At 44.6% G+C, this 70,434-nt stretch overlaps 5 protein-coding genes and 1 pseudogene across 9 annotated transcripts; 3 read left to right on the top strand and 3 right to left on the bottom strand.

Annotated features, from left to right (window-relative positions):
• Positions 1–22,134: 22,134 nt before the first annotated feature.
• LOC136497278 (proteinaceous RNase P 1, chloroplastic/mitochondrial-like) lies at positions 22,135–25,089 on the bottom strand. Its single transcript, XM_066493077.1, has 6 exons — positions 23,852–25,089; positions 23,643–23,732; positions 23,359–23,540; positions 23,000–23,120; positions 22,687–22,755; positions 22,135–22,579 (listed from the first exon to the last, which is right to left on the bottom strand). The coding sequence occupies exons 1-6, from the start codon at positions 24,956–24,958 to the stop codon at positions 22,481–22,483; spliced, it is 1,668 nt and encodes a 555-aa protein (XP_066349174.1). The 5' UTR covers positions 24,959–25,089; the 3' UTR covers positions 22,135–22,480.
• A 2,752-nt stretch (positions 25,090–27,841) lies between these two features.
• LOC136497233 (uncharacterized) lies at positions 27,842–31,047 on the top strand. Its single transcript, XM_066493023.1, has 5 exons — positions 27,842–28,216; positions 28,321–28,388; positions 28,534–29,563; positions 30,302–30,376; positions 30,512–31,047. Exons 3-5 carry the CDS (start codon positions 28,649–28,651, stop codon positions 30,623–30,625), a joined length of 1,104 nt encoding a protein of 367 aa, XP_066349120.1. The 5' UTR covers positions 27,842–28,216; positions 28,321–28,388; positions 28,534–28,648; the 3' UTR covers positions 30,626–31,047.
• Positions 31,048–31,640: 593 nt separating this feature from the next.
• On the bottom strand, positions 31,641–34,825 carry LOC136498139 (uncharacterized). The gene is made up of 10 exons (XM_066494089.1): positions 34,281–34,825; positions 34,018–34,115; positions 33,891–33,936; positions 33,669–33,751; positions 33,514–33,575; positions 33,166–33,227; positions 32,503–32,562; positions 32,364–32,396; positions 32,197–32,262; positions 31,641–32,098 (listed from the first exon to the last, which is right to left on the bottom strand). The coding sequence occupies exons 1-10, from the start codon at positions 34,680–34,682 to the stop codon at positions 32,054–32,056; spliced, it is 957 nt and encodes a 318-aa protein (XP_066350186.1). The 5' UTR covers positions 34,683–34,825; the 3' UTR covers positions 31,641–32,053.
• A 108-nt stretch (positions 34,826–34,933) lies between these two features.
• Positions 34,934–37,583, top strand: LOC136498140 (tubulin-folding cofactor B-like; annotated as a pseudogene).
• Positions 37,584–38,340: 757 nt separating this feature from the next.
• LOC136498137 (UDP-galactose transporter 1-like) lies at positions 38,341–42,220 on the top strand. The gene is made up of 5 exons (XM_066494086.1): positions 38,341–38,694; positions 40,627–40,876; positions 40,973–41,180; positions 41,365–41,596; positions 41,682–42,220. Exons 1-5 carry the CDS (start codon positions 38,578–38,580, stop codon positions 41,913–41,915), a joined length of 1,041 nt encoding a protein of 346 aa, XP_066350183.1. The 5' UTR covers positions 38,341–38,577; the 3' UTR covers positions 41,916–42,220.
• A 209-nt stretch (positions 42,221–42,429) lies between these two features.
• Positions 42,430–48,852, bottom strand: LOC136498136 (putative 1-phosphatidylinositol-3-phosphate 5-kinase FAB1D). Of its 5 annotated transcripts, XM_066494085.1 has the most exons (11): positions 48,691–48,852; positions 48,444–48,588; positions 47,721–48,356; positions 47,107–47,605; positions 45,771–46,595; positions 45,261–45,595; positions 45,012–45,138; positions 44,759–44,920; positions 43,397–44,653; positions 43,048–43,308; positions 42,430–42,958 (listed from the first exon to the last, which is right to left on the bottom strand). In XM_066494085.1, exons 2-11 carry the CDS (start codon positions 48,461–48,463, stop codon positions 42,596–42,598), a joined length of 4,485 nt encoding a protein of 1,494 aa, XP_066350182.1. In that variant the 5' UTR covers positions 48,464–48,588; positions 48,691–48,852; the 3' UTR covers positions 42,430–42,595. The 5 variants fall into 5 exon arrangements, with proteins under 5 accessions (XP_066350182.1, XP_066350177.1, XP_066350180.1 ...); XM_066494080.1 differs by having other exon boundaries at positions 47,721–48,588; XM_066494083.1 differs by having other exon boundaries at positions 45,021–45,138; positions 47,721–48,588.
• Positions 48,853–70,434: the final 21,582 nt, after the last annotated feature.

Raw genomic sequence — 70,434 nt, 5'->3', positions numbered from 1 at the left:
CTCTTAAAATATTACCAATGATAGTGTCCAATGGATGATCTCTTGCAACATTGGTTGGTTGAAGCACTTGCACTTGATTGCTACCATTTGATTGATCACTTGGTTGAGATGATGAACTAGCCATTTGTTGATCTTGCACATTGCCATCACTAGTGCTTGCTTGGATTTGATCATGAGAACCACTAGCTTGCATATTTGAGTTAGAGAGCACTTGATTCTTGTCATCTTCAACATCAATCACCTTTCTAGGCCTTAACTCACCAATGTCCATGTTCTTCATTGCATTGACCAATTGAGTGCCTCTTATGTCATTTAGATTCTCATCTTCCTCTTGGGAACCATTTGTTTCATCAAACTCTATATCATGAACCTCCTCAAGAGTACCACTAGCCAAATTCCAAACTCTATAAGCTTTGCTAGTAGTGGAGTAACCAAGCAAGAAACCTTCATCACATTTCTTTTCAAACTTGCTCAATCTAGTGCCTTTCGTAAATATATAGCATTTGCAACCAAAAACCCGAAAGTATGCTATGTTGGGCTTTCTTCCATTCAATAGCTCATAAGGTGTTTTCTCCATCATGGGGTGACAATAGAGTCAGTTGCTATAATAGCAAGCCATGTTGATTGCTTCGGCCTAAAATGAATGACTCACATTATACTCACTCAACATTGATCTTGCCATGTCAATCAAAGTTCTATTCTTCCTTTCAACTAAGCTATTTGATTAAGGAGTGTACTTGGCCGAGAATTGATGTCTAATTCCAAATTCATCATACAACTCATCAATTCTAGTGTTTTCAAATTCACTACCATTGTCACTTCTAACTTTCTTGATTGTTGTTTCAAACTCTTGTCAACAAAAAAGAATACCCATGTGTATCTAGTGAAATCACCCACAATCACAAATCCATATTTGTTTCCACCAATGCTAGTGTATGTGGTTGGTCCAAACAAGTCCATGTGCATTAACTCAAATGCCTTAGATGTGCTCATCATACTCTTCTTAGAATGTGTGTTACCAACTTGCTTTCTGGCTTGACATGCACTACATAGCTTATCTTTCTCAAAAGTGACATCTTTCAAGCCTCTAACAAAGTCATGCTTAATCAATTTGTTCAATTGTTTCATTCCAACATGATCAAGCCTTCTATGCCATAACCAACCCATGCTAGACTTAGTGATCAAACATGTTGACAATTGAGCTTCTCTAGCATTGAAATCAACTAAGTATAGATTCTCATATCTAAATCCTTTGAATATCAAGTTAGAGCCATCTACACTTATAATCTCTATATCATCCACACCAAATATGCACTTGAAACTAAGATCATACAATTGAGCTACCGATAATAGGTTGAAGTTCAAGCTCTCTACTAGTAGCACATTAGAAATGCTCAAATTATTGGATATTGCAATCTTGCCAAGCCCTTTGACCTTGCCTTTTCCATTGTCACCAAATGTGATACTATCAATCCCATTGCTCTTGCTTTCATTGATTGAATTGAACATTCTTGGATCACTGGTCATGTGTTGTGTGCACCCACTATCAAGCACCCAATGCCTTCCTCTGACTTTATAATTTACCTACAAAAAAGATCAATTCCTTTTAGGTACCCAAACTTGCTTGGGTCCTTGTAGGTTAGTCACCAAGGTCTTTGGTACCCAAATGGCCTTCTTCTTTGGGACCACAATTGGTGTACCAATAAACTTAGCCCTCACACCATTGGCACCCTTATAGAGCATGTAACAAGAATCAAATTTGATTGAGGATACATTATGTAGCTTGTTCTTGTTAGTCTTGCAATTTTGCTCTATATGCCCAACTTGCTTGCATCTATTGCAAAACCGACCATTGCCCTTCAAAAAGCTAGCTTTGGGAGTGACAAAGGCTGCCTTGCCTTTCTTGGGGGTATAGCCTATCCCTCTTTGTTGAGAGAAAATCTTTGGCTACCCAAGCACTTTAACAAGTGGGCTTCTCCACCATAGGCATTGCCTAAGGCACGAGTGAGCTCATTCACCTCCTTCTTGAGGGTTTCATTTTTCACCATAAGTGAGGCATCACAAGTAAGACCATCACTCAAGGGTGAAGTGGAAGTAGTAGTGCTACAAGAAGTGTTAGTGGGAGCAACAAAAATAGATTCATCAATAAGATCACATGTTAGTCCCACATCACATGATATGATCACTTGCTCCTTCTTGGCTTCCTCCACTTTGACTTGCTCAATGAGAGAGGAGTGAGCCTTTTCAAGCTTAGAGTGAGCTTTGCCAAGCTTCTCATGGGCTTCCATTAGCCTCTCATGAGTTGCATTGAGCTCATCAAGGAATTGCTTAAGAAATTTGACTTTCTTGTTCAATTCCTTACACTCCTTTCTCTTCATCTCAAAGCAAGTATGCACTTGCTCACATATGTCCATGAGCTCCTCCTTGGAGTACTCCTCATCATCATCATCACTCCTACAAGCATCACTTTCACATTCATCATCACTCTCATCATATTTTACCTTGGTAGGCTTTGCCATGAGGCATGTTGATGGAGTGTCGAAGATGGATAGCTTCTTGTTGATGGTGATGCTTGCTAATGCTCTCTTGAGATGTTTCTTGTCATCATCACTAGAGCTATCATCATCCGAAGAGCCATCACTATCCCATATGACCACATAGTCTCCACCTTTCTTCTTCTTTTGGAAGGCCATCTTCTTTTTCTTCTTCTCCTTCTGTTCTTTCTTATCCTTATTGTGCTTCTTCTTCTCATCCTCCTCATTATCACTATTGTAAGGACAATTTGCTACAACATGATCGGAGCTCTTGCAATTATAGCATCTTCTCACATATTCTTTGCTCTTAGTGTGATCTTTTCTCTTTCTTGCACCATAGCCCTTCTTCTTCATGAACTTGCCCATCTTGCGAACAAAGAGAGCCATAGTTTCATCATCAATATCACTAAGATCCTCATCATCACTTGATTCTTTCTTGGACTTGCCCTTGTTCTTGTATGATGAGGAGCTAGCTTTGAATGCTATGCTTTTCTTCTTCTTGTCATCTTCTTCCTTCTTGTCTTCCTTGTCATCCCCCTCTCTTTCCACACGGTATGTCTCTTGTGTCATGACATCACCTAGTACTTGGTTAGGGATGATCTCCTTCAATCCTCCTCTAATAATGAGCAATCTCAACATTTCAAACCTTGGAGGTAGGCATATCAAGAATCGGTGAGAGACATCATCATTCTTGATCTTTTCTCCCAAAGCCTTCAAGTCATTGACAATTACTTGTAACCGATGGAACATCTCCGGAATGCTCTCATCATCTTTCATCTTGAAGCTTGTCAACTTGTCCTTGAGAATATACAACTTAGCACTCTTCACCTCCGGTGTGCCCTCATAAGTTTCCTCCAATCTTGTCCACACCTTATTAGCTCTTTCACAATCCTTGATTTTCTCAAACACCTTGAAATCAATGGCATTGTATATGGTGTTGAGAGCCATTGTGTTGCATTGCTTGTTGGTCTTATCTTGGTTGGTGGGATTGTCGGGATCAATGATAGCATAATCATTCTCGGTCACTTCCCATACTTGATCATTGATTGAACCAAGATACATCCTCATCTTTCTCTTCCAATAATCATAGCATGTGCCATCAAAGAACGGCGGTTTGCTCCCCACATGGTTGAACACAACTTGAGCCATAATTTGACACCGAGGTTGTTAAGCCTTCAATCAAATGGTGACCACGGCTCCGATACCACTTGAAAGGTCCTAATATAGCTAGAGGAAGGGTGAATAGCCTATTAAAAAATCTATAAATCAACTAGAGCAATTTGATTAGTATGACAAATAGTGTAATGCAAACTTGCTCTAGCTCTATAAGGGTTGCAAGCCACCTATCCAACAATTCTAGTTGCAATGATTACTTAGGCACACAAACTTGCTATGTAATTACTCACTAAGAGCTCTCAACCTTACTACTCTAAAGAGCTCAACTAGATGAATGTAAATAATAAAGCAAGCTCTCAATTCTAATTACACTAAAGAGCTTGTATCAACTAGTTTGCAAGAATGTAAACAAGTGAGTAGGGTGATTATACCGACATGTAGGGAATGAACCAATCACAAGATGAATATATAGCCAATCATCGGGAGAATGCCAAAGATAAGAGACAATTGATTTTCTCCTGAGGTTCACGTGCTTGCCAACACGCTACGTCCCTGTTGTATCGACCAATACTTGGTGGTTAAGCGGCTAAGAGGTGTTTCACAAACCTCATCCACATGATAGGACACTACAAGAACCGACCCACAAGTGAGGTAACTCAATGACATGAGCAATTTACTAGAGTTACCTTTCAGCGCTCCGCCGGTGAAGGTACAACTCCCCTCACAATCACCGAAGATAGCCATGAACAATCACCAACTCATGCCGATCCTCCACCGCTGCACCGAGCTGTCTAGGTGGTGGCAACCACCAAGAGTAACAAGCGAAATCCATAGCGCAACATGAATACCAAGTGCCTCTAGATGCAATCACTCAAGCAATGCACTTGGATTCTCTCCCAATCTCATAATGATGATGGATCAATGATAGAGATGAGTGGGAGGACTTTGGCTAAGCTCACAAGGTTTCTATGTCACTGAAAATGTGCAAGAGATGGAGCTTGAGCCGGCCATGGGGCTTTAAATAGAAGCCCCAACAATTAGAGCCGTTGTACCCCTTCACTAGGCACAACACGGGCTGACCAGATGCTCTGGTCAGACTGACCAAACGCTGGCCCTCAGTGTCCGGTCGCCCGATGGATGCCACACATCACTAGCTTCAAACACTATTCGTCAGATTTCAATGGCTACGAAGCTAACCGGACGCTTTGGCAAAACTGACCGGACACTGAAGCCCCAGCGTCCGGTCGTTTCCAGTAAGCTCCTCGAGGCGTATTTCTTCGACCGGACGTGTCCGGTCCACCTTGACCGGACATAGTCCAGCGTCCGATGGTTAACCCTAGGCACTGTGCCGCCAGGTTAGCATGACCGGACGTAGGCAATCAGCGTCCGGTGCAATTAGATCCAGCGTCTGGTCACACAATCGACGCTGGCATCACCTCTGTCTTCTTCACCCTTGCCCAAATGTGCTAACCACCAAGTGTATCACCTTGTGCACATGTGTTAGCAAATTTTCACAAACATTTTCAAAGGTGTTAGTGATTCACTAGATCCTAAATGCATATGCAATGAATTAGGGCATCTAGTGGCACTTTGATAACCGCATTTCGATACGAGTTTCACTCCTCTTAATAGTACGGCTATCTATCCTAAATGTGATCACACTCACTAAGTGTCTTGATCACTAAAACAAAATGGCTCCTCCATTTTATACCTTTGCCTTGAGCCTTTTGTTTTTCTCTTTCTTCTTTTCCAAGTTCAAGCATTTGACCATCACCATGCCATTACCATTGTCATGATCTTCACCATTGCTTCATCACTTGGAGTAGTGCTACCTATCTCATAATCATCTTGATAAACTAGGTTAGCACTTAGGGTTTCATCAATTAACCAAAACCAAACTTAGAGCTTTCACCCTTGCATCCACCAAATACTTATATGTTGGAATTAAGTCCTGTGAGTATGAAATGTACTCATGGTGCTGCCGTTAAGTTATTTTGCATGTGTTGTTGCCTTGGTGGACGTGAGGTAATGCTCTATTCACCATTGCATAGTAGACCTTGGATTGGGCGAATCTAAGATGAGCTACGAGTTAACTCCGATAAGAATTTGCCGAAGAGTTGAACCTAGTGGGAGAAACTAAAATTGTGTATACTCTGTGAATCATGTATTTTCCTATAATTAAAATAATCTTGCTAGTTGGGCATGATGTTGGACGTTATATGCATTGGTTTGTCACATGGGGTGTTTTGTGTCACTCGACCGTTACAAAGATCCTGAACTGTCGTGGCGGACGGCGGGTGGCCACGACAAATGGAATAGATTGTGGAGCATGAAGCTACCATCTAAAATCAAGGTGTTTTGTTGGTGTCTTGCACTCAACTCAATGCCCACGGCTAGTGTGCTGAAAAGCAGGAATCTAGAAAAAACATCAAATTGCAAAATTTGTGGTGCAGAAGAAGATACATAGGACCATTTCTTACTGTATTGCACAATGTCTAGATGTGTTTGGGCATTAGTAGATGAGGACCTAACAGATTTGTTGGCTACTCTACATATTACTGATCCAAAGCATTGGGTTTTATTTATGTGCTGCAATATTCCGCAAGTAGAAGAAAAACAGATTCTTGCTACTTCGTGGGCTATTGGAATGCAAGGAGGAAGGCTATTCATGAAGGAATATTCTAGAGCCCTTTCTCCATAATGGCAATGGTTAACCGCTTAATTCAAGAATTTGATTTTGTTAAGGGATCGGATTTGAGTTCAAGGGATGTATTAAACCCCAGCCAAAATCAAGAACTCAACAATGGATAGCTCTTAATAAGAGGGATATGTGTAAGATAAAAATGTTGATGCTGCTATTGATAGAGCTAGTTCTAAAGGGACTGTGGCTACTGTATGTTGGAGCAGTCAAGGGCATTTTATTGCAGTGGTTCCTAATATAACTGATCCTAAAACACTAGAAGCGATGGTTTGTCTGGAGGCACTAGCGCCTGCGGAGGACTGTGGAGTCTATAGACTGATTGTTTAAATGTAATCAATAATATAAAGGAGATGCCTCGTTGTGCTTATATGATGATCCTTCAAGATATTTATCAGACATCTAATTCCTTTGATTGTGTGCGCTTCACACATGAATGTAGGGAGTTTAATAGGGAGGCTCATTATCTTGCAAAGTACGCATGTTCACTTAGAACTAGCCGGCATGTTTGGCTTGGTTCCCTCCTATGTTCCTTGATTTAAACATTTTGAAATGAGAAATATATGCCTACCTTCCTCTCAGAAAAAACATTCGATGCAAAGGACGTGTTTAGATTCCATCGCTAGACTAGAATTTTTGCATGGTGACTAAGCTAAATTATAAAAACCTTTTTTCTTCACTGACGGGTCTAGAAAAGAAAGTTAAAGGAGGGTGAACATACTTACAGTCTATGGACCTAAAAAGTACCAAAGATTACACACGTCAATTTTTTCATGAAGTTGTGCCCAAAGATTTTCAATACAATAAGAGCATCATAAAAAAATGATGTTATGAGCCATACATAATTCTCAGTATGGCCTATGACCGATTGCCACCGTACTTATCATAATCAGTTATGTAAATTGACAAATTGAGCAATCCAATAAATTGAGCCATACATAAGGTAGGTTGGAGTCACTATAGGAGACGTGTCCTTTGCCGAGTGCAATTGCACTCGGTAAAGAAGGCTTTGCACTCGGCAAAGCCTTTGCCGAGTGCTGCACTCGGCAAAGAGCTGTCGGCATATCCCTTCCCAGCAAAGGCTTCTTTGCCGAGTGCCACATCTCGGGCACTCGGCAAAGGATTTAACGAGTGCCACAATGGCTCTCAGCAAAGAAAAGCCACCGTGACTGCCAGGTCATGGTGACGGCCCCTTTGCCGAGTGCCACGAGTCGGCACTCGGCAAAGAAATGTGTTTTTTATTTTTTTAAAAAAAACTTCTTTGTCGAGTGCCTAAATCTGGCGCTCGACAAATCTTGTTTTCTTTTTTTTGCATTTTCTTTGCCGAGTGCCTTGACCATGGCACTCGGCAAAGCTGGGAAACTAGGTGTCCCAGATTCCTAGCTTTGCCGAGTGTCATGGTCATGACACTCGGCAAAGAAGTGAAAAAATTCAATTTTTTTTTGTTTTTAGTCTTCCATCGTTGCAAATAAGATATACATCATATATATATATAGCACAACTATATATCACACAAATATATATAATACAAATGTATATCACAATCCACCACAAACACAAACATAGCGTACAAGTACCACAATCTCGACTTCCAAGTCCAAAGTCCAAACACACAAGCATAGTTCACAAGTGCATTATATCACAACGGCTGCCATTTGAAGCTCACGGCGATGGTCCGAGTTAGGATGGCCCAAAGTGCGATCCCGGTGACCCTCCAAGGTGGTTCGACGCCGCCCCTGATTGATGCTGCACAAAATAGAAGAGATTGCACATGAGCGACAAGAGAAGAGATAAATATGCAAGATAAATATCCGCCACTACCACCACCACCACCACCACATCACTGCCATCACCAACACTTCACCACCACCACATCACCACCATGACCACCACCACCACCATGAGCACCACAACACCGTGACCACCACCACCAACACCACACCACCACCACCACCATGACCACCACACCACCACCACCAGGTTTCTCTAAGTTTCAGCATAGAAAGTAAAACTTCATACTTATACTCACCGGGGTAGAATCAGGACATTGTGGAGGTGGATCTGGAGCAAGCAGCGTCTGTGGGATCGCCCAACCTTGTTGTTGGCCAATTTACTGCATGAACTTGATCATCTCAGCCATCTACCGCTGATCTTGCTCCCGCTGGGCCTCCAAAGTCTATAGCCTCTACCGCTTGGCCTCTTGCTCGGCCTGCAGTTCCTGCACCTAGGCCTACAGTATTTGACCCTAATGTTTCAATAATGCATAGGTAAGGTATGTAAAAGTCAAAGAACAACGAATGAAACAGGAATGCTTACTTGGAGTGCCGACACCGCGGTCGGCTGTTGGCGTATGGGCACGCTTGAGCTCGTGCTCGCTGCTCGGAGCTGGTGGAGAGGAGGAGTAGAGGCTGTGTTAAGGACGTCATTGCCAATCTAGAACCATCCATGCTTCTTGCCTTGCCCCACCCTCATCATGAGCTCAGGATCAAGGCGCTCCTCGGTTCTCAGATCGTAGCCCAGCCCATGGACTGACCTTGCCGCCTCCATGTACGAAGAGAGGCGGGTGTGGATGCTGGAGTTGGTGTACGCCTCAAGAGGGGCATCTGGGTCGTACTCGATGTCAGCCGTCGCCTTACCCATGTGAGCCAGAGCATATGCCTTGAGTTGACCAACTGGCTAGCCACCGTGTGCATCCGACTACGAGAAAGACAACAACATGTGGTTAGAAATGATGTGGAATTGAGCGCGGCTAGATTAGAGCAATGGCAGAGACTTACATATGCCTTTGCATATTTGCTAAGGCTACGGCTGCCCTGATGGTGAGGTACACCTAGCATCTGCAAATGCCTATCGTGGGCCTCCTCGTGCTTCTTCTGCCAGTCCCCATCCAACCAGGTGTCCACAATATATTCCCAGCAATAGGGGTGGGTGGCGCACCAGCTTGGAATCACCTATAGGACATCAAGTAGACGACATATTAGAAGATCAAATTAGGCATACTTAATCTCAAAAGAAATGAATATTCATGTTTTGTATTTACCTATATGTACTGCTCCCTTGTCAGCGTCATCCGTCTTGCCTCCTCTTTGTTGACACGCCTGAGTAGGAACTTGGCGTTGTAGTCTATGTGGGCCTCGATGTGGGACTCGTAGTGCAAGTCCATGACACACTTTTTATAGGAAGCGTAAGCCACCTGATACGCACTTTCCTCCTGTCCCTCCTAGATTCTGAAGAAGTCCTGCATAAAGACACAAGGTATCCATTATTTTATTTCAAGAATGTCCAATGAATGTGAGGAATTGAGGAATGTAGTGCAAGAAAGACTTACCCACAACTCCCTAATCACCCAATCTGCCTTGTTTCTGTAGCGGATGCCATTATGATCTAGAGCATCCTGCATGAGGGCATAGTGGTCGAACGTCTAGGCCGACTCCCAATCCTGATCTCCTTTCCTAACCAGGCCAAGAAAGTGTTCCTTGCACAGAAGTCCTAGGATGCCATTCACATTATGTGCCGGGGCCGCCTGGTCCATAAGCACATAGTTCCTACACAAGTGGTCCACAATAGTTATTAGTTGTTATTATGATTTTCAACATATCAAATGAAGAACATATGAAGTTACTTACTTATCACCCTCGGGTGCAATCAGTGGGCACCTCTCAACAGGTATCGGTCGCTTCGGGAGCTTTGCGAGACCTCGCTGGTAGGGCTTCGACATACCAAAGGAAGTGGAACCCCCTACCATCGCCGCCTCCTCGTCCTCCATTGCTGGAACCACCTCCTTGTCCTCCGTCCGTGGACCCCCATCCCCGTCCACTGTGTGCTGAAGGTCATCGTCGTGCACAGAGTCGCGTGAGGAGCTACGCCCGTGGTCAGTCAACGGCTCCCACCTGGGCCTGCCTCTTAGCCTCCTCGGCCTCTCTGACGCCTCCACCATGTCCCTCTGGTTGGCATAAACTGAGGGGCAGCTCCTCCTAGTGGGCCCCATCACCTGCAATTCAAAAGAGTAAACTAGTAAGTACAGATAAACAAGACGTACTTAGTAAGAGATGCAAAATAAAGAAAATGTAATTACAAAATAACATAGTATTACATGTATTTCTAATATTCTTCATGATCGGGATTATCTGGATGATAGGTATCATCATCACTATCAAGATTGTCCAAATCCTCAACAGCCTCATCCTCATCGTTGTCATTGCCTAGTCATAGTACGTCAAGCATTTCCAAGTCCTTTGGATCATGCACCTCATTTGTAGCATCCTCGTCAACAACCCATTCCTCGTCTGCTTCCATTTCGATCTCTCTAGTTAAGTCTATCTCAAGCATCCCTGGTAGCCCCTCTTCTTGTTGATAGAACTCTCCATCATGTGTGTTTGAGTTCAAGTTGTAATCATCAAGGTTTGGGCAAGGCAATCTACCGTGTGGTGATACCTTGTGCACAATATACCAACCCTGAAGATGTGGGTCGGTTTTGTAAGCATATGGACAATAATAAACTTGTGTGGCTTATTGAGCCACAATATAGACATCTTCTCCTGGATAGAAAGAATCATGTCGAGTTTTGACTATCCCAAGCTGATGGGACTTTCTCGATACTACAGGATTAAACCACTGGCATTTGAATATGACAGGATTAAGTGCTTTGGAACCACGGTAGTCGAGCTCGTATATTTCGTCAACTATCCCATAATACTCCTCCTGATCAGTACTGGGTGTAAATACTCTGGTATTCGTGGTCCTTGGATTGGGACGACTCTGCTCGTACCTTGTTGTGTGGAAGCGATATCCATTCACATCATAAGTGTTAAATGACAAGACCTTATAGTCAAAGCCATTGGCCACCTGTCATAATTCAGCACTTATAGACACATCCCTTTGGCACTGCAAGTTCAAGCAGGAGAGAAATAAAATTAGGCAACTTAGAACGTCAAACTTAGTAAGAGCTAAGTTGGCCAGTACCTTTTTTTGGAACCATGTAATAAAATCAGGCAAACCATGTTGAAGAAGGGTCTCTCATTCATGGTCAGAAGGTGGCCTTGAATGATGCCAGGATTCATCAAAAAAATTCCCTACACCAACAAGGAACAATGTTGTTGGATGTACAAAAGTTATGGAGTATGTAATAAGTTCGTTGAGAACTTACCCCAGATACGTTTCCACTTCGTCAAGGTTGGTCAACACGTAGAGCATGATCTTGCGCCACTCTTCATAGCTCAAGGTCTTTGTGGTCACTCCACTTGCTCTCCCGCGTGGCCCTTTGAAAAGGCTAAGGGTTGATTCATTGTCGTCCTCGTTGTACCGAGCGGGTGGATTATGCACGCTAGGAAGGTTCTCATTATAGTATGTTGTTGTGAAGTTTGACACCTCCTCATGAATGAATGCCTCAGCAATGGAAGCCTCAATCCTGCCTTTGTTTTCACATTTCTTGCGAATAGTCTTTAGACATCTCTCGATTGGATAGCACCAACGGTTCTGCACGCCCCCCCCCATTCGTGCCTCGGACAGGAGGTGCAAGATCAAATGCTACATCGATAAGAAAAAGGCAGGTGGAAAGATCTTCTCCAACTTACAGAGCAACAGAGGTGCCGCTTTTTCCAACTCCTCAACCACTTTCACAGATACCTCCTTGGCAAAAAGCTGGCGGAAGAAAAAGCTCAACTCTGCTAGCACCTTCCAGACATTCTCAGGGACGTAGCCTTGAACCATCGATGGAAGAAGCCGCTCAATCCATATGTGGTAGTCATGATTCTTCATCCCTAAGACTCAGCCAGTCTCTGGGTTCACTCCCCTCCTCAGATTCGCTGCATACCCATCCGGGAACTTTAACGTTTGAACACACGACATGAGCTCGAACGATCTATGTCGGAAACACCAAGCCAAGGCAAACTCCAAAAATGCAATGCAATACCATCCTTCCTTCATGTCATTGTCCCGATCGAGCTCCTCAATGTCCTCTCTCAACGGCGCCATCCTTGTCTCTGCCCAAATGGCATTGGCATTGGTGACCCGATTGAGTTCCGTCGTCCTCCATGAGTAGCTCTAGCTCCAGCCTCCTCCATGTCCATGTCCTCCTCGACCTCAAGCGTGCGTGGTACAGGTCGGTGGGTCTGTCTTGGATCATCACTTGGTGCCGTACCTGGGTACCGCAGGCCGAGGCGGCATGGCCGCCTGGACCTACGGCTGCACCTAGATTGAGATTGGACTTTAATTTCAGGCATACACAAGCGAACAAGTGGAGTGAGTACTACTCCTACTTAGTATTAAGGCACTTTGGTCATCCATCCATACATCCTTAAATGACTAATTATTATGCAGCGCAGTGTAGTTACTTACTGTCACTACTAGAATCTCGATTTTTTCTGACGGTGCGAAAACCCACGGAAAAATTCGAATACCATCAGAAAAATATTTTTCTGACGGTGTACCCTCAGAAAAATACCCACAGAAATATAATGACAGAAAAATCTAATTTTTCTGTGGGTTCACCGTCAGAAACAATTTTTCTGTGGGTCTCACATGCATAGAAAATTTGTGTTCACCCAGATTAAAACTAATTTTTCTATGTGTTAATCCACACAGAAAAAGAAATAAACGCACAGAAAAACACATGTTTTTTTCTGTCGGTCTAGGTGAACTCATAGAAAAATTCATTTCGCCCAGATTAAAAAAAATATAATAGATAGCATACATATAAAGATCCAAATGTTCAACACATTCATTAATGACATCCGGGCTACATATAGATGATGTTCAAATGATCCGACATCAATACATTCAAAAGCATTACCATCTCATCTCAAAGTTCAAGTCTCAGTCAAGATGAGTAAAGTACAAGCATGCATCATTGAGTCATATTATACCTAAAACTAAAGCTAACAGATTAGAGCCTATCAAGGGCCTTGAGGTACTTCTGCTTGCGGATGTCAAAGAAGATCTTCATGGAGTAGCGGTTGTCCTCCAGCTTGGTGAAGCTGCTGAGGTACCTCTCCACCTCGTCCCACTCGCCTCCCTGCACAAGGTCCTCGAAGTGCTTCATGTTGAAGTAGAAGCCCGACTCCTGCTCCAGCCTGCACGGGCAACCGCAAAAAGCATCAAAAATCCCAGCTCACCCAGCAAAGAAAGGCTCCAAAAACCCCATTCATGATCATGGTGAGTACTCACTTGTGCACCGTCTCCTTGAACTTCTCCTCATCGAGGAACTGCAGGATGAGGAAAACCAGCTCCCTGCTAAGAGACGACATGGCTCCCCTGATCACAGTCGGAGCCTCCAACTCTCAAAAACCCGCCTAAACCTCGGGCCGCCACCCATGCAGACATTGAAGGTTGCTACTGCTACCTCACTTATAGTGCCACAATACTTTTCCAAAAGTACCACAAACTAATAAACTAGTGAATTCTACATTTTCACAACCACAATTGAACATAGTTTTGCAATTCAGTTAGCCAAATCAACTTGGATCATGATTCCTGGCTGACCAAACCATGCTTTAAAATGTCCCATGGGGAGAAGAAGTCCAGCACTCCTGAGGCATCAAATAAAAATGACCCATGGGGCAAATCAGAAAATACATGGGACAAAAGAAAAGGAAATGGAGGTGATGGTGCCTGGGAGAAGAAGTTTGATGATGGCCATGGCAATTGGGAGCATCCTAGCAACTGGAAATGCCAGGGGCAAAAAGAAGGCAGATGGTAACTGGAAATGCTGGAGATGGAATTGGAAGACCAAATGCCAAGTCTAATGCAGGATCTAGTTGGGGTGAGAAAGATAAGATGGAGTCTGATGAGCATCTGAAAGTCCCAAAAGAATCAGACACATGGAATACAGGGAAATCAAATGAAAGTCCATGGGATAACACTGATGCACTACAGGATTCCTGGATTAACAGTATTTCACCTGGAGCAAAAGAACAAGAGCAAAAGAACTCGAGAAATGGCTCAGATTTACCCATTATCAGCATGACAACTACAACTTAATTTCACCTGAAGCTTAATTTAATTCTCTCTCTCTAATGGGAATTGAACTGGCCACAGAACTGGTTGCTTGTACTGGTACAAGCCATCCTAGTTAAGCAGCAAACAGAACAAAATATCCCAAGTACCAGCTCAAAAGGTGCTAAAGTGCAGAAGTTCTCTAATGGAAACTTTATTCATCATAGCCACTCAAGAGTAGTACAAAACAAAAAAAGTCACAAGGTACGTGAATGGTGGAGGCAGGCAAGCGCTGCTCCAACATACATGTAATCACTTGATCGATAAGAAAAGATGAACTTAAAACTCAAGGCTAACCTCACTATTGATTAAATATAGACATCATCAACCATATTTCTATGTTTCCAAGTGACATTGACACATCATAAGCATTAATAGTGGGAATGGGTTTAAGGTAGGCAAAAGGGGTTGATATTTGAACTGCAGAATCTTACGTTAATCGATTACACACTCAATGAAAGAGAGGCCTTATCAAATTAACATGTGTAATTGCCCCCGTTCATATCAAGTTGACAGATGAAATTCCATCCATACATAACAGATTGAACGGTGTACAAAAAGAAAAGACAAGTATACATGCAAGTCCAAACGCTTACAAACAAACAAAATGTTCTGTTTCATATTTACTGAGATTTTGGGAAACAAGATGTCCATAACAAAACCAGTGTGGAACATTCAAATGAATTAGACTGATAAACAAATCGAAGTTAGTATTCATATGGATCCACTATCTGAACTGGGTTACAAATGAGGTCAATATGAGCTTTTTATGAATCTTTGTCCAAACGAATACATCTCAACATTCTTGCCAGTTTCCGAGTCTCCTAGACCCCATGTGCATGTTAGCAAGACAATTTAATATGCAACGTGTAAATTGGTGCAGAAAATGCAAAAAATAAGGTACTTCAGCTCCCTGACTTAACAATCACTATACTGCTTTACATCATGACAGAGTATTGCAGGTCTAACCAACAAATGCTGAGTCATTGCTCTCTTTATTTTCGATTCCTACCAAAGATGCATTAAACAAATGCAAGAAAGAGGCTGAACACACACTGCTTTTATTGAAAAGCAATTGTTTGTGTATGCTGCACAAAAACACACATCAAAGCCAATAATTCTAGTCGAGCAAAGCAACATGGGATCAAAATTCACACACACACATATGGTCCGTCCAGGTTTTTTGAAAGCAGTAGGAACTAGGAACATTGGTTCAGAATTTCAGATACAAAATATATATCAGTCTATCTCAGCAGATTATACCTCTTCTTTTTCTTCCTACTCTAACCAATCCCAAGCAGGATAAACTGCAGTGCTTTGCTGCTTCAGATAATTAAGACCAAAAGAGCAGGGGAATGGAATGAAGACAACACTGATAATTTGACTAATGGTAAAGTGTCTGTACCAACATAGCCCACATAATATTCATTACTATCACTGCATATATTTTACCTTAACTATGAAGTCCTCTGCCTGCACATCAACACCATTAGCTTTTTAAACACTTCAGACACCAACCCTTGCCACTTGAGATACCCACCTGGATCCATTGGAGGCTGCCATAGTCGCCGTCCACCTTGACGGATCCGGCCATGGTTGCTGAATCCCATACTCTCCTGTATGTCACCGCCCCTTGAGCCGCCCAGGTAGCCCGCACTACCTCCACCACCACCCATGCCGCGGCGTCGGATCCGGAGGAGGGAGGGAGGGAGGCGGCGGGACCGGATCTAGAGGGGAGGGGCGGCGCTGCGGCCGAATCCGGGGAAATCCAGGAGGGAGGGAGGCGGCGGGGCCAGATCCAGAGGGGAGGGGTGGCGCGGCTGCCGGATCTGGGGAGAGAGAGGGGGCGGCGCGGCGGCCGGATCCAGGGAGAGAGAGGGGGCGGCAGGGAATGAGAGGGAGGGGCCGGCCGTCGGGGAAGAGAGGGCGGCGCCGGGGAAGGAGAGGGAGGGGCCGGCGCCGGGGAAGAGAGGGAGGGGAGGGGCCGGCCACCGGCGGGATCCGGGGAGAGAGCGAGCTGGGGCGAAGGGAGGGGAGGGAGCGAGCTGGGCGAGAGGGAGGGAAGGGAGGGGAGGGAGCGAGCCCGTCGGATCCGGGAGAGGGAGGGGGCGCTGGGGTCCGGGTGAGGAGGAAGAAGAAGGGTTCGGGTGCGGAGGAGGAGGTGGGGGAGCTGGGTAGGAAGAAGGGAGGTGGGAGGGGGAGGGGGCGCTGGGGTTCGGGTGCGGAGGAGGGGGAGGGGGCTCCTAGTGGTGGTTTGAATTTTTCTGTGCGTTTTAAAATAACCCATAGAATAATTACGATTTTTTCTGTGCGTGCATGTATTTTTCTGTGCGTTTTTAAAGAACCGACATAATAAATTGTATTTTTCTGTGAGTGTTGATTTTTTCCGTGTGTGTATTTTCACGCACAGAAAAATCATATAATTATTCTGTGGGTTTTCGTATTTTTCTGTCGGTATATTTTGAAACCGACAGAAAAATTATAATTTTTCTGTGTGTGTCAAAAAAACGCACAGAAAAATTCATCACCCATAGAAATATTCGAGTTTCTAGAGTGTGTATTCTACAGCTAGCGTGCGTAATTCTAAACATACCATGAACGATGACTAGGCAGCACAGACAGCAGTTTGTCAGCTGATCGATCAGACAGACAAGGATCAGACAGTGAAGTATCTGTCACCGTACGTAACCAAAAGCAAAATAACAAGCTAAGCTAGGCAAGAGAAATCGATCACGGATCCTCTTCCTCTGCTGGAAAGCCCGGGTCATAGACATTGGCTGCTCCATGCATCCCGCAGAGCCTCTGTAGCTCGTCCTCACTAATGAATCTGGACTCCTCACGCTTTGCAAGCATGATCTCACCTTGCGGCCCTATGAGATCCGCCAGGGTCATCGTCTCGAACCCGTACCGATCAAGGTCCGACTGCGGCAGAGCCTTTTGTAGCCCAAGAGTGCCCTCCTGCAGCATCTTCTGGATGTGGTTTGAGAACTGGCCCCAGTTTCTGATCAGCTTCCATAGCCTCGAGTTGAGCTCGCTAGCAGCGGTGAACCACCCTCCCTCCAAGCTCCTCGAGATCTCCAGATAGACTGACCTAAGCCTCACAGCCTCGCTGAACACAACAATAACCTTGGCCACCGCCTTCACCAACCCTACTTTGACACTGGCATTCATTCTCACTTCTCTGCAATGCGGCCCCGCTACCGCCTCCTCGTCCTCGTTATCAACCTCATCTCCTTCCACATTGTAGTCCCGCTGCCCCGGGGTGACTATCCTCACACGGTCCTGGAATCGAGAAAGTTTGAAGAAGATGTCCTCCATTGAGTTGACGCCACCAGGCTTTGTCTCCTCGCTGAAAACAAATTAAAGGTCAAAGCAAGTTCAGTTAGTCACCGGCAGGACAGATGCTCCAATAATATAGTAGTACGTATTATTTACTTACTTACTTATTTATTATATAGCGCATTATTTATATATAAACATAAAAGAGAGATACCACTACTGTATAAATAAATAAACAAACTTATTGCCTGCTGCGGTGAGATGAGTCGAGACCCATCTTCACGGCGTGCAGGAACTCCGGGACATTCCCTTCCTTGATCATGTCACCGTAGATGAACCACTCGCCCCATTGCTCTTCGCCGCTCTCGACGGACACAGTGGCACGGCGGAAGCCCGCGAAGTAATAGTCGCAATCGCGAAAGAGTAAGTTGGTGTAGCCGGAGTGAATCAGCCTAATGATGTGATGGCTCATTCGTGTCTCTGGGTTGAGCGAGGCAGCACTGGCACCTCGTACTCTCCGATAAGCACTGGAGCCAAGCTACGTGCACGGGCAAGGCGGGCCTTCACCATCGCTTTGAACTCCTCTTCACCATCATTTGCCAAATCGTACACAAAGATGGGAACGTCCTGCATGCATGCAGTTCAGTAAGTACTACAATTGACAACAATTACTATATAATGATGATAATCTAGTCGGTGGATCCGAAACAGATTATTATTACTAGTGTATATGACTAGAGTATAGAGCGGTGACCTGCAGAGATCGTTGCCTAGGTGCAAAACGGTGTATATGCACCTCTCCGTCAGCATCTATGTGGAGGAGGTGTTTGTGCAGCTCTCCATCACCATCTGCTGATTAGAGTAAAATATCTGTTAATTTGATAGCATCCGGACAAAAGAATCTCGAATATGCAGAATAACAACAGTTCTTAGGGAGGGACCTAGCTTAGCATCCGGAAAAAAAAAATAAAGAAAAAATCACGTTACAACGGTGGTATATCCCTGGCCATCGGCCCACACGCACACACACGATCTATTTGGCCCAGCACGCACACAAGCGTAGCTACCTAGCTTTTAGGCCATGACACTGCACGCGCCATATATGGAACATGCATGGTACTGGTATAGTAGAAACCAAATAAACTAGTCGTGTATATCTGGAGAGGTAGCTTGTCCTGACATCCATAGCCATAGGAGTATAGATGAGAGTGAGACGACTGGTACAGACAGAGCGAGCATGCATGCATACGGAGTACGCAGTAGTACTAGCTAGTCTCCTGTCCCGATGCAGGCAGGCCCGACCCGAACAATCGCAAGCCTGCTGTGCTGGTATGCAGTCCAGGTTCAGGCCCAGGCCCAGGCCCTGACTGAAGCGGCGGGTTAACAACGTGCACTGCATCCAGTCCAGGCCCACATGCACGCACATCGGGTTAAGGAACAACGTGCGCTGCATCCAGTCCAGGCCCAGCAGCAGATTCCGCCCGCGTGGGCCTATATTGTATAGAGAAGAAGGAAGGAAACGGAATGGCTTGCGGGCAGACGGCCCAGCGCAGCGGTCGGTCGAAGCCTCCAAGGCAGAAGGAACTCCATTCTCGTGGGCCCGTGTTCAATCCCCACGAGTCGCGAACCGCACTCGCCTACGTAGGCATTGTTTAGATGCTATTCAAATTCTAAGTTTTTTCACTCTCTTTTCGTCATATTAATTTTTAGCCGTTTGTATGGAGTATTAAATATAGGTAAAAAAATAACTAATTACACAGTTTAGTTGGAAATCACGAGATGAATCTTTTGAGCCTAGTTGGTCCACGATTGAACAATATTTGCCAAATAAGACGAAAATGGTACTGTTCATCAGATTTTTTTTTTTTGCAATCTAAACGAGGCCGTAGTAAAGGAGATCAGCCTCGGTTCTCGTGCAGGCTTCAGAGACAGACAGGCTTGGTAGCCGCATAGCAACCTGGCCCCTGGGATTCGAAATGGAGACAAAACCCCAACTCTTGCAACAGAAAGGGCGATAGCCTGACACGTACTGGCAAAATAAAGCTACGTTGCTTTGCCATTGCAACCCCACCCACCAATCCAATTGACTGCTGCATGGCACCTGGGAGAAGATTCTTCTCGGTTCGACTTCGGTTGAGCGCCGCCGCCCCGCTCGCCGGAGCATCACCACACGGCCGGAGCATCACGCGACCCGCCCTGCCCTACCTTACCCGGCCCCCGCCCATACCCGAGGGAAATAAAGCGAACCCTACTCCGCGAGCGGCGCCGCCCATCATGGAACTGCTGGAAGCTCGCCGTTGGCCTGGCCATGGCCGTGGCCGGCCGGATCATCACGCGACCCCCTGCCCTACCACGCTACCGCCCATACCAGAGGGAAGGGGACCATACTGCGCGCGCGGCCGTCCATCCTGGAACAACAACTCAGGACTGCTTGAACGAACTGGAAGACGGCCGGACCCTCACCGACTGCGCTAGATAGCTGGTACGTGCGCCCATGGTGTGGCGTGGCGAACTGGCGACGGCGTCGAGATCTAGCCCGCCGTCGCCGTGTGCCAGAGGCGCTGGCCGCCGGCAGCTGCGGGACGCGGCGCTGACGGTGATGGCGCGAGCCGGGGAGGGGTGCCGGAGCATCACCGGACCCGCGCGGCTCCGAGGAGGGGCTGGGCTCGGCTCGCCTGAGGACGAGCGGAAGGGGGCTCGCCTTGGCACCCTGCGCGGCGGCCGGCGGTGGATAGAGCGACGGCGAAGCAGATATACATACGTACCTGCAGCTTCCATCGTCGCTGGGATCGCCAGGCGTGGCCGTACGGTCGGAGCAGTCTCCTACGGGCGGCGGACGGGTGGCTCCTCCCCCATCTCCCCTTCCTGCAGCGACGGTCGCCGGGGTGGGAAGAGAGACAGAATTGGAGAGGGCCGGGGAAGGGTTTTGGGTGGTTTTGGAGTTTGGACGGAAGGGAGGGAGAGAGAAGAGCGAGTGGAAGAAAGCGAGAGCTCTTTTGGACACAGATTCAGTGCCTTAGCTTCTTCAAGGCACCATGTACTCCTCATCTGTACCATACACCATGCATCCAAGGGCTAAGGAAGGCTGCAAAGCTTCTTTCTCACAGGTAATCAACCAGCAGCAGCATCACAATATTCACAAATACAAATTTAGCCAACCAAGAAAGGAGTGTCTTCTAGATTATACATTTTTTTACTGCTGCTAATACTCCTACGTACGTGCACAGTCAATGATAAAAATTCCTGAAAAAAATCATTAGAAATGGGAACAAATTTGAGTGATCTGTTTTCTCTACCGTTTTGCGGATCTCATATTTCTACACAGGAACGTTCCCGCGGAAGAGTATCGTATTTGGGAACATAATTTTGAACAAGCAAAATTATGTTTTTTGAATTAATTTCCACCTTACACACGTGGTTTCCACCACATTATTTTTCAAATATATAACCGAACCCAACCCCACCCCTGAGTTCTCGATCTCTTGCTCCCTCCTTTCTTCCAGTTCCACCAACAGCTATCCACAAAAAAGAGGCAGAACCGTCACCGCGAGTGAGGGAATCTTGGCACAGCCAACATGACGTGATCTCAACGCTCAAAATAACTAATGCGCGCGTAGTCTCTAGAAATTGAATTTCACTGGATTCAGTTTTGGGCACGACCAATATCCACTGATACCAAAGGAACGAGGTGTTATTTTCTCTTTTCTTTTTGTTATTTATTTATTACAATGTTTCTATCTACATTAGATTAGATGCAAACTGTTGTTCTACTCCCTTGGTCCTGAAATATAAGGAATCGTTAAAATATGTACCAAAAATACAAGGTATTCTAAGTCTTCAGTCTTTCCTGTCTCTCCTCTGTCTTTACGTAATAACCGAGCTACTCACCCCCTCCAATCTTTACGTAATAACCGAGCTACTCACCCCCCCCTCCAAATTAGTAAAGGGTAATACGGTATTTTGCCAGACTCAAATCGCTTCAATTCTTTATTGGACAACAACAGCATCCAGGCCTTGTTTAGATGATGGATGGGAATCAGTATTTGGCACTGTAGCACTTTCGTTTGTATTTGACAAATATTGACCAATCATGGTCTAACTAGGCTCAAAAGATTCGTCTCGTAATTTACAATCAAACTGTGTAATTAGTTATTTTTTTATCTATATTTAATACTCCATACATGTGTCTAAAGATTTAATGTGACGAAGAGAAAGTGAAAAAACTTGGAATCTAAACAAGGCCCCAGCCACAAATGCATTTCGGCGGCCTCGTCATCAAACTCACTCCATAATGGTGTTTGAAGCTTAACGGGCCGCAACAGCCACAGATGCGAGCCCAATAAACATGCACAACAATTTACAGAAAAAACGTTGGGTCACAAACTCACGGCACAACGCTCCAAAGTCGACTGATGTAAAAGCAGCTCTTCATCAGTCACCTGTCAACCAGACACACCCAACACAGTAACCTAACCATTTGGGCACCAGAGGTATGTGTGATAATGAGAAATCATATAGCAGTCGATGACAACAATGAATCTTTGAATATTGGGAGGAATAGGGAATATGGTCTTACCACGATTCCCTGAATCTATCTAGAAACAAGAATTACATGGGTGAGCAATAAACAGTAAACACCCACCGATGCAAGTTACCACACACAGCTCACGTTGTTACAGCAAAAATGGCTGGCTGCTCACTATTCATCACTTCTATAAGCACATGCTACTTCAGTCAGCTTTCATTCGGGTCAACAAGTTGCTGCTGTTAAGCTTTGGTGTTTTGACGATTTGTCACGCCACTCTTCCCACCAAGACTGGAACCATCTGTGTCAGTAGACTGGGCGAAAATCAAATCCCATCTACTTTGAAGATTTTCTAGTAGTGCACATCCACTGCCGTGGCTTTTCAATATCATCGCCTGTTGTTGTTGGTACATGCCAGCTTCCATCTTCAGATTCCTACATCCAAGAATGGTAATAGCATGGGCTGTGATGTTCAGTTTCTTCAAGGCATATGATTGTTTCTGTAGAGGATATAAACTTTATACAGATTTTACTTTCATCACCTGAACAACAATTGAATAGGGAGGCGGCAAGTGAAGGGTAGGGCCACGCCCAGAGAAAGTTAGTCTGACCTGCATAGAGTTGCATAGGTTATCCACATTGAAACTTGAGAGGGAAAGAAAAAAAGAAGAAGCACAAGATCCAGAGAAAATCTTGTAGGGTCACAAAACTACAAATGGGTTTGGGCGGGCCTCAGCATGAGTGTGCCATGCCTGAATTTATGAGCAAGCCTTTTGTGCTCCTTAAGGCTTAAGTGGAGCAGCATCAAGCTCTAGACAATGCAGACTTCATGGCTGTGTAATGTAAGAGATATACCTGATGTTTCTCTTTCCACCTAGGAAAAAAACTAGTGCCAAGCAGTTGAAACAAGTGGTCTCGCATCTCATCATTTGTAACAAGCAACGATCGGCAACTGACAGCTGCATACAGCCAATACCTGCAGCAGAACAGGAAGAGATGATTTGTGGATATAGAAAATATATAAAACGACCGTGCGTTGAAACAATATATAAACTGATCCTTTAAATGGGGAAAGCAAACATTAGCATGCCCTAAATCACTCCCTCAACAGAGTGCACTCCCTACAACCTTTTGGTAAATATAAATGATCCAGCTCGAAGAGCTTTTCCTTCATATGAATTTGCTGCTATGTTAAGCAGGAAAAAGGGGCTCACCAATCATCATTGGAACCAGGCGGGGTTGCATACAGAGCTCCAGCATTCCTCCAACTCTCCAGAATCTTCTGGTTGTATGGAGCTTTTGCAGGACCACCATTTACACGGTTCCTATGCAAAATTATCAGTGGCAACTTCTTTGATTTAGTTACTCTCTGTATAGCATTTACAACAGAGTTAACCTACAAGGAGAGAGGGATCCAAACTTGGTATTATTAGCTCTGTCTGCCTGCCTTTGTGTTAAAGAAGTATTGGATCATAACTTTACTGCTTGGCTGAACTACCTGTGAAAAACTGAAAGCTTTGCTATTGTAAAGGCCTACATTAGCAGCATCTATAACAGCATCGAATGGTCCATGGCGACGTAGCCAGTTCTGCAGAGATGAGGGAGGTGTTGGGTCAGAGAGACAAGCTTATAGAATGAAAAAAGAGTAGTACTATATGGGATGGGGGTAAAAGAAGATGGTGATGGTCTGATGGATTGGAGACAGACCTGGAACCCGAGGAAATCTTCCTTGACCTCACGCTTGATGGCAAGTTCGGTGAGAGAATTTGCAAAGTTGTCAGTCTCCGTTGGATCAATGTCTATGCAGACAAGCTTCTCCCCACAGCGTTGGCATGTCCCATCCTTATCCATCTCGGTCCAGCCAACGCTCCATGGCCCCTTGCCAAGCCATCCCTGGCCATGCCAGCCGCCGCCGCCCTTGACGACGGCCTCCTTGACTTTGCTGGGATCCCACTTGTCCACCCCCGCCTGGGACGCTGCGTCCGACCGGAACCAGGCCTCGACGACCTGAGCGGTCGTGTCGCAGACCTGCCTGACGAGGGCGCGCGTCCTGTGCAGGAGCCTGTAAACCTCATCGGCCTTGCCCTTGTCCGCATTGACGCGGAGCAACGCGGCGAGCTCGGGCTCCTCGGGCACGACGCCAGAGGCGTCCATGTGGGCCTCGACCTGCTTGGCGCCGTCGGCGTCTTTAGCATCGCAGTAGGCGAAGAGGGCTGGGCCGTACGAGCGGAGGCGCGGCGGGGTGCCCGCAGCGGCCATGCGGCGGACGACGGAGAAGGCCATGGCGGGATCGCGGGTGGCGGCGGCGAGGCGCGCGACGCTGGTGAGGGTGGCCTCGTTGGGCTGGACGCCGTCGGCCTCCATCCTGGCGAAGATGTCGAAGCCGCGCTGGGCAGCGGCAGCGGCAGCGGAGCTGTCGGTGTCAGAGTCGGTAGCGGCGGCGTTGGAGCAGAGGTAGAGCAGGCAGTTGTAGTGGTGGAGGGAGAGCGGGACGGGGGTGTCCGGGGAGAGGGCGTCGTCGTAGAGGCGGAGCGCGGTGGTGAGGTCGGCGTTGCGGGAGCACATGTCGAGCTGGTGGCGGAGGAGGCCCTCGGGGGATTCGCGGGCGCGGCGGCGGCGGGCGGCCTTGCCTTCGCCATTGCTGGGGCTGGAGTCCTCCAGCGCTGGGGCCGTGGCGGTGGAGGAGTGGCGGCGTCGGCGAGCAAAGGGGATGTGTTCGACCAAGAGGCGGCGGCGCTGGTGAGGTGGGGTGAAGAGGAAGCGGAGGGTGGTGGCGCTGGGTCGGAGGGCCGCCGCCGCCATGGCGGCACGCATGGCTTTGTTGGGGTTCCCTTCCGGATTGGGTTTGGGTTGGGCCTTGCTTGACCTCCGGAAATTCAATGCTCATTCCTTTTCCCTTGTATCGTCCCCTTCCCCTTCCGGGCGTCTACGAATGGATGAACAAAGACAGGACAGAAACGAAATCCCAAATCAGATAACCAATTCCACAGATAAATATGAATAAATATGCAGACACAAGTCCGTTTATTCTGTGCTCCTGTCGTACAATTCTCAATGTCTTTTACAACCCCACCGGCTAAGACTTAATATGAATCCCATAGACACCAGATTCCTTGAAAAATCCACACATGCTTATGCTGCCTTTGGTGAATCCATTGCCCAATCATATGCTATTATGCTACACTAGCTCTACAAAATCTATCTACATTCCGGAAAGGGGAACAGCGACACCACCTCGAAAAAGAGCTCTACACCAACAAAGTCATGACAATGAATGACCTCTGGCTCATCATAGCCTAGCTTCAGTTTCATTTGGTCGCCATGTCGTCTTTTGCACAAACAGCAAGCCTTCTTTATCCTGGGAGTAAGACATGCGGACCTCCCAGTGGAGAGATTTCACAATGTTCTCCACCTCACTTATTGTTTCAATGTTGTCTCTGACAATTAGCCGGCCTTCTGGCCTCAACACCCGATCCACTTCCACGATAACAGGTAATAGTTCGCACCTGCCATATCAGACAGAACATGCCAATAATCAGTGTTGAGGATGAAACTCGCATGACTATAGTATGCACAAGTGCAAGTGCACTATCTAGTTGAAAAGTTCAGCCCAAGGCAATTTGGTAGCCGAAGCAGCATCCACAATAACTGACACCTCAAGGACGGCATACACTTGCCTCTTCTTAACCTTGGAGAACAGATGGTTGGCGTGCAGAAGATCGTAAGTTCTCGGATAGGTGCTAAACGACTCACACCAGTCATGGTACAGTCCAAACAGCCCACGTTCATATATAATTGGAAGTGTGTCAGGTGAATCAATTGGAACCACATTCATGACCCACACCTTGAGATCGCGCAAAGCTGCTGCGAACCTACAACAGAAAATGGGTGTGAGAAATGAGTGTGCTCTGGGCAATCATCTTTCGTTTCAGGAATTGCAAGTAGCAGGTAAGAAAATAAAGTCTAACACGGATCCCAGTGAAAGAGAAACCGAAATATGAGGTCAGAGAAAGAATTCCACACGCTCAGAAGGTTAGTGAAGAAATAAGGCAAGTGCACCTCCCTACCCTGCATATACAGCTTTCATATCCATAACATTTCTAGCAGAAGACCAATCAGTACCCAAACCATTCATGTATGAATTGCTCACGACTCGCTTCCAGTGTTCATAGTCTGCTTGAAAATTGTTACACCACTGCTCCGTTGGTTATCAATCACGCGAACGCGATTGACCTCGCCGAGAAGACTTTCCTGCAAGCGAATCGAGAACACAAGCAAGAACGAGATGAACGCAATCTGAAATTGCAACTTATGAAAATAAGAAGAAGTTCAAGTCTTTATTCGAAAAGACTAATCACCACATGCGAACAAGATCAAGAACTGGGAGTGGCCTTGGCGGCGACAGTTGCAACAAAACGACGTCGGTTTCACGAGGAAATAAAAAACTAAACAAAACCCAAGCCCTAATGGAGAGGTGGCGGCTGTTTATGAAGACTCTAGGGTGGTGCAAGACCCCTGGATGCTGACTTGTGACCACGATTCCCGTTGATTCCGAATAGCTTTTGATGTGAGACCATTTGGATTGGTTTCCTTATCAAATTAGTTTTCCATCCATACGTGAATTGTCAAAAACGGAGTCTGGGCGCGTCCTGGGTGACCAGTTTAAGGTAGACTGGTCCTGGAACCCGAGATGGGCTCCAACTTCAGTTGGACTGGGCCTCCACCATAGAAAAGATGAATTGGACACCCATGCTGGACCTCCTCCTCTCCTTGGCTTGTATGCGACGAAGTAGTGATGTCCTCATCAGCTAGGGACGCCATCGCAGCTGTCGGAGTTGCCGCGAACAGTATTGATCTTGAGATCCCATCTGGTTCGCCCGGGATCAAGCGCACACTCCTACCTGGCGCGCCAACTGTCGACAAAAGATGCTCGGCAGTCCTCCGAGGGGTATTCCACGAAGCTAGATTGATCGGTGGAGGTGCGCGTGATCAGGAACAGGATGGTGACACAAGGCGCAGAGACAACGATTTAGACAGGTTTGGATCGTCTGATCGACGTAATACCTTACGTCCTGTGTCTTTGGTGTATTGTATTGAATATGAGATCTATGAAGATCGATGTCCACTAAGGGACCCCTGTCTCTCTTTATATACTCTGGAGGGATAGGATTACAAAGAAAGTATCATATTTGGTACTATACAATATCTTGCGGTGCACGTCAAACAGTGCCGTGCACCGTGCACGCCTTGATCTCGTAGGCTGTGCCACCTCTTATGGTGCGGCCTATATCTTGTCTTGTGGATACCGAGGGCCATACCCCCACAAAAGCTTTCGTGGAGAACTAAATGGTCTATTAAAATGATAATCCAATAAATTACTCACTTTGGAAAAAGAAAAAGTCCATAATCCTAAAGAAATTTAAGTTTCAGAAAAAATAAACCTTATAGAACGATGGTTCGTACATACGATCGATCCCAGTAACCTCTATTTATTTGCCAAACTCTATTACTTTAAAATATAGTAGTATTCATTTTTTTTAAAAAAAATACAGCGCTATTATTATTTCACAACGGCCGAACGGAGTACGTAAGGGGAAAAGGGTTACTTGGTGTAAAAAAAAGTTAAATTTGATGTAAAAAAATCAAACGTCTTATAATTTGGTATGGAAGTATTATTTGGGAGGAGGAGAGAAGGAAAAAAGAGAGAAAATAATAGAAAAAAAAAGGCTGCCTCTGCCTGCTTCTGCTTGGCTGGCGATCGGAGGACGACGGAGCAGAAGCAGCTGGCATCAGCCGCTGGACAGTGGGCCTCGAGTGAATACCAGACAGAGAGAAGACCGGGCGAGAGCTCCGGGCGCTTCCTTGCTTTTTCAGCGCGCCTGATTCAGCTGGTTTCCCCTTCCGGCTGCCCCACTCCGCTCAGGCCTCAGTCCTCAGATCGATCGAATCCAGCAGAGCAGTTCCAGCTCCAAATCCAAATCCCCGTATGCTTCCCTCCTGGTGGACACTCGAGATTTCCGTCACCAATTTCATATCCTCTTCTTCCGCCAGCGCCGCCGCCGCCCCCACAAGGTTTGCTGCTATCCCCCAAATCGATTCATCATCCGTGTCCTTCCTTCCACCTCCTGCTGGCTTAACTTCATTCCATTTCGTCTTCTACCATGCTGATGCTGCAGCGCGGTGCTTCCAGTCGGTCGCCGCAGCACAGACCCAGACCATTTCCTCCGCACATCAAACTAACCAGGTTGGTACTGCACTACTTTCCTTTGCTCGATTACCAGCCTCATCCCTGCGTATCTGCTGCACTTTTACCAACCTCGGTCTCCTCTCCTGGAGTCCATTGGATTGCTATCGCTATCAGTCTCGTCTCATTCCGTTGCTCATGACAGGAGCCAGGCAGGCAATGCACGCACACTTGTTTAGAGCAGAGCTGACCACACCGGAACACCAGTGATCTCCCACCTCCCAACATACAGTAGTAATGATCTTCTGATCCAGTTCAAGATGGGCCTCAAGGAGCAGCATCCGCAGCTCGACCAAACTGATGATGCTATCAACTCACCCGCTTCTGTTTCTGACGACCACCACCAGGGACCGGGCATCCCCCGTGTCTCAAGCTGCAGCACCGACAACGATTCTGGCCTTCCACTTTGCCGGGTCTGTCATTGCGTCGAACCCGATCTGAGAGGCGAGTCCGCCCTCGGATTCTTGGGCATCGCGCCGCCTTCCCCTCCCAGGACTGACACTGACTCCACCACCACGACGTCCACCAGCAAGGTTGCCATCACTGGGCCAAAGGATGATGCCATCAGTGCTCCCAGATTTGTTGAGTTCGTAAGCCCCGAGGGGGAGATATTCGTGTGCGCCACTGACGTCGAATCAGGCCCCCTGCACCAGCATGACCATCTTGTGGATCTAGGGTGTTCTTGCAAGAACGACCTTGCCCTTGCGCATTATGCCTGTGCGTTGAAGTGGTTCATCAGCCATGGATCCACCACGTGCGAGATATGTGGAACTGTTGCTGCAAATGTAAGGCCTCAGGATTTCAACAAGGTTCTCGCGTCCCTCAAGGATTATGAAGCTCTCAGGGAAAGGACATCCACAGGGGAAATCTCATACTTGCAGCATGGGGCAGATACTGGTGTTGATCCAGACGCCGTCGCGGCGATACGAAGGCAGCGGCTTAGCGAGATCTCATCTTGGTTCAATCCTCACAACTCTCACGTGGCTGTTGCCCAAGGCCATATTGATCAACCTCAGCCGTCACTTAGTCCAACCAATAATTCTGTTCTGGAGCATAGTGTTGTGGCGGCGACACGGGTACATACAAGATGGAGTTTGGAGAGCACTGGAGTTTTTGTTGCTACCTGCCTAGTTGTCATTATTCTTGCATGGTTGGTTGCTCCACATGTTGGCAAGGTATGTTTCGCTGAAAAAAGGTTCTCTTCTTATTTACACATCCTCGTGTGAAAATTGCAACTTCTGAACTCAACTGCATACCCCTTCTTATTATAACTGTTAAAAGAGAATTGCTCGGCAGTTCTCCTTTACAAAACTGTACAAATCATAAAGCGGACAAACATTAAGATAACTGCACAACCCTGAAAAAAAGGAGAAAGAATTAGATCCGCCATATGAAAAAAAAAGGAGAGAATTTTATAGATGCGTAGAGCAGGTTTTCCATCTGGTGAAGGTGCTGCACGTGTTAAGTATTATTGACTGAAGGACACTGTTATCTGCTGAAACATACTTGTATAAGTTACTGATCATGTGGTTTTCTTTTTTACCCTTGAGGAACTGCAGTTTAGTAACTATTAGTGTTATTTTAAGTTATGCAATTTGAAGTTTGTTAGATAATAACAGTCATCAGATCCATAGAAGTAACTGTGAGCCTGAATTAGAAAGTTTAGATGCAGCTATCCCTTTGTAGCCTCTGGTCGTTCTTGGACCATATTGAGGGTGCTCACATGCATAGTTATTTCTTGCCTTTTATAAATCTGGTTTTTTGTATATTTATAATTTTCAGCTAATTAGCAACGATTTCTTGCTCTCTTGAGGAAAACAAAACTAATGAGCTAGGTCGATGTAAAAGAAAGGTTCCCCTATGGATGAAGCATTTGATGTGAAGTATGATTTTGTTTTTGGGTTTCTGTGCAGAAAGCTGCTGTAATCTGTCTTCATATGCTTCTTGGAGGTTTATGCGCATTGGCTGTAGTAATATCCCTGAGATTTGTAAGTAGACGGTGATCTTTCATGATATATTTCATTTCCTTTTAGCCAGATTTTTTACCTTTGACTAAGTAAGTGTTTCGAAAGCGATGGTCTTTTACCATTGCCTGAATGCTAAATGATCCTTTCTCATTGCAGGTTTTCCCGAGAATCCAGTATGGGTCTATGCAATATTGGGCAATCTTGTTTGTGTCCTGGTTCCTTGTGTTTGGTGTTTGGGCTTCACGAACACGCAGCGCACGCTCCTCATGAGCATATAGTGTAGCATGAGTCATTGCAGCAGACCCGATTGCTTCACTAAGGGCGTACCCAGTGCAGAGAGCTCCCGCTCTGTGCGGGGTCTGGGGAAGGGTGTTAGTGGCTAGCCTTACCCTCGCCTGTGCAATGCGAGGAGACCGCGACTCGAACCCGGAACCTTCCGGTCACAGGCGGTAAGACTCTACCGCTTGCACTAGGCCCGCCCTTCACCCGATTGCTTCACTACGGCAGTTTTAGGTACTGCGTCCTTGTGTGTATTCACGTGTACTATATAACGCTTGTCTTTTTTCCGAGTTGTTCTATATAAGATGTATATGCTTGATTCAGAAAAGATGGAAAATCATGTGCAGCGCTGGGTGTGATTATTTCCCCCATTTGTTTGAGATAAGCAAACTAGGGTAACATTGAATGCTAAAACAGATAAAACTAGCCCCATAAGTAGTCACCATGTTTTTTTTTTAAACTAGTAGTCACCTTTTTTTTTGCCGGGGGGGGGGGGGGGGGGGGGGGGGGGGGCGCTGAGTAGTCACCATGTTACAAGAGAAGAAGTTGGTCAAGCTTCAGTTATAGGGTACTTTGTATTATGTAATTTGGCGTTGTAGCACTGCCCTTGTGGCACATGCCCCTTGGGTTGCTTCTTATTTATCCATAGAGGATGGGATAAGAAGTGATTTGAAGCATAGCCCTATTATGGTTTCTGACATTTGTTCCTCCATGGAAATGATCCTTGGGCGGATTCACAAGAACTTGAGATGGATGTATCTGTGCCTGACAAGTCGTCTATATGTATAGGGGAATTTACACATGCCACCACTTAAGATGCAGTTTTCATCAATACCATCAGGCTAGTCGATGACATGTGGGGGTCTAATCCTATATGCCATAGACTTAGGCTGATGGTACAGTAGAAGCCTGACCTTAAACACCCCTCCGGCCCTCCCCTTAGAAATCCAGACACCAATCGGTTGCAGTGGGGGTATTTTGCTTCAGTTCCTCCATCCATCAGGTATTCAGATATCAGATTGGGTTTTTTTTTTCTTTATTTATTAATTCAACACATCAGCACAGCTTAAATAGCTTTGATCGTCCCATTGAGCTATCTATACTACACTAGTTTACACAGACAAAGATTAACAGCAGCAGCAGACAATCAACTGATCAACTGCATTGTCCACCCTAGGCTAGGTAGCTCAAATATTATGCACTTTGCTGCACATCTAATCCATTCCAAGTAATACGCACTTTGCAGGTTGCAGCTGCTTACAATTGCAAATGGACCCCTTGTTCAAAATCAAAGGGTACTAGTATCTATCGCCAGCTTCATTCATTCTATTCTACTTCTTGGCTGAGTGGACTACAATCAGAATCTCATCATCCTCGTCCTATACAAGTAGGAACCCCCTCCCTGCTCCCTGGCATCCATCACCTTTCACCAAGTACTGTTTCAAGAAGGGCCTCCTCCTCCTCCTGCACACCACACACAAGTTCAAGAGATCTTATCTACCTCGTCTTAACCAAAACAGTATTATGAACTACATGCATAAGGTAAAGACCAGGCCGCATACCACTAGAGCTGTAAATTCTGTCTCTTCATCCACCGCATCCAGAACTGCAGGGTCTTCCATCAGATCCTGAAAAACATTAACGGTGTGCGTGTAAGTGGTTGCTATTTCCTCTGCTCTAAATACAGACTGGGTTGATAAAGGAAAATGCTAATCATAACACTGCTTACATCCTCAGCAATGCGTAGCACACCATCCTTATCCTGCACAAACATGTGACAACATTCTCAGACATCATGTACAAACTAAATTGCACCACAAGTTGAACAACAACCAATTGCACCATAAGTTGAACCACCACCAACTAACCTTGACTGCGACGAACAGAAGGGGATCAACTGGTGTATAAATCATATAGTGTGCACCATCCTGCAGATACAAAGTGTCAGCAATCACAAGCATGCCAATGAAGACCCAAGATTGACTACTTGTTAGTTACTCCCTCAATTCCAAATATAAGACGTTTTGGCTTTTTCTAGATTCATAGCTTTTATTATGCACCTAGGTATATGCTATGTCTAGATACATAACAAATGCTATGAATCTAGAAATGCCAAAACGTCTTATAATTTGGGATAGAGGAAGCACTTATTTGTCACTGTACCAGTAGCAGCATGCTGCATAGGCCAATTATCCTATGAAGTACTCCATCCGTCCCTAAATGTTTGTCGTTTTTGTTTCCCAAGAAACAACTTTGACTAAATATATATTAAAAAATATTAATATTTATGATACATAATTAGTATCATTGGATAGATATTTGAATCTAGTTTTTTAATAAATTTATTTGGAGATAGAAATGTTGCACGTATTTTCTATAAATCGAGTCAAAGTTATCGACACGCAAATCGTGGCAACTAACATTTAGGGATGGAGGGAGTATGAAGCTAACTAAATCACATCAACTGTACATCTAAGTTGACCAAAATCAGAATTTCATATTTAAATATTACATCCAGGCAGTTTGCTCACCAAATTGAAGCAACAAATCTCTACACCTTCAAAAGGTACACCGTCACCACCATCACCAGAATCTGCAATCTTTATATGAGATACCAAAGAGGATATCGCAAATAGTAGATTGTACTAGTAAGCAAATAGTTTCTGAAATTGTTGAGATATTGTCTAGAAAACATTTCATGTTGACTAGGTACGTTGGCCTAAAAAAAATATTCATCCGCAAATACAGATTTTTTTTTGTCTTTTCTTAATATTTTGACTAGATGACAAGATATGTGTGTGTGTGTGTGTGTGTGTGTGTATATATATATATATATATATATATATATATATATAAAGGATGCCTGTGATTTTGGTTACCATGAAACTCTTGAATGGCCTCTTCTGGAAAGCAGAAGCCACCCCTTGCTGTATAACAGAATCTGAAATGGAGAGGAAAGACGCTTGTACAGAGATATCACGATAGAAGCAAAGGAATGAACAGATATATCCTGAGGCGTGTGCACGATCCTTACCCGCTTTCGACAAAGTGCATATGTACTCTGGCAAGGGCATAGGCAACAGACGGAATGATTTGCTTGAGTTGGTCGTCATCGACCTAAGTAAACAGGTTAAAATTGTGCACCAAACGTATAGGAAAGGAAGAAAGCATTATTCCATTACATTAGGAACCATGGAAAAAGAAATGAATAATCTGTTGAAGGAATGTATATAAGGCAGAGAGGGTGAAGACATACAGCTACCCAGCCACTGAAATTTGTGCTCTTGAGAACCTGCACAGGCCTGGAAGAGTGTCACTTGGAGTCTGCCATGAGTATGAGTGGCAATGGACAATGGTACGAAAGTGTGGCCGTGGAGCTTTACATGTCAACGGGGCAGAGAAGCAAGCAGTCGTAGTCCTGCGAGCTCCTGAATACTCTTCGGATAATGCACTCCAAGAGGCGGTTGCTGGTGTCGTCGATCTGCAGAGCGCAATGTTGGTTTGGCTTGAGTTATCTGGTACTTAATTTCATTTGTGATGAAAGAAAGAAAGAAATATTAGCTGAATCCAACCATAGTACCATACCAAGGTGCAGAACGAAAGAAAAGAAAAAGAAGAAGAGGAGGAATGGGATGGGTAGGCGTACGATGGTGACGATGCGCTTGGATGCTGCGGCGATGCACCTGCCCTGGTCATCCAGCACGAAGCCGGCCGGTGGCTTGGGCATGGCGGCGGCCCGGGTGCCCCCAGCGAACCTCCCCTCCTCCCGGTCGTCATAGCCACCGCCGTCGTCGTATTCATAATCATCTTGGTCCAGAGGGACCCTGGGCGGACGGCGCGCGGGTTCGGGGGGCTTATTCCTGGGAGGGGGCCGTGGGCGGGCGCGGTGTTGCTGCTGCTGCTGCTGACGGGGCGGCGCGACCCGGACGGAGACGGCGCGGCGCATGAGGCGCAGGGGCAGGGGGGGCTTGGTGGTGTGGACAAGCACTAGCTGCTGCTGCCCCCGCTTGCACAAGACCGGGGGCACGGGAGCGGCCGCCGCCGCCATTTCTAGATGCCTGGGAGGGAGCCGGAAAGCTTGGAAGACGAAGACGAGTGGATGCTGGATGGATAGCGCGCTCGTCCTTCTCTCTCAACCGTCAGCAGTTGAGACTTGAGAGTGAAAAAAAAAATCTTTCACCCCCTGTCGTCCCCGTCGCCATGGTGGACATGGACTGGTGGTGGGTTGGAAGACGAAATCGTTATGGGCCGGTCTGGGCCACCTCCGCATGTGGTAATGCAGCCCATGGGCCAGCACCGACAGCAGCCCACAACCCCAGCAACCCAGCACCGGCGGCGGGCAGACGCTGCTAGCGCTAGCGACTCGCACGGACGAGTGCCTCACCGCCGCAGCACCGCCGCCGGACAACCATGGCGTCGTCTAAGCTGCAGCTGCCGTCTGACGACAGCGTCCTCCTGCTCGTCACCCACTCCAATCTCTCCACCTTTGCTGCGGACATCCGCGTCTCGCAACAGGTGGGTGTGGCTCTCATCTTGCCGGGATCCGGATCTCCATCATCTCTGCTCTGCTAATGCATCGGATCGCAGACCACCGTCGAGGCGCTCAAGGACAAGCTCTGGCGCAAGACCGGAACCGCCGTCGCCTCCATGCGTCTCCAGCTCCGCGACGACACCGGCGCCAAGATCGCCGACCTCGATGACGACGCCGCGCCCCTCGCGGCCTACGCCCCCTACAACGGCTACCGGATCCATGTTGTTGATCTCGATCCTTCCTCACTCACCTCGGGTGGCTGGTTGGAAGACACTTCCCTTGTCGACAAGTACAAAATGTCCGATGAAGCATACGATAAGCTCGACAGTAAGTTTGAGTTCCCCGGCTGTTTCATTCTTTTTTTTCCCCCAAAGTCAATATATGCTTTTGGATATATCTGTTTGCAACTTGCAGTGCATTAGGCCCAATGCCAATTTTATGATTTTGGTGACAGCTAACTTTCGAAAATTCAAAGAAAAGATGGTCCCGAAAAACTCTCCGTCAGAGGATAAAGAAGTAAGTTACTAAAGTTTTGGAGTGTCTTCTTTCATTTTTCATCTCACTTATTCTATTTCTTTCAGCAATCAGAAAAGCATATGGAGGAACTATGCTCCAAGATCAAGGTCAGTCACTTTGGTTCTTCCCATGTGCTTCAATTTAGTTGCACTAAGACTGGCAAATTGTCCAAAATCATTGTCAGATTTTTAGTGCTCATGATTTAGCACCCAAAGACACACCCTGCCAGTCTCCAGAGCCTCATTTCAATTCCATCTTTAATTGCTGGCACAATCACGATATATATGTACCAATTACCATCCTTGCTATAATTGCAAATAGTCTAATTTGGGCTAACAATATACTTATTACCAAATCAGCATGCTAACCTCTTTCATTGCCTGAATGTCACTTTCCTCTTCCCACTGAACCTTTTTTCCCCAAGGAATATGTGAACATCCTTAGGATTAATTTTAAACTGGTACTCTTCATGGACCATGGTTGCCAACTGCAGCAGGTGATCTAACAAGTGTGTCACAGGTGGGAGATAGATGTGAAGTCGAGCCTGGTGCCAAGAGGGGCACTGTAAAATTTGTTGGTAGAGCTGAAGCACTTGGGACGTGGATTCTGGGTTGGAGTGCAATATGATGAGCCACTGGGAAAGCATGATGGCATGTATGTTCAGTCCTAAACTATGAAAAATAGAAAATGATAGGCTTTTGTGTTGATTGTGTGATTAGCCATTTTTGTTATGTATAATGCTAATTGCTGCTAATGTCATATTCCTTGATTTTGTGATGGGTAACCTGCTATTATCATTAATAAATGGCAGTAGCTCTTTATAACATTTCCTTGTGCTTCTTGGATACTGCAGGGTGAAAGGCATTCGCTTCTTTGAGTGCCCTCAAGGTCATGGGGCAATTGTGAGGCCAGAGAAAGTAAAGGTATTTTCGTTGCTAGATTCCTAGCTCTTTACCTTGTGTGTACTTTGGAGCGAGTTTTGGTTAGACGTTATCTCTGCAGCTGATTGCTGAAATTTAGAGGCGCCTAGTGTTTCTTCAAATATCGTTTCGGAACATGAAGAGTATCACAACCTTTTTGTAGTAGCGGGTCATGTGACATGAGTGTGTGTTTGCATTGTAAGGTCTTGAGTTTTTCTAAAGAAACAATTGTGAGCATGTTTCTTTGTGACAACCTTTTCGAGCTGGGTTGCCTATTAGTAATAAGGATGAAAAAGTTAACCGGGGCCGAGCCTTTGCTCTGTTTGGGTCGTTGTAATAGTATAACAGGTGATTTCTGGGGTGCAACATAATCTCCTAGCTGAGGTAAGAGGTTGCCTTGTATGGGATTCTTTCTCCTTCTCTCTTATTAATACAAAGATATGCAGTTCTCGTGCGAGTTCGATAAAAAAAAATGATATTTTTTTCACAGAAGTTAAAATGTTCCTCAACAGTTTTTTTCTTCTTCTCATTTTCTTTTTCGCAGGTTGGCGACTTCCCGGAGAGAGACCCATTTGAAGACGATGGCGAGATATAGGCAACCGAGGAGGGGTGCATGTGCATTTGATTTGAAAAGGGAGGGAGGTCCTTGTTGAGTTGCATTTGAAACGTGTGTAAAATTAATTTGGAGATTTGAGTGTGCGTGCTTGCTGTTACTATCTTTGTTGGTTACAATCAGAGTGGGTTACTGAAAAGCACAGCAAGCGATTGTAACTGGTCACATTGCAAGACATGCAGTCCATGCGCAGGCGTGCGTGATCTCTGGTCTCTGCCAACTTCTGTTAGCTTCTCTACTAGAAAATGTATGATGGCAGAAACTTTTATTCCGTGTTCCCTGTCCCCTGACTGCATTGAAAGCCCCGTTCGGCTGATGGATTCTGGCATGCAAACTAAAGCTAATTTGTTGTGAAAGGAAAATATTGATCTGATAAGTTCAAGCTAATTTTTTTGTTATGCATAAATGTTTTAAAACACTTTTTGAAATTGTTTATCCAAAAGAATTCGAGAAAGTTTTTTAAATAAAATTTTGAGAAAACTTATTCAAATTGCAAGAATAATATTTGTATCGATAAATATATATTTTATAATTAATCTAATGATCCATAAATGTAATTAGTCATGTATCTATCTATCCATCTATATCAATTAAACTTAAGATTAATTGATTCATAAAAAAATAGAAATTTATAAAGAAAAAGAAAACAATTGTGAAATATACTCTTACATTAGGGGGGTGTTTAGATGCTTTTGGAATGGCAAACTTTTTGCCAGTAATGTTTTGCTGTAAAACTTTTGTCATTCAAACTTTTGGTATTTGGTGTTTAGATGTATGGCAAAACTTTAGCCATGCAGACACAGCACGCGCCCCCAAGACGTTTTTTTTTGCCCAGTTTTGAGCCTCTTGGATCTCAAATGTCAAAAGTTTTGCCGCCTAAGTTTTGTTGTTTTTGTCTATGATTTAGATCTATTTTGCCAAAAGATAGAATAAAACATAAAAAATTTTGGTCAAAATGGGAACTAAACATGCCTAGGCCGCAATTCCAGTAGCAAAGCAACGGGGCTAACCAAGCAAAAAACAAAGCAAAGAAGAGAGTAGAAAAAAAATGTTTGCGGTTGGCTGGTCCTAGCAATTGTCCAAAATTCCAATCTCTCTCACATTGTCGCCTGCCTGCCTGCCTACACTGACTAGTGACTAGACTAGACCTGGCGTGGCCTGGCTGCTGCCTTCCCCTTCCTCCCTTCCTTCCCTAGTTGAGTCCCCCGCCCGCCCCATTCCTCCTCCCCTCCCCACCATGACGATGAGGTGAGGCGAGGCGAGGTGAGGTCTACTCTCCGGGCCGTGGCCGACGCCGACGAGCAGCTTGCTCCATCCCCGCCATCTCGTCTTTCTCGTCCACAATACACTAGTTGTGGAAGAAATGGAGGACGGCGGCAAGGCGCCGGCCAGCCTGGGCACCCTGCGCGCGGTGCTCGCCATCCTCCAGTGGTGGGGCTTCAACGTCACCGTCATCATCATGAACAAGTGGATCTTCCAGGTTTCCTCCTTTCCATCCGCATTCTATTCTAGTTCTAGCTTCCCCATCTATCTTCCAATCTCCGCCGCGGATCTGGATGCCAGATGCTTCTACTGCCCTGCTGCCCATTCTAGTTGTAGCCTTGTAGAAGAACGACTCTTCTCCTTTCCAATATCTAACTGAATTCGTCCATACAGCTTACCATTTCATTATTTGCGGTTCCCCGCCCTCTCCCAGTTTAGTTTGGGTGGGAAACAGACAGCGTCAAATCGACTTGGCCATTGGGGCTTGGATTATTAGTACAACAACAACAACAACAACAACAACAACAAAGCTTTTAAGTCCCAAACAAGTTGGAAGTTGGGTAGGCTCGAGTTGAAACTCTAGCAGAAGCAAGATTCAGACACGTGAATAACTGTTTTCCAACCGCTCCTATCTGAGGCTAAGTCTTTAGAGATATTCTAATCCTTTTAAGCCTTCTTTTATTGCCTCTACCCAAATCAACTTCGGTCTTCCTCTGCCTTTCTTTACGTTACTATCCTGGTTTAGGATTCCACTACGCATCGGTGTCTCTGGAGGTCTTCGTTAGACATGTCCAAACCATCTCAACCGGTGTAGGACAAGTTTTTTTTCAATTGGTGCTACCCCTAATCTATCACGTATATCATCGTTCTGAACTCGATCCCTCCTTGTGTGACCACAAATCCAACGCAACATACGCATTTCCGCGACACTTATCTATTGAACATGTCGTCTTTTCGTAGGCCAATATTCTGCACCATACAACATAGCAGGTCTAATCGTCGTCCTATAAAATTTGTCTTTTAGCTTCTGTGGTACCCTTTTGTCACATAGGACACCAGATGCTTGACGCCACTTTATCCACCCTGCTTTGATTCTATGGCTAACATCTTCATCAGTATCCCCGTCTCTCTGTAGCATTGATCCTAAATATCGAAAGGTATCCTTCCTAGGCACTACTTGACCTTCCAAACTAATATCTTCCTCCTCCCGAGTAGTAGTGCCGAAGTCACATCTCATATACTCAGTTTTAGTTCTACTGAGTCTAAAACCTTTGGACTCCAAAGTCTCCCGCCATAACTCCAGTTTCTGATTCACTCCTGTCCGGCTTTCATCAACTAGCACTACATCGTCCGCGAAAAGCATACACCAATGGATGTCCCATTGTGTGTCCCTTGTGACCTCATCCATCACTAAGGCAAACAGATAAGGGCTCAAAGCTGACCCTTGATGTAGTCATATCTTAATCGGAAAGTCATCCGTGTCTCCATCACTTGTTCGAACACTATTGTTATACATGTCCTTAATGAGCCCGACGTACTTCGTTGGGACTTTATGTTTGTCCAAAGCCCACCACATAACATTCCTTGGTATTTTATCATAAGCTTTCTCCAAGTCAATAAAAACCATGTGTAGGTCCTTCTTCTTCTCCCTATACCGCTCCATAACTTATCTTATTAAGAAAATGGCTTCCATGGTTGACCTTCCGGGCATGAAACCAAATTGGTTCATAGAGACCCGCGTTATTGCTCTCAAGCGATGCTCGATAACTCTCTCCCATAGCTTCATAGTATGGCTCATCAACTTAATTTCCCGGTAATTAGTACAACTTTGAATATCCCGCTTGGATTATTAGTACGTACTAGTTTATTACTTTGGTGCTTAGTCATGCAGGGTTCAGCAGCCTAGTCACACCGTATTTTATCTCCATTTACTGTCTAGTCAAGTTGCTGCTCGTATGCATTCAGCAATCTTCTTTTGTATGTTTGGGTAATTGGGTAATGATAGACATGTAATAGGAGGTATATTGCAATGACTTTCTCCCTTTCTTCCGTACTGCCTACGGAGTACACCAAAATGCAGCCCATTCACTGTGCAAGCCAACTGTCTATCAAAAGCCGTGCCCTTGATATAAGATGCTCTTCTCTGCAGAAACTGGATTTCAAGTTTCCTCTCACCGTGTCCTGTGTCCACTTCATCTGCTCTTCAATCGGAGCCTACATCGCAATCCATGTGCTTAAGGCGAAACCGCTGATTGAAGTTGAACCGGAGGACCGCTGGAAACGGATATTCCCAATGTCGTTTGTCTTCTGCATAAACATTGTGCTGGGAAATGTGAGCCTGCGCTACATTCCAGTCTCCTTCATGCAGACGATCAAATCTTTCACTCCTGCAACCACAGGTACCTAGATTATGCTACCCTCACTGTTTGTTCAATCTTCCACTTGTTATCATGCTGTGGTATGAGAAGATGATACGCTGGTTTCATGCCATGCAGTTATTCTGCAGTGGCTAGTCTGGAATAAGCATTTTGAGTGGCGCATATGGGCATCGCTGGTCCCCATAGTCGGGGGAATACTCCTGACTTCGGTGACAGAGCTTAGCTTCAACATTTTTGGTTTTTGTGCTGCCATGGTTGGCTGCCTGGCTACATCTACAAAGACCATCTTGGCAGAGTCCCTGCTCCATGGATACAAATTTGACAGGTACACGCTTGTCTTATGCTATTGGTGCACTGGTGCTTATTTAGAAGCTGCGTGCTCTGCCAATAACGGTGTTCAAAACATTTCATCTTCTGAAATTAATCTGTTCTTCGAGACCATTTTTCCTGCTGAATGGAGGTTGGAACTGCTAATTAATTAGTAAAATGGCTTATTCTATTTTCTGCAGCATTAACACGGTGTACTACATGGCACCCTTTGCCACCATGATACTGGCTCTACCAGCAATGTTGCTTGAAGGAGGCGGTGTAATCAACTGGTTCTACACACATGATTCAATCGTTTCTGCGCTGATTATCATCCTAGGTTCAGGGGTGCTTGCGTTTTGCCTTAACTTCTCCATCTTCTACGTCATCCATTCAACAACAGCAGTGACTTTCAATGTTTCTGGCAACCTCAAAGTAAGGCATGACTATATTCTGGGCCATGTTCTTCTCCCTACTCCCTCTGCTCGACATTGACATCTTAATGGACATGCTTCTGTAGGTCGCGGTGGCAGTGTTAGTGTCATGGTTGATCTTCCGGAATCCAATCTCTGCGATGAATGCAATTGGATGTGGAATCACCCTGGTTGGTTGCACTTTCTATGGCTACGTGAGGCATCTGATCTCACAATGGCAGGCTGCAGCCCCAGGGAGTCCAGGAACAGCACATGCGAACCTTTCAAGAAATCAGATGGAGATGCTTCCCCTTGTGGACGACAAGCAAGAAAAGGTTTAGCAAGTTGGCATTTCTGCAGTGGAAGAAGTACAATACAAACAGATGGTATGCCCAGAGAAGACTGACAGTGGTGATATAGTGCTGGTTCAAGGCTGCATAAGCTAGGGCTTGCAGTAGTTTCTTCACTTCTTGAAGAGAGAATTATATATGTACTCGTGGGTGTGTGGTGAGGTTGGTGAGAGACTAGTAAATTGGAACTTCTTATAGCATCATTTCCTCCTTCCAATTGTGATATTAATCTCCAGTATCAGAATTCAATTCGTTATTAGGAAGGTTGATTTGGTGTGGTGTCTATGCTTATCCTACATATTTGACTGCTGACCTGGGAATTTATCATGTGCTCTGCTCGAAAGCTGCTGCAGCCTGCTCTGTTGGCGTGCCAGATGCTACAGCATTTTCCAAAGTTGTGTGCAACGTTACTATGGCTGCGAACGATATGCTGTCGAGGAATACGGCCAGGCGCCTAGAGTCAATGTTGCCCGGTCCGGCACTCTTAGCATGGCACTATAACAGATAAACAAACAGATAGGCATGCATTGTGGTCGTTGACCTCAGCACATTGTGGCTCCAACAATTTTTGCCTATAATCTATAAGCTGAAAACTTTGACAGCTTCTTCTGCTATGTATTTACAACCTTCAAGAATGAGCCAGAAGAAATTGTTTTTTGATGTGAAGAGAATTAAGCGCACGCCAGGATTGGGCTTGGATGCTGAGGCTTCTCATCGACCACTCCCGGCAACTTGGTGGTGTTGCCACCGTGAGCACAGGACTTGCAATCCACCGACGGCGGATTCTCTGTGCTCCAGTCATCTGGAACTGTCAGGAAGTGCTTGCTCATGAACTTCCTGAACCTCTTCTTGTAATCCCTGGGGGAAATCACCGTTGGCGATTCATTCTTGGGCACCACCAGAGACGCTTTCACCATTGTCTCCAGCTGCTTGTCCCATGTATACTGCCTCAGGTAGTCGATGATGCCGAATACGAGCTCATGCTTCTGCCTGTCCACTCCAACCAGCAAAGAGTAGTCCATAACATTGATCGACTGCAAGCACAGGTATTTTTGTTAGCACGTCTTCAATTCCATCTATCTATGAATTATGATATGGCAGCACAAATGGAAGTCATACTTACCGTGAGAAAAGACGTATCATTCCAGATTGCCCTCTCCAAGAGATGCTTTGCTCTTCCACCAATATAGATTGGAGAAACACGCATGTCATCCACAAAGTTTTGGTCCAAGTAGACGGTGCCATGGTCATTTGAATCGGAGACATATCGCGAAAATATGGCGCCTTTCAGATCATATGTCCGCGACACATTGTGTCCAAACAGGATGTTTTCCATCACCATCAGATCCATCTTAATCTCCTTGCCATGTCTTATTTGCTTGACCTGAAACAGAACAGGATGCTCACGGTTTAATAAAGAAAGACAGCAGTGGAAAGAAGGGAGTCCTGCGATAACTATTTGAGATAACTACCTGATAGATTCCTAAGATTTTGGCAAGGCAAGTTTGGCTCCCCGTGTCCAGAGAATGGTTAACATGCTTGAAGTAATCAGGCGCAAATTTTATGAAGGACTCAAACTCTGCCTTCTTTATTTGCTTTATGATGAGCCTGTGATCCATTGTTTTTGCAAAGAATGCCTTGCTCTTTCCGCCTTGAGCATCCCACTTCTTGCAACGGCTCAAGGAAGTAATATATGCAAGCTCCGAGGGGCAGCATTTCCTTCGGAGGTTGTAGAACTGGTTAGAGTGTACACAGATGACTGAGTACTTCCCTTTGAGAACTATTCTCCCGTTGACAGATATTTCTGGATGGAGAGAGGTTGATAGAAGTGAGCTATCATAGCTGGAGAGGTCGTAAGATGAAATGCTTGCCTCAGAATCTGAAGATCCAAAAGATGACGACCAGGACAAAGAAGCAGAGGAACTTTCACATACGGAGCTGTAAGACTTCTCCATTGTTTTAGCATACTCTCTACCCCTGATATCCGCTGGTTCAGTCTCAGCAATAGCATCCATCATTAAGTGGCGACGATCCTCAGATATAGCAAGAGCTCGGGATATTATACTGGATATCTCATCCTCTGATACACACAAGATACTGCCACCTGGACCGACTGTGAACTGTGGAGAGCCCATCTCCTCGGCAGATTGTCTGTGTTTGTGCAAGGGGGATAAATGAGTTGGACGATAGTGGTTAACGACTTGAAACCTTTCCAAACATCCAACTTCCACTTCCTGCCTGTAAGCCAATCTGGACTCATTCAGTGGGTTCCAAACACATTTTTCCCCGTCACACCGTTGCGGAATATTGCTCTGAACACCCAAGCAATTTGAGGCCCCGGAAGATGGCACTTTTGTGCTATGCTGATCATTGTAATACTTATTCCATGCATCATCAAGCAAGGTTGATGCATGTCTGTACGTCCCTGGTTCACTGAACTTCTCTGGCTCGATACATCTATTAGCAAATGATGCTTTGCTGCTCATGCGCTCACCGATCCCGCCTGCTTCAGCAACTACTGCAGTTTGGTCACATGTAAATTCAGAGGTTTCCGTGATGCCATTTCCCACTATTGCATTTTCAGCAGATGTACAGTCTACAAGTTGATGCAGACGGTGGTCCCACACATAAAGTTCCAGCAAAAGATCCTGATAGAGCCAATTTACATTAAGGATATCATCCACAGAGCTTGATTCCCTATTTCGATCAACAGCCTTTGCTAGAGAATCCTGGATCATAAAGATAAGCCGTGAAATAATGATTACCAGAAATGCAGAGTAAATCAATTGTGTGACCGATGGAAGGTTCATCTAAAAGAGGACGGGAAGTTTTACCATGAACTCAGCCTTCTCTTTAATCAACATCTCTTCAAGTTGGGAAAAGTTTTTAACAGGAAAGAAGGCACCACGATAGATTGCTAGCTCAGGAAACTGATCCTTCAGCTTCTGTAGTACGCTTGTGACTTCAGAGAAAAGTGTAACTCCTGTAGCAAGAACCTTATAGAAGTGCAGCAGAGGCATTAGGTTCCACTATGGATTTTCACAAAAGAAGCATGAGATGGAAACAACAATTGAGAACGATACATACATTTCTTACCTCTTGCCCGTACCACTCATGCATATTGGGATTGTGAAACTCAAGAGTAGGCTGTGGTTTGCAGGCATTGTAAATTTCGACTGAGGAATACTGGAACATTGCAACTTTGGAGCCCAACCTGAAGTTCACAGATCCCAAATAAATGAATAGAAAAGGTTCAGTCCAATATACAATGGAAGAAAAATAATTTATGAAATCATATGCAGCTGATGTTCTAAGGTTCTTGACTCTTAGGCTTACCCAAAAAAGCGCAGACAATCCCTATTGAGTGAATGCCCGCATATTGACAGACTTCTAGCAGTTGAGTGGCTTGAAAAACTGAGTTCAAGGAACTTCCCAAATGAAAGGTAGTGTGCTTCAGTTGACATTATCACCCTTCGTGATGATGTGGAGATCCCATTTTCATGTTCACATCTTAGACATCTAGTCCACATCCAAATCTTTCCTTCTGATTCACCAGGTAAACAATATTTAGGCAGCAAGCGCTTCACAAGAACAGTCAGATTCCCGTTGCGGTGAGTGTAGGAATACATGTGAGCCTCTGGAGGCTCTCCACATGAGGAACAGCTGAGATTCTGTGAAAAAGACACAATCATGAGTCGTGAGCATATTCTTCAAATCGAGTTGGGAAAGGTTCTGTATCAGCCAAAAAGAATGGAAGCAAGAAGTCGTTTGCTTGGAGGTATCGAATTCATATTCAGCTGACAGAAGTAGATCGGTAAACATAACCTAGAATGATAACAATGTTACCTGCTTCTGCAAAATGTCTTGCAAATAGCGTCCTAAGGAAACATCAAAATTTCCGTAGTATCTTATACGGGATAGACGGCTCTGCTCGCAGATAACCTGCTTTGTGATACACTGGCTGGACAGCAAAATAAGTATGCTCTGAGACTCCAAGACATCATCCACCTCATCTATATCAGATGTCTTGTCTCCGTTATTGTAACTGGTGCTGTGTTTAATATTTTCCAATGACTGCTCTTGTCTTTCACTAACCGAAGGGCCATCCAATGTCATTTGTTGATTGGTTTCAGAGGATTCTTGTTCCTGGGGATCGCTTAAATGATCCACATTCTCACCAGAACCAATTGGTACTCCAACGTTTGGGCTGATATGGATACCGTTACTTGCCATGCCTTCATTGTATTGAGGCCTGTCTTCTATCTGATCATCAGTTGCCTCTTGAGAAGCAGTGACCGGTAAATAAATATTATGATAACGGAATATATCAATGAATCTTCTCGGTGATTCTGGGACTGCTGATACTAGTCCTTCAGAAGGGAGTGCTTGATTAGGGAAGTTCTTCTCGAGTGAATTTAGAGCATTGAAATATGTAGAAGAAATGGTAACTGGCACCCCATCAGTATATTCCTGTATTGATCCTAGTGACGATGGTCCCGCCCTCCTAGTGACAGAAACTTCTTCTTTAGAAGAATTCTTATTGTTCAAGATTAGTCTCTGATCTTCGAAGAAGGACGTCTCAAGAACGAGGCGGTATGCTGCAAACACTGTGTAGTTCATGACTTGCTTGATTTTCTTCAGTTCTTCAGTATTTGCTCCCCTAAGCAATATCTGCAGGACGAAAGGAATCACCATTATCTATCGTTCACAGTAAGCTGTTAATTTACTAATGATTTATAATAATTGCACGAAATTAGCACTTGATGTTGTCAGCACAAAGAAGGGAAGAAGACATCTATTCTATCTATGTACTTTCATACTTCTTGATGCAGCTACGTCATCACTACTAGTATCTCATTGTAGTATAGAGTATAGTGGTTCATCAATTAGTCTTAATCTATATGCATGTTTGCTAGGCCAGAATGATGCATGACAGTGCTTTATTTTAAAAGGAAACAAAGCGTGTCAAATTATAAAGAAGAAAAATGCATCCTGCTGTTAAGGCAGATATATATTCTGCTGTGAACATATACATAAAGCAGAGATTTAGAAAGGTATGCCCATGCTCATGCATGGATCTTGTCTTATCTTCGTATAATGCAGCATCAGTGGTGGGCTGTGAAAGGTATGATCGTGCATGAATCTTAGTATGATTAATTAGAAAGGAAGTAGCAGACCCTACCGTGCATCCCAATGGCTTGTGAAAGCCTTCCAGGAACATTAATGTTTTAGATGGCCTCTTTCCAACTCCAGTGCTGCAGGTAAGGTTGTGCTCCTCCGTCACTTTTTCAATGTGGAAGTAGTCACACTGCTTCAACTTTGGCTTGCAGAGAACCTCTGAAAACGAGAGTATGGGAGCGCCAGAACAGCGAGCAATCCTCTGCAGCCGGTTGAGCTTCATGTCAAGCACTAGAGTGACACCTTCCTTGAGAAGAAGCTCCTGTATGTCGCGTGAAACCGTTTTCTCGACCATGATGACATCTGGGCGGCAAACCTCCATCATTTTGCAGACAGACTTGTCTAGATGGTCTTTCTCCTGCTCTATGGAACTGAATGATGAGAAGCCAACATGGGAATGGCCGAGGACTCCGCTAAGCAGCAGCAGCCTAGGATTGTGACACTTGGTGGGCATGTGCTTATGAGCCACATTCTTCCTGAAGACTAAGCCCTTGACGACCTCACTGCATGCGGATGCAGTGGAAGACAAGACATGCATGCACATTATATATATTCTTGACATGCGGTGTTTAATAATAATAATAATAGATATAATTAGCGTATTATATACATACGTACCATTGGCGGGGTGTACCAGATGCTAGGCACTTGACCTTGATGTAAGAGGAAGGGTCCATTTGGTTGCCTACAGCAGTGCCAACATCAGGCTTGATCACAAGGGCAGCTTCCCAGGAGAGGGAGGTGACGATGTCAAGCCAGCAGCAGCTGTTGCTGTTGCTGGTGGTGTCAATGCCAATGCCAGCCGACTCTAGAAAGCGAGCGGCGAGCATCCTGAGCTGCCCGTTCATGGCTCTCAGCATGGCTTTCTGCCGTTCCTCCCTGTCGGCAGCAAGGGCGGCGTTGGTGGCGGACTGATCCGCATGGCACCACCTGATACTGCTGCTGGTGGTAGCATCATCGTCATCATCGGATCCGTCATCCTCATCTGTGCAGTAGGATGTACTACCTCCGGCTCGGGCATCGTAACAGGTGGGCTCATCATCATCATCTTCCAATTCCATGCTGTCTGCAGCAGCTGCCTCATCAGGCGGTATCCAGATGGCGTCGTAGTCGCCGTCATCCGATTCGGTGGTAACGACGACGACGTTGGGCATGTGATTATTGTGAGCCCCATCGTCTCCAGATGGGCAGGCATGCAGCAGATGGTTTGGATTAGCACCACCAAGGGCAAGGGCATGGGCATCGTCCTCATCCCTGTGAGTGCACACGCAGGGAGGCAACAACTTTGATCTGCTGCATGAATTTGCACAAGCTAAGAGAGTACTGGGTCGGGGGCAGTACCTTGTGTGCAGCAGAATCATGGTAATAATGGAGCTCCAAAGAACGGCAGCATGCAGTTTTGTTGGTGTGTGCCCCTCCGATCCCCTCCAAGAAATCCTTAGCTTACTTGTGATGAATTGAAATCGATTATGTCTACTGATGCATGCTGCATCCAATCCAACAAATCGATGGGTTTCTCAACAGATTTTAAAACAAACTAGCACGCATGCATGCATCGATATATCTGTCCGGCTAGCAGACGACTCACCTACGGATCGGAGGGAACGAACCCTGATGATGGATGATTATTAGAGCTGAGATGGACTGACGACGATGAACTGGAGTTATGTACGTTGTTGGAGGATTCTGGAAGAAGAAGAAGCAGCAGCAGCAGCAGCTACGAAGGAAGGAAAGCGAGGAGCAAACGGTCGGGACAGATGAAAGGAAATACTAGAACTGGACTTGTTGCCGTGTCTTTGGCATCAATTAATATCGAATTATCGTCTGATTGGTTGATTAATATAATAAATAAATTCATCCATCATGTATTCCACAAAAGGAGTATATTAATTAGTACGAAGAGATGGTATCGAATTATTGTCCACCTGTATGTATGTGGAACCCATATAAATGCGGGCGATTCTGGATCGCTAGCTAGTTGGACACAAGGCATGCATGCATGCTGACACGTGTACTGTATACATGATCGATCGCCTTCCTTCGCTGTCTAGCCAAGCCGTCTCCCATCATCAGTGTCATCAGATCATACAGTACAATGATAATGCGAGATGCAGGAAAACGCCATGCCACGTGTGTATGCATGCATGATTAGCTAGCACAGCATCGATCGATCTACATGGACCAAGCAGTGTGCGCCTTCTCCAGCTCGATGATCACTCCATCTGCAGCACCCACGTGTCCCTGCGTCATCAGCTCAAACCTGAATACGAGGAATTTTTTTAGCCTTGAGAACGCATGCTCTCGATCTTGTTGTGCATAGTTGAATGTACACGTCTCAGTGCACATCCAACGGTGCGTAGCGTGAGAGCGTATACTTAAGAGCAAATTTTTACTTTGCTTAGAGTAACTCTAGCAGGGCCCCTACTTGAGCCCCCATAGCTAAATATGGGGGCTCAGGTCAAAAATCTAACTCCAGCAGGGCCCCTACTACAGACCCTAAATTTGTGTGGGCACCCAAATCCTCTCAACAGACCCCATTTTGGTTGGGCCAACAACCCGGCCCCCATCCGTGTGGGCGCTGCAACTCTCCCTCCGGTGGCTTCCTCCGACGAGCATCGCGTTGTCCCAGTGCGGCAGCGAGCACCGGCGGCACGGCTCCCTCTCCTCCCTCGCGCGGAAGCGAGATCGAGCACCGGCGGCGCGGCTCCTCTCCCTCCGGTGGCTTCCTCCGACGAGCTCCGCGCGACCAGATCCGCGGAAGGCAGGGACAGAGGGCTCGCCGGCTCCTCACCTTCGCGCCGCGCCCCTTCTCCACCCAGGCATGCGCAAGCTCGAGCGCGCGCCCCCTGCCATGGCGTCCGCGACCTTTCCTCCCCGGCGTCGGCCCCTTCTCCTCCGCCGCCGCCGTGTGCGCGCGGGCCCGCTGCTCCCCTCTGCTCCGCCGTGCGGGCCTCCCTCTACTCTGCCGTGCGGGCTCGGTACCCTCTGCTTGGTCGCACGAGCTCGGCCCTCACAGCCCTGTCGGCACAGGCGAGCGCTCGTTCTGCACGCGTCATGGTATGTGGGGTGGATTTCAGGGGAAGAAGATAGATTTGAGTCAATGACAAGTGGGCCCCTTATGTCATTATTTACTAATATGGATTTGGGGGCCTTCGTTTTAGGGCTACTGCTGGAGTGGAAGCACAAATTTAGACCAATAAAAATAGGGATAGGCACCCAAATATAAAATGGGGGCTCTAATTTGGGGGCTGCTGCTGGAGTTGCTCTATGAGGGGATTCAGGTTCAAACTTGACGGCTTTGCCCTGCTGAGGTGGCAACACCCCATCCATGGCTCCACCAGATTCTGTGTATGGGCACACTTTTAGTTTCAACCTATTTTTCTTATAGCAATTTTGTTAAATATTAAGTTGAATGTTTTTTTTTCAAAAAAAAAAATCCTATAACTAAAAATATGCTTTAAAAGTTCTAAGCTTTTTTGGACGGGAGAGCAACTTAATTAAATATAACTCATTTTAACTTGTTACACTAAAAAAGGATTAACTAAAAAAGAACAAAGAGAAGTGGGAAGCAATGAGATGTGAATCTGTGCAAAATCAGTCTCCTGACATTTCTCTCGATTCTCACAAGAGAAACCAAAACATTTCTTCTATTCAAATGTACCCTAAATCAATTTTAATTTGATGCTAGACCTACGTGTTTTGTTAGACCTGGTTAAGGGATTGTTTGTTGATAGATTTAACATGGCTACCATCCAAATAGAGCATATGCTGCCTGGCCTCTTCCTCTAGGCATTTTGGTGTGGTTAATTGTGGTTAACGCAGGATTTTCTATTTTGATAATATTTTTTTGTTACCTCCAAAATTATCGAAATTTGCCTTAAATTTTGAAGAATTTTTTTACACCTACAAATGAAGTATGATTTTTAAAGAAAATCATAAATGAAGTATGATTTTTTTCTAAATAAATTTAGATCTAGACAAAATATTAGCATGATTTATGACTACACATGTATTGAGTAGAAGAAGATGCAACATGAACAATAGAAAAATATGAGTCTAGATTTATATAGCACATGTATTAGTGTAATACAAATTTCAAAATTTTCTTTCAGTCACCCCTGAAATTATCGAAATTCCACCAAAATTTTGAACCCTGGGTTGATGTACATTCATGCATACTCCCCGCGTCTCATAAAAAGAGTCGCTATTGGATTCGTGTCGGTCAAATTTTCTCAAGTTTAACTAGATTTGTAGAAAATATTAGCAACATTTGTATCTTTAAATTAGTTTATTATAAAAATATATTCAATAATCTATCTAATTATACTAATTATATACCATAAATATTTTAAAAAATACACATATTTGGTCAAAAAGTTAATAATATTTGACTTCTTGAAGGTGGAAATGGCCTTTTTAGTGGAACAAAGGGGGTACGTGCCTAACAAAAACTAATGAGATGATCAAGATGAATCATCTACTTTAAAGGACGTGAATGTTAAAAAAAAATGACACAAGCCGTGAAACTAACATGTAATAGCACCGTTTTTTCTATGGCCTTAGGCCTTGTTTGGATGTAGTCGGATTCGCATTGATCCATATCTGTTGGGTTGGATTGGAATGAGACACGAACTAAATTCCACATCAAACCACCTCAACACATATGGATTGAGGTGAATATGATAACATCGAAACAAAGCCTAATGAAATAAATACACAATCTTCCTATAGGTTCGGGGAAAGAAAATGGATGCAACCATAATCATAATACTTTGACTTCCTGGACGCACCGGCCAGAGCAAGTTTCGTTCCAACCCATTACACGGACGTGCCACCTGTAACAAAAATAATCATCATGAACTGGTGGATGCCGTGACGCCCGCCTAGCCACAGCCAAGAGGAGGTCCCGGCATCCATGCATCGCCAAACCTGCATAACCTACGAACCATGCAAATGCAATAATAACAAGCTCTTGTATTTTGCATATATGTATATGCAGTTGACATGTACATCAGTCATGCATCATCATCTAGTACTTGTAGGACTCGCATTTATTTATTTATTTATTTATTTATTTGTTTGTTTGTTAATTTATAAGAGCAGTCCCGATGAAAAAAACTGATGCAGTTTCTATAGCACAAGAAATCATCTATAGAAACTATCTTACACAGTGGAGGTGTCTTTATGTAATAATTATTTTCTCTTTCTCTCTCCTAACTCTATCTTCTTCCTCCAATTAGAGTGTGGCATGAGCCCCCTGGAAATAGGTGGTTTCTCCCCAATGGCGATTTCATGATTTCTTGGTGCATTGTGTAACAGAACCGACCAATTATACGAAATTAAGTAAGAAAATCATCCGCCGGAACAGACGATTTAGCAAACTTAAGCCCGTATAACCCGGTAGTCCGTGAAATCACGAAGGATTTCAAACCAACTCACATCCCAGCCAAGATCGTAATAAGTTTAGCGGTCACCATCACATATTACATAAAAGTTCGCATCGCAGATACATCAGAGTTTAAACATAGTTATTACAAAACGAGTTCAAATAGAAGTAGCGGAAGCTATTTGTTCAAAATCACACACACTCACACAGAGTTCAAATACAGTGCCAGCTAATGATCATCTCCAACAAAAGCATCAGACGAGACGTAAGGAATGACCATGCACATGGTCCTAAGCATCACCCGTCGCAGGATAAAGGCAGTTGATACAGTAGCCGTAATACATCTGCACATCTACAACAAGTGGGAATAAAACCCTGAGTACGAGAAGGTACTCAGCTAGACTTACCCGACATAACCGAAAATAAAGTGACACCAAGGATTATGAAGGGCTTTATAGTAGGGTAGCTGGCTCATTTGCAGAAAGAGGCATTTTTAGTATTTCAAGAACCTTTCCAAAAGTATTATTGTCAAGTTAATTATTATTAACCTGTCAACTAGATTTGCACCTATACTAGAGCAAACATGTGATTAAGCCAATAATGTTAACCAATGATCATTAACAACTTCCATATTGTCATATTCATTATAACTGTCCAAGTGTTCCATCAACATTACTACGATGAAGTAACTCAAGTCAAGTGCTCACTATCTAGGAGCGATGACGATTCGAATCGATTCCTAACCAGCTGGTAATTTATTCCTTACACAAACCTCACTCACCCGCTAAAGTGAGGTATTGGTCACCGAGTCAACTATCTAGGAATCTCGAGTTTGCTAGGAACCACATGTACCCAGGGACCGACCGACTGCACTTTGGTCTTATCATCTCGCCCCCGTGTCCTACCACACCTGCTCTGGTACAGTGCGCTGCGGGCAATCTACTCGGCCCGAATAATCTCCCAGCTTCGTGGTCGAAAGGTACTTTATTCGGCCAGCTAAATGTAAGGCATGCGTTCAACACGACTCGAGGCCCAACAACGGTCGGTCCTTAATCGACACAGATGGAAAGCACTACAGTCCAAACCTCTGCAAGTCTCCATCCGGTCTCAACTTCATTTAACACTTAGTTATACCATGACTACATAGTTATCCAAGCAGATCCAGGTAACCACCTATAGCTCACAGGTGACAGAAAATCACCCGACTTCTACCGGTCTAAGCCAGCTAAGCATTGACTCGACTGCGGATACCAGGGTAACAAGGATATGGTATAACAAAGGTAGACAAGGTATAATGCAGCAACGGTTGCAAACAACTCCTGAACGTAATGCATTAATTAAAGTAAAGTATTTAATTAACAATTACAACCCGAGGAGAAAATGCTTCGGGGCTTGCCTCTCTCGAAGGAGCTCGGGCGGTGATCGGGGCACTCCGGAAGTTCCTCAACATCCTCCTCGTCAGCTTCAGGCACTTCTTGCGGCTGCACCTCGAGCTGCTCCTCGAGCACCTCGGGTATGACGACTGGGTTCTCGGTTTGCGATCCTGTATGATGCATGTGCGTAAGTGCTTATGTAAAAAGTGCATCGGATGAAATGAATACAAGGGATATGCTTGAATGCAAGGTAGTCAACATCATCCAAGAACATATACTACAAGCACATGTCATCTACTGCATTCTCTTCTACTACTAATATGCTAAGTTAACATATCTCATTAAATGCTTCAAAGATACACCAAAGCTTCACTGATTCCTTAAGTATACACAAAGTAACAATTGATTAACCCTAGTTAATAATAGGTTTGAATAACAACATCTATTTTTATAGCTCAAAAAAATCTTAGAAAATTATCATAGCACAGTACTATCCTAAGTAGTCTACCATCAAATTTTTATGGTATTTGAATGAGTGGATTAGCCTACACAAAAATAACAAAATATGGCATGATCATGAACATGAAAATACTTTGTACTATGAAAAGTGTCAAACACCAGATGAAATATTTTTTCTATGTTCTACACAACAAATAATCACTGTACAAAAATTTTCACATGCATGTTTTATACAAATTTTTTCTCTCTAGCAAAAATAACAAAAATCATACATTAAAGGCACTTGAACTACACCTCATAATTTTTCTATAGTACATGCATGACACATATTTTTCCTAGGAAGTACATTACATAAGAAAATTAACAAACTTGGAATCATATTTTTCTGAAGCATATAGGTTTTTCTACACATTTTTCAAGTTATCAGCAATATCAAGGATTAAATAAAGCTCTACAGAAAAGTATCTCAAAAATGATATGCAATAATTTTATCATGTAGATCTGGTGGCAAGGAACCTAACAAAATTTGTTTCAACAGATTTAGAGCAAATTTGAGTATACAAACATTTTCCAAAGCATTTCTCTTTCCAAATAATAAAAGAAAACTGAAAACGAAATTTTCCTATTACTACTGGGCCGGCCCGTGGAAAACAACTGGCCCACGGCCACATTCGGCCTGCGCAGACCGAGCGAAGGGGAGGGCGGCGTCCTGGCTCGGGGCTTCGGCCCAAGCCAACCTGGCCCAGCTCGGCCGGGCAAAGGAGCCACGCCACGCCGACGTTCCAGACGCCACGGCGGCGCGGGCTCTGCCAACGGGCCAGCGGCCGTTGTCGGCTGGGTCTAGGCAAGCTTGCGAGCACGCAGGGTTCGCAAGGAGGTGACGAACCCGAGCATGCAGCACAATGGGATGGAGAAGGGAAGGAGGACGCGTTCCACGGCGGCCGAGCACGGCGGCGCCATGACTGACGGCAGCAAAATGCACACAATGCTCTACCTTGGCTCAAAAGGCGTCACAGCCGCGAGCACCAGGTGTCGGAGAGCGATACGGAGCTAGGTGCGCTTGATTGCTAGCAGTGGTGGAGCACTGGCGGCGAATTTGTCCGGCGGGGGGCTGCGGTGGCGCTCGGTGGCGAGAGAGCAGAGCTCATGCGGGCAAAGCAGAGAGGCAGCGCGGGAGAGTGAAGAGTAGAGCGCCGCGGGCTCAGCAGATGAAGGCGGGCGCGTGGAAGCGGAGGCAGGCTGTGGCTGCCGCGCGGCGGGCGTCGCCGGCGCATGGTCGCCACGCGGCGGTCGCGCTCTGGCGCAGTCGGGACGCGACGCGCGGGAACGGCGCGGCGCAGCGCTGGGGCAGGCCGTGCGCGTGAGGTGGGCTGGGCCGGACGCGGGGCGGGCGAGCGGCAGGCGCGAAGGCAGGCCAGGCCGGCTTCGGCCGTGGGCCGAGAAGCGAGGCGGCGGCCCGTGAAAGGATAGAAACATTTTTCTATTTTCTATTTTCTGTTTTCAAGGAAATTTCAAAAAACAGTTTTCAAATACCCTTTTGAGCAAGAAAATGACTTCTTTTGAAAATGGCCCAAAAATAAAAGTTGCTTAGAATTTAATCCTCTACATCTTTGCTTTTATGACCAAAGTCCAATTCTTGCTAGATTTTGAATTATAAAATTAAAGTCAATTTTAACTCAAAACCCTAATTTTGAAGAATTATTTTAAAAGCAAAATTTGGCAATAATTTAGATACAACTTTGCTCCAAAAATTATGCTAAATAATTCTAGATGATTTACAATCATAGTCAAACATGTTTTACTAACCTAGCAAGCATAACTAGGGCAAAATAACTCTAAACGAGTGTATGCAACATTCATGTTTCGTGAGCATGTTTCATATGTTTTGAAGCAGGGTTTCAGTTATTATTTACACGATTAGGCATGTATGATTAGGATGCTTAATGATGCATAATATGCATGATTTGCAGTGCCTAAATGCTGGCATAACACTGGGGTGTTACACATTGGGTCAAGAGAAGACCTAATTTCTTCATGAGGAAACCATTTCTAGGATTTTTGCTCTCTTTCTTCATTAATTACGTTGCTATGTCAGCATTTTACCTACGTGGCAAGTCATTTAATGAGGATAGAAACCATCGTCAATACACCATTGGGACTGCCCTAAGCTGCCGATATATAGATTGTCGCTATATTATGTTCCATCTGATTCATTCAATTCAGATGTGTAGCTGCTTTCCGCAATGATGTACGGAGTACTCTAAATACAGTAGCATCATTCAAATCAATCATAGTTTGCAGCACTCAAGAGTGAAAACCATGAATTTGGAAGAATCATATATCTAGCAATATTGTTTTATGAAAACATAGAGTACTTAAAATTAAATTAGCAGTATTAGTATGACATTAGGGACAAATGTAAAATTTAGATCTTATTTCAAATTATCTCTCATAATGGAGTGGTGGATAATTAGTAAAAGGGATTACTTTATGTATTTTTATGACGATGAGGCAGTTATTTTTTTTATAAAATAGAATATATCCAGTAACTGTTGTCAATGATGATTATTAGATTAACCAAATTAAAAAGACTAATGTTATTTTATTGTTGTGAGAATTTTTAAGAATTTAGGTTTCCTAGCAAAAATGCTCGTGCGTTGCTACGGGACGTTAGTTTATAGTCCAGTCACTTGGACGACATGAAGTTCAGAAGATTTGTTCAACAATCACGTCATGCGTTCTCATTCATCTTGGAACCAAACTCTATAATATGTCCGGACACGCTCTACTCGAATTCATATAGGTAAAGGGCGTTTAAAGTTTTATCCAATGATCGGATCATGAATTTCAATTTCTCTTGGAATAGAACTCCCCGCCGTGTTAATACAGTACTCTAATTCATAAAAGTATGGGAGAGGGCAAATGATAACAAAAACACTAATATTTACTCAAAATATACCATAACCTTAATTTTCATACTATCCAAGTGTTGGTATAGTTAAATATCGAGTTTTGTGACTTACTATGACGACCCATAAAAATATGTAGTTCATCTTATTATGCCCCACAAACACAAAGTTTGTGGCTGATCGATATTGCTCATCATCATTTAGCTATTGCATTTATTTTTCTCATTGTTGGTCATATGTATCGAACTAACTTCAGAATTGTTCTGTAATTCCATTTCATTTTCTCTATTTTCTTCATTCTATTGATGCACTTTTCTATGCCCTTATTGCAGCTAACGATACTGAGCTGCTCTTTCTGGGAAGGTATCATTAAGATGTTTTTTCCTTGACTTGCTACATGAAAAAGTAAATCACAATCTTCTGATAACGAGCAGGCGAGATGGGTCATCTTTATACCTTTACGTTTGTGTTTGCCCTTTGCTGTAAAGATGTAAGGAGTTATTCTAGATCTCCACCATGCCACCACTCTTGTAAGAACATAACGCATGCGACGTTTCCTGCTAAGGCCTGGCCACATGGCCTGCTGTAGGAGGCGTGGGATGGCGGGTAGGCACCTCTCTCCTCGTGGTCATGAGGTGGTGAGACATGTAGATCTTATCAATATCGTCCACTCATTGATTTTGATCTCTCCTTGTGGAGTGCTCCACCGTGACTCCAGCCGAGGTTGGTGGGGGAGGCATGTACGAACAACGCAGCCAGCAAATCCATGGCCAAGACGTGTGAATCCATAGTAGGCGGAGCGCTGGAATTTCCAGTCATCCATTGATCCTGTTCGTCCACCACATCGTCCGACATTCTCGCTGTGCAGAAGCCAATGGCAAGATTGCATGGCTTAGTTCATCTCCTTCATCTAGAACTTGTTGTTCTTCAATCTTGTTTCGTTTTTTAGACATCCATTGAGATAGAGATTTATATAGCTGTCATATATATCATTTTATTTGACTGATTTCTTTCTTCCCTTTTCTTTACTTCCCTTTTTTTTAAGGGTTGGCTTCAATGAGCTGCAATTGGACTCCATATTGAATAACCTTCGGACAAAAAAGAAACAGAAAAAGGAAAACTAAGAAACTGGATGAAACAAATAAATTCGTCACACTATATGTAGTAAAATAAGATTAGAAAAGGGACTTTAACTCAAGGCAATCGGAAACCTTGTGGGCCCATATATTTATGCATGTTGTGGAGGTATGGCTCATGAAAAAGAAAAGAAAATAGTATGTGCAACACGAAATTTGAAAAGTACGCGGACAGATGGATGGTATGGTCGATCGAAGTGGGAAAAGAGCGTAGCCGAGCATGAGATTTCTATTCTTATATTTTTCTATTTGATTATGATTCCTTTGCAGATTATTTGGAATCGAAGAGACTGGATTAGAATTCATATCCATCCAGACTACTTAAGTACTCCTGCACTATTATATAAAGAGAAGGGCTATATGCGGTTTCCATATTCATGATATTAGTGAAGGGAGGGCCGGACAAAAAAATAGGTGAGAAAATTTTTGACTCTTTAATATTAGATATAGATCTAACATATTTTTTTTAAAGGCAACGGGGGACGATTTGTCCCCACCTGATCAATTACCACAGATCCCAGGGAAACCTGGTGGGTGGAGGGGCAAAAGCCCAGTTTTGGCATGGCGCCAAGTTACAAATGAGGTGAAAGGGAAAGCAAGACTACTTAGTTACATGATACTAATGGATCTCCAGAAAGTACATAAGTCGGTGGATCTTCTTGGCAATCAGCATTGCCAATCAATAGCAGTTGCTTTGCAAGTGGCCATTAACCTGTCTACGCTCAGTGTCGTCCCCCTGAACACCACATCATGGCGATGTTTCCACAACTCCCAGCAGCACAGCAGCAGAAAGGTTGAGATCGCCTCTTTGGGCACTCAGGTTGGTGTTCTGGTTTCCCACAATCTGTGAACTTTACTTGGTTTTCAGCCAATTCGCCTCCAAAAGGATTGAGCAAAGGTGCAGCCTGAAATGATGTGATCAGCATCTTCATCTTGGCTCTTGCACAACTCGCATAGGGCATCCAGTAGGAGGCCTTTCCTCTCCAAGTTAACTTTGCACCGAATTATGTTATGAACTAGGAGCCGGGCAAAGAATCTCACTCTCGGGGGAGCATGGTTGCACCAAACAAAGTCGAAGTAGGGAAGTTTCTGCTCTTCTCTAATCAAAACTCTGTATATCTTTCCAGCAGCAAGCTTGCCATCAATCTTGGTGAATGCACAGATCTAGCATATATTGTGAGGATTAACATGAAGCCTCTAATTATTAATAGTAAGATTAGCATAGAGTCTCTTTTGTATCATCTAATTAGTAACTGTAAGATAAGATTATTGGATCTTAGGAAAAAAACATAGATTCAAAAAGGTTCGTTATAAATAAGAAAAAGAGTTTCAAATCTAGAATTGCAGAATTCACAAAGATCGCTGTGACATCGATGACTTAGAAAAATCATAATCAGATAGAGTGAATAAATGCAATCCTCGCTATTAGGAGGTGGAGAGGTGCACCACATATTCATCATGTAGACGCACTCGATGGATGGATGGATGGGATGGATGGATATGCATGATGATGGACAAAATTTAGCTGCGAGAGACAGATGATGAGACAGGCATGTATGGGCCGGCATACTCGCTCACACGGCTCAAATCCAAGAAAGCGACCAATCAATCATGCAAATTTCATCTCCATCGATCGGTCGATTGGTCTCCATGATCATTAATAATTTATTATAACTGTTAATTATTTCAACCGCATGCCGATCTCTGGCTAGTTTTGCTAGGATCGGAGCATCCATTGTACTCGATCGTGTCTTCTTCGTTCATCTACTTAATTACTATTGTCACGTCTCTAAATTAAAACATACATATGTATCTATACCTAATAATAAAGGGGAAAATTGGTTCTATAGCACTCAAAGAACACTGTTTTCGAAAAATACCATCGAAAGATTTCCATCACGTAAAATACCATTGAAAAAGCTTTCCGATACCTCAATCTAGCATTCCGTCACGGTAGCACGCAAACGTCGTGAAATCCACCTATGCTCGCCCGACGAGAAAAAAAAAAAGCAATGTGTCCTTGTCCTCCGGCTCGATGTGGAGCACCAGCACTTGCTCATGCTCATCTGGGGTCGCGCGAGCTGGCCACAAGGAGCACGGCGAGCAGTTCATCCAGGTCGGTAGCCTCACGCCCGAAGCAGCCTGCATGGCGGCGGCAGCGGCTTGGGCACCGGCGAGGCAAGGCGCGCGCAGGAAGGTGGCCTTTGCTGCCGGCTGCGGTCGTCGTTGGGGTCGCAGCAAGCTCGTGCAGCTAATGTCCGTTCTCGGCATTGCGGCTTGCGGGTACTGCAGCTTCCACAGTTCCACATGCTCCTGTGTCGTGTCCCTTCTTTCTCTCTCTGGAAGTCAAAGGCTCGAAAGAAGTACATGTGAGTTCATCTCGGAGCTCCACTGCTTTCCTGTGGTAGAGAACGGAGCCCGGCAGCACGCACGAGCAGTAGAGCTCGCGCTCGGCAGCCCACACAAACATACGCCCCCACGTTGTGGAGCTTATGCCCAGCAGCTGTGTCGTGTGGCCCCCGCTGTCGAGCTCGCTCCCCACGTCCCCCGCGCAGCCAGTCCATGCTCCCAGCAAAGCCCACGCCGGCGGCCGGCGCTCGCACTTGGTGGAGCCTGCGTGCTGCAACGCTCACGCTCGGCCTCGTCAGCAGGCAGCAGCAGCCCACCGGCGCTCCAAGCGCCACCGCCTCACCTCGTCCACGATTCACGAGGAGCTCTCCAGCCTTGCGCCGTCGATTCTCTTTGCGAGCTTCGCGGTGCTCAAGGAAGAAGAAGGGGATGGGATTGACTATCAGAGCCTAGCCTGGCAAAGAAGGGAAGGATGGATGATCAATCACGGTGTTATCTCAAAATGTGATGGAATGGTAGATCTAATTAACGGACTATTCTTTCAATGGTATTTTACGTAACAGAAATCTTTCGATGGTATTTTCTGGAAACGGTGTTCTTTCGATGCTATAGAACCAATTTTCTCATAATAAAGAGGCAAAATTTTAACCTATTTTTTCATTCTTTTTTTTTGTCCGTCTCCCTTTAACTATGGGATAATGGAGAGTTTTCTATTCTTACATATATATAATATATAACCCATGCTCATATAAATTAGAATAACTCTTGTCTAGCGCAATACGGAGTCGAATTCCATAATGTATTGGGTCAGAATTCTAAGCAAATAGGAATCCTAATTCTAATCAAATAAATTCTCTGATCCCATATAACATGAATAGAAATTCCAATCAAATAATAAAAATAAGAGTACAAGTTTGTATAGTATCTCATCTTATCTTGGTTTCTATTTTTAAAGTTTTTTATTTCCGTTTACTGTTTTCCCGACCGTGACTCTTGTTTCTATTTTTAATTTTTTTCCCGTTCGCTTTTTACTCGTCCGTGACTCTGTTTTGTATTTCGGCAGTTCGGTTTCTTTGTCTTTTTTTCTTCCTTGTCGCAGTGCAGTGCCGGGCACGGTGGCCGCCACGCCACCGACACAGACTGCTTGGCCGTGACCAGCGACACCGCACACGCATGTTGCTATGGCCGCCATGCCGCCGGTTCAAGCTGTCTCGCAGTTGCTGCTATGCCCACAAGCAACTCTGTCATGCTACTACTCTCATCGCCGATAGCATATAGTAGATTAAAGTCATATTGCAACGCACAGGTATTTTTGCTAGTATTATTATATACTCCTTGCACCGCAACGATCGTCCAGGTAGGTGCATGGTCAGAAATACACTCGTTTTAGAACCGAATTAAGATGTATATGCACCCTTCTGAAAATTAGATATACTCTTTTTTTTTAAAAAAAAAGGTATAAAAAATTGGCCGCAACAGCCACACATGGCCAAGTCTCACAAAGTCACAATGTTGCGATGAGCTTATTGGCCAACAAAAACAGAGGAAAGAGCACAAACGAATTGTGATGAAATATAAAAAAAAAACCATATGCAAATGATTTGTATTTGTGTAGAAAAGATTGATTTGCCGTCAAAGGAGAAAAACAAGTAGACTAGATAAATATGCATGTTTACATATATATATATATATATATATATATATATATATATATATATATATATATATATATATATATATATATATATATATATATATATATATATATATATATATAGACACACACACACACACACACTCCATCCGTCTTGGAATGGCAGGCGTATTTTGATTATGATGATTGAGAAAGTCAGACAAAATAGGTTTTGATTGTTAGATTGTCTTACTATATATATTGTCATTTGCCAAAGAATTAATATAATCTTAGAGGCACTTTATTTGAATGTTCAGATCAATCGATATAAGTTTTATGTCTCAAACTTTTTTTTTGAATAATTGTTGGTATAAGTTTTTTTTTGAATTATCACCGGGCGGAAATTGATCCTCACCTGAATGTATTCAGAAATATGATTGTCGTTGCAGGGCGGAGGTAGTATCACATATCATATTGTTCTGGATGATATATTAGTTAGATGCAATGGTACATACATAGGTGATGTCTTCTCTCTTTTTTTTTTTTTTTTTTTTTTTGCGAGCAACATATGCGATGTCAGATCGATATATTGCATGATAGCTTAGTTTGCCACCTATTAAGCAGATGCTGACCAGCAGTTTGGAGTACCTGATCTTCTCTGAATATTACACGCACGTTATCGCTAGTATATTATTGTTAATAAGTCGACGTGGCCTTCCAGCTTGTCCACGTACTCATACAAAGCGTGTGCTTCAACGAAACAACTAACCATCAGCTAGCAGTTCACCACCAATAATGCATAAATGCATTGCATGCACAGGATTACCTCGTGAATCGATCGGAGTCGGAGCAAGGGATGACTGAAATATCCCTCCGTCCTAAAAAGAACATAATCCTACATTTCAAATCTAGTCTCGGAAAGAATGTAATTATAGGCATAGACTAACTTTTCTAATATGACCTATCTATTAAAATACCACTACTTTATCTATTTATGAGAAGAACATTCTAGAATGTAATGACTATTTTTCAGAAGGAGAACGATGGAGGAGGAATAAATACTTAATTTCACAACTATATTAGTTTTACCTCAAAAAGTGAGATTTACGTTGACGGAGGTAGTACCCATGGATGGGAGTCCCTGTCAGAGTGTCAGTGTCATCATTCTCACACACCCACAGCACACATGACACACCTCGTCAGCGAGATGTTGATTTCTTTCGTGCATTCAGGATTGAGTTGAAGTTTGAGGGTGCAAGTGCAGCGGAACTCTGCGAGGTTTGCCAGTCTGGTGTGGCCTGTCTTGTTTTGCATTGTCGTCCTCCGGCCCACCAGTGAACACGTACAGTTCAGCATTTTATTGGGCTGGGCCGGGCCAGCCCGTTGTTCTCTCTGACTTGCTGGGCCATGGGACCATTGGATCGTGTGTGTCTGGTCTTCTCGGCTATCGATCCATCCACCCAACTAAAATTTATAGCTAGCTAAAATTGCAAAACTTAACTTTAGCCAGCTGAAAGTTCTTCTAGCTAAATTTTAATTGGGGTATTTGGATCCTCTAGCTAACAAACTTAGCTAAAATTTAGTTAGGTTTAGCTAGGTTGAAATAGCTAAAATTTAGTTGATCTTTTAGCTGGACCGTATGAATCCCTAGCAGGCTGAAGTTTAGTTTAGTTGGTATATCCAAACACATCCTGCACAATGAAAAAGTTCTTTTCATCGTGAACTACTACTGCTCTAGACCCTTCAGTTTTCTTCCTCCAACTCTAAAATCAGTCAAATTGTCTCTCTCAACACTCAAGATTACCTGCCTAGTTCGGTTAGAGGTGGGTTTCAAGGTGTTTTTGTCACTATTTTAATTAACAAAAATCTAATAAACAGCTAAATAAGCTTTCTATACTATGGTACGAAAATATCACTAACCTTGTAAAATATTAGGGAAAAATCCTAAATATGGATTAGGATACGTGAAATCTAAATAAAATATTTATAAATCATGAAAATATATCTAGAAGCTTATATATCTAGAAGCATTAGTAAAATATTTATAAACCATGAAAATGTATATAGGAGCTTTCGAAAATTAGATTTAGATGTTGTTTGGTTCGGCTGGTTATGGGCGTGATCGGATCACACTGTCAACAAATCGTGTTAGTATCTGTTTGTTTATTGTGCCACGTAAGGTGGTGCCGGGGCAACGGTCCGCGCTTTCGGAATACTGCGGTCTGTTCGGCAGGACTGAAAAATAAGCCAAAATATTGTTCTGGCTGATTGTTGTGAGGAAAAAATACTGTTCTGTCTGAAAACATTGTGCAGGTGAACGGTGTTTTCGTGAGTGTGCTGGCCAGCCCAGCCCCAGCCGGCCAGCCACCCGAACACTCGCCTGGTTGCGCTCGATTTTAACAGGTAACAGACCACAGGAATAATTTGGGCATCCGGCTACTCAACCAAACAAAACAAGTAACAAAGCTGCCATTCCCGTTAGCGCTGATATCCATTCCCTTCACATTGGCGTTGCATTCGTGGAACCAAACAGCACCTTAGCTCTTAGAAAATGGGAAAATATCCATAGAAAGTTGAAAGTTTTCTAAAATATTTTAATCAATGTATAAACACGTTTTTAAAAATTTTGAACAACAAAAGCGTGTAATGCTAATAAATATCCATATATGATTGTATCATGTGTTTTTATTATGGAATGTTTTTAAAACTATTTATTAGATAGGAGTTTTTCAATTGGTTTGAACATTTTTATCTTTTTTCTAGAGCTGATTCTAATTTCTAGAAGCTTCTAGATATATTTTTTACGTTCTCCAAACTTTTAGGTGCTTGGAGACCATTTTCATGGTTCGAAAACCCCACTAAGTGTTTTTTTGAAACTTTGGAATAAAAATGGCATAGAAAATCACTTCCAACTAGAGTAGGAAGGCGACTTAAAACGATTTTGAAACTTGATTGTCCGGTCTTGAATCTCAAAGAGAAAACATGGAACACACAATAGTTCCGTAAGGAAAAAAAAGGACTTTCTTTTCCTATATTAACTAGCAAGCATGTTTGTGGACACGGAATTTATACATATAAGTTCAAAGAGAAAACATGGAGCATACAATAGTTTGGTAAGGAAAAAGGACATACTTTTCTATATTAACTAGTGTCGGTGTCTTGTAGATCGACTAATGAATTTATAAATGTCGCGCTACTTCAGGAAGACGATGGTAGCATCCAAAAGACACAAGGAGTTATACTGGTTCAGGACGGACCCTACGTCCCGTCTCAGAGATGTTCGAGTGTGTGTTCCTCCCTTGAATGCTCTGAAGTTCTTACAATGGGGGTGCAAGAATGGTGGAAGAGATAGGAAAGCTAGAGCTAGGAGATGAACTGCCAGAATGAGAGCTTCGGGGGTCCGATGATCCATGAAAGGGTGTCTTAGCTGTCCTTATATAGAGTTCGGGGCTAGATCACACACAAAGAAGGAGGTTCTCTCGACCAAGGGGTCGTGAGCCTGAGGGAGGGAACCTAACTAACTTGGCTTGCAAGTAACGCCATCTTGTCTTGGTGTAGTGCATGTCCGGGCGTGGTTGTCGTCATGGTCTTGTGCCCACATCACGGCAAGGTGTGGTGTGGTGCTACTGTGCTGGTTGTGGCGGCACTATGGGCACGGTAGTGTTTCGCCAGCCGCCCTGTGCGACGTGGTCTCGCTGGGGCCTTCGTTATCGCCTCCTGATCTCCCAAGGGCGTCGTACAGGAGTTGGTAGCTGCCCCCAGGTCGTTGGTTGTTTTACTGTTCGTGGAGCCTGTGGCCATGATCCCGAGCTCTGGGTCGTGGCCTTCGTGGGCTTGGATGGCCTCAAAAGTCAAGGCCGCCGTTGTGGTCCCCATCCTATAGTGGGTGGAGTCATACATCTATCTCGTCGGGCCATATTTGGACAGTGGGTCACTGTACTAGCCGTCATCACTCGGCGGTGTTGTTTTGTCTACGCTGTGTGGCGCAGGTATGGCGTCTGGCCGAGCTGAGGGGACTGTTGTCCCCTCGGTCCTTGCGGGGTCAGTACGGCGTGCCTGCTCTTGTCAGAGCAGACGTGCTTGGTGGGGCTTGATCTCTCCCTGTTCCTCCTAGAGGTCAGGACGGAGGAGAGGTCGTGAGGAATTACATAGCGCGCGATGAAGGCTGAGGAAAGAGGTCGTGGCCAATCCATGCATTGGTGTTTGTCCTAGGTCGGTGTAGCCTAGCTGGGCCTCGATCGTTTGGGCTTATACTAGCTGGTATACCGTGGGCCGCCCGAGCGGCTAACTAATCGATGTCTTGAGATACCTAGATATCATAACCTTGACAGTAGCCCCCGAGCGTTTTTGCGATCATGAAGGGATCATGAAAGCGCTGATATTCGCGTGTGTTGAGCGCAGGTCCATTGTCATGGCTGTCCTAAGCTTCGGCGCTTGACCCCTTGTGAGCTAGTGCGTTCAATGTGGTAGGTGGTTGTTATGTCCCATCCCGCCATGGTGCTCTGGCGGTGCGGTATGCGACTGCTGAGTCTAGCCATGTCAGTGTACTACGTATCGGGGTGCGTGATCCAGGCGAGGTCAAGTGATCTTGTTGATGCTGTACCGGCTCTGCCTTTGGGAGGATCTCGATTTCCCCAACCTCATGCGGGCATCTGACATTGGATGTGACCTCCCGTGGTTCACCTGAAAGGTCCTAATGGCTAGAGGGGGGTGAATAGCCTAATAAAAATTTCTACAACAACACTTAACAAAATAGTTAGACAATTATGAGGTGAAGCAAGTGTTGCGCTAGCCTATTTAAAATGCAAGCCACCTACCACAATTCTAGTTTAGATAGTGTTGATTCACACAAGAGGTATGACACTACCCTATGTTAGTGTGCTCTCAAAGGCTAATTAAAGAGCCACACCAATCAAGCAAGCAAGCTCTCACAATTAGTTACACTAAAGAGCTTATCAACTAGTTTGCGATAATATAAAGAGAGTGATCAAGATAGTTATACCGCCATGTAGAGGAGTGAACCAATCAATCACAAGGATGGATAACAATAAAGACCAATCACCTCGGAATCAAAGGATGAACACAATAATTTTTACCAAGGTTCACTTACTTGCCGGTAAGATTCTCCTCGTTGTGGCGATTCACTCACTTGGAGATTCACATGCTAATTGGCTTCACACGCCAAACCCTCAATAGGGTGCCGCACAACCAACATAAGATGAGGATCACACAAGCCACGAGCAATTCACTAGAGTACCTTTTGACGCTCCACCAGGGAAAGGTCAAGAACCCCTCACAATCACCACGATCGGAGCTGGAGACAATCACCACCTCCGCTCGATGATCCTCGTTGCTCCAAGCCATCTAGGTGGCGGCAACCACCAAGAGTAACAAGCGAAACCCGCAGCGAAACATGAACACCAAGTGCCTCTAAATGCAATCACTCAAGCAATGCACTTGGATCACTCCCAATCTCACTATGATGATGAATCAATGATGGAGATGAGTGGGAGGACTTTGGCTAGGCTCACAAGGTTGCTATAATGATGAAAATGGCCAAAGATGTGAGCCACAGCCAGCCATGGGGCTTAAATAGAAGCCCCCACAAAATAGAGCCGTTGTACCCCTTCACTGGGTACACTACGTTCTGACCGGACGCTCCGGTCTTACTGACCGGACCCTAGACTCAGCGTCCGGTCCATAGATGAACGCCATGTATCACCAACTTCAAATGTTGTTCGTCAGATTTCAACGGCTACGAAGTTGACCGAACACTCCGGTAAAACTAATCGGACGCTGGAGCCTCAGCGTCCGGTTGAGTACAGTAAGGGTCGAAAACTGCTTTTCCTCGATCGAACGCATCCGGTCCACCTCAACCGGACACAGCCCAGCATCTGGTGGTAAACCCTAGCCTCTGTACCGCCAGTCAACGTGACCGAACGCAGGAAGTCGGCGTCCGGTGCTTTTGGATCCAGCGTCCGGTCACTTGACCGACGCTGGCATCACCTCTGTTTTCACTTCTAACTTCTCTACTCTTGCTCCAATGTGCCAACCACCAAGTGTATCACCTTGTGCACATGTGTTAGCATATTTTCACAAATATTATCAAGGGTGTTAGCATTCCACTAGATCCTAAATGCATATGCAATGAGTTAGAGCATCTAGTGGCACTTTGATAACCGTATTCCGATACGAGTTTTACCCCTCTTAATAGTACGGCTATCAAACCTTAATATGATCACACTCTCTAAGTGTTTTGATCACCAAAACAAAATAGCTCCTACAAATTATATCTTTGTCTTGAGCTTTTTATTTTTCTCTTTCTTCTTTTCAAGTTTAAGCCCTTGATCATCGCCATGCCATCACCATTGTCATGCTATGATCTTCATAAGCTTCTCTACTTGAAGTGTGCTACCTATCTCATGATCACTAGATAAACTAGGTTAGCACTTAGGGTTTCATCAATTCACCAAAACCAAACTAGAGCTTTCAATCTCTCTCTTTTTGGTAATTGATGACAACCCTTATACAAAGATATGAATTGAAATTCAATTGAATCCATGTTGCTTGCCCAAGCATATTTACCATGTGTAAAAGGATATGGACAAGTTTTATGAACTCTAAATGGTAGCAATTGCTCCTCCTACATATGTGCTAAGAGTTTGGATTAAAGCTTGCACATATGCTTAGATAGGGAATATAGGAGTCAATGTCTACCACATGATGCTAAGGTACAAAAGATGGACCTTTGAAGCATGATACCAATCGGAGTGCACCAATATACCATCCTTAGCACCATGGTTAGCTCAATATCACTTGGAAACATATTTTGAAAAGATACCACTTGTAAAGACTTACTTGGAAATGAAAGTTATCTAGTGATTTCATTTCATCATTCAATCTTACAACTAACATTCATCACACAAGCATGGATGTGTAAATTGAATACTTGTGCCATGCAAGCAAACATATGAAATGCACATACAAATGCACCATACAAGTTCATGAGCTTGCTCCCCCTACTTGTGTGCTCAAAATTTTAATTGATCCCTTTCCTTTTTCATATCTCTCCCCCTATGTCACATGTCAAGATATCTTTATGTTTATCTTTGTTTCTCTCCCCCATATCTTTGTTTCTCTCCCCCTTTGTCATCAATGACCACAAAGGTTCTAAATGTAGATAGTATTACTTGTAGAGTCGAGATTATCAATGTCAATCAATGGGGTGGGGATCATTTTCCCAAATTTGGTCTAGTCTAGATCATTTACCAAAGATATTTAACTCGGTTTGATCCAAGGACAAGCTTCTTCACACCTCCAAATAAGGGTTATCTTGTACCATGTTGAGTTAAACACTTATAGTTCATTTTCTAGATTAAACACTAGGTTTACAAGCCCATAAACATGTCATATGCTATCACTAGATCAAGTCAAGCATAGAAGCAATAGTGATACCATATAAACATCAAGTTCATTTGATTTTCATGAATGAGCCTAATAAAATAGAACCATTTGAAAGGTCCTAATAAGATTGAAAATATAACTAGATGCACTAAACATGTCCTTAGCAAGGATGTATGTCATGCCATTCAACTTTTACCTTGGATTGCTCGAAGGAGAGGCATGTCATATGAGTGAGGGGGTGCATCAACACATGTTTGAGAAATCCAATATGTTCAACTCATTCCTTAGCTTGCAAAACCTTTTCTCATCCAATGGCTTGGTGAATATATCAGCAAGTTGATCTTCGGTGCCTACACTCTCAATGCAAATGTCCCCTTTTTGTTGGTGATCTCTTATAAAATGGTGGCGGACATCAATGTGCTTTGTTCTTGCATGTTGAACTAGATTGTTAGTTAGCTTGATTGCACTCTTATTGTCACATAGCAATGGCACTTTCTTGAACTTGATTCCAAAGTCACTCAAAGTGGCCTTCATCCAAAGTATTTGTGCATAACAACTACCGACGGATATGTATTTGGCTTCGGTGGTTGATAATACAACACTATTTTGCTTCTTTGATGACCATGAAACAAGTGATCTTCCCAACAATTGACATGTGCCCGAGGTGCTCTTCCTTTCAACCT

Source organism: Miscanthus floridulus, chromosome 12, assembly GCF_019320115.1.
Source record: "Miscanthus floridulus cultivar M001 chromosome 12, ASM1932011v1, whole genome shotgun sequence".
NCBI lineage: Eukaryota > Viridiplantae > Streptophyta > Magnoliopsida > Poales > Poaceae > Miscanthus > Miscanthus floridulus.
Note: the sequence above shows the minus strand (reverse complement) of the source record. Positions and strands in the feature narration are given on the sequence as shown.

Bases quoted from the DNA above. Each gene is read 5' to 3' on its own strand.
- LOC136498136 (XM_066494081.1), bottom strand. From the start codon at position 48,463: ATGATTCTGCTGCACACAAGGTACTGCCCCCGACCCAGTACTCTCTTA. The intron at 46,596-47,106 runs GTAGGGTCTGCT...TTCGTCCTGCAG, and splicing joins ACAAGCCATTGGGATGCACG to ATATTGCTTAGGGGAGCAAA. The intron at 42,959-43,047 runs GTAAGTATGACT...CTGTGCTTGCAG, and splicing joins ATGATACGTCTTTTCTCACG to TCGATCAATGTTATGGACTA.
- LOC136498137 (XM_066494086.1), top strand. From the start codon at position 38,578: ATGGAGGACGGCGGCAAGGCGCCGGCCAGCCTGGGCACCCTGCGCGCG. The intron at 41,181-41,364 runs GTACACGCTTGT...TATTTTCTGCAG, and splicing joins CATGGATACAAATTTGACAG to CATTAACACGGTGTACTACA. The intron at 41,597-41,681 runs GTAAGGCATGAC...ATGCTTCTGTAG, and splicing joins ATGTTTCTGGCAACCTCAAA to GTCGCGGTGGCAGTGTTAGT.
- LOC136498139 (XM_066494089.1), bottom strand. From the start codon at position 34,682: ATGGCGGCGGCGGCCGCTCCCGTGCCCCCGGTCTTGTGCAAGCGGGGG. The intron at 34,116-34,280 runs GTACGCCTACCC...TGCGCTCTGCAG, and splicing joins CCAAGCGCATCGTCACCATC to ATCGACGACACCAGCAACCG. The intron at 33,228-33,513 runs GTAACCAAAATC...TAAAGATTGCAG, and splicing joins GGCCATTCAAGAGTTTCATG to ATTCTGGTGATGGTGGTGAC.
- LOC136497233 (XM_066493023.1), top strand. From the start codon at position 28,649: ATGGGCCTCAAGGAGCAGCATCCGCAGCTCGACCAAACTGATGATGCT. The intron at 29,564-30,301 runs GTATGTTTCGCT...GTTTCTGTGCAG, and splicing joins TTGCTCCACATGTTGGCAAG to AAAGCTGCTGTAATCTGTCT. The intron at 30,377-30,511 runs GTAAGTAGACGG...TTCTCATTGCAG, and splicing joins TAGTAATATCCCTGAGATTT to GTTTTCCCGAGAATCCAGTA.
- LOC136497278 (XM_066493077.1), bottom strand. From the start codon at position 24,958: ATGCGTGCCGCCATGGCGGCGGCGGCCCTCCGACCCAGCGCCACCACC. The intron at 23,733-23,851 runs GTCTGTCTCCAA...TCATCTCTGCAG, and splicing joins AAGATTTCCTCGGGTTCCAG to AACTGGCTACGTCGCCATGG. The intron at 23,121-23,358 runs GTGAGCCCCTTT...GTTCTGCTGCAG, and splicing joins CCTGGTTCCAATGATGATTG to GTATTGGCTGTATGCAGCTG.